The sequence below is a fragment of the Macadamia integrifolia genome, unplaced genomic scaffold, assembly GCF_013358625.1.
Source record: "Macadamia integrifolia cultivar HAES 741 unplaced genomic scaffold, SCU_Mint_v3 scaffold90, whole genome shotgun sequence".
Classification (NCBI taxonomy): domain Eukaryota; kingdom Viridiplantae; phylum Streptophyta; class Magnoliopsida; order Proteales; family Proteaceae; genus Macadamia; species Macadamia integrifolia.
In genome coordinates, this window is record NW_024870574.1 from 636,548 (window position 1) to 708,636 (window position 72,089).

At 42.4% G+C, this 72,089-nt stretch overlaps 1 protein-coding gene across 2 annotated transcripts; it reads right to left on the minus strand.

Moving 5' to 3' along the window:
* Window positions 1-5,972: 5,972 nt before the first annotated feature.
* LOC122070379 (probable acetyl-CoA acetyltransferase, cytosolic 2) lies at window positions 5,973-45,742 on the minus strand. Of its 2 annotated transcripts, none has more exons than XM_042634524.1 (15): window positions 45,551-45,742; window positions 45,397-45,457; window positions 29,640-29,705; window positions 29,172-29,270; window positions 28,773-28,946; window positions 28,574-28,679; window positions 27,687-27,825; window positions 27,022-27,099; window positions 26,874-26,939; window positions 25,245-25,330; window positions 7,257-7,356; window positions 6,995-7,105; window positions 6,860-6,901; window positions 6,649-6,735; window positions 5,973-6,290 (listed from the first exon to the last, which is right to left on the minus strand). In XM_042634524.1, exons 3-15 carry the CDS (start codon window positions 29,683-29,685, stop codon window positions 6,189-6,191), a joined length of 1,236 nt encoding a protein of 411 aa, XP_042490458.1. In that variant the 5' UTR covers window positions 29,686-29,705; window positions 45,397-45,457; window positions 45,551-45,742; the 3' UTR covers window positions 5,973-6,188. The 2 variants fall into 2 exon arrangements, with proteins under 2 accessions (XP_042490458.1, XP_042490459.1); XM_042634525.1 differs by having other exon boundaries at window positions 5,973-6,268; window positions 45,551-45,740.
* Window positions 45,743-72,089: the final 26,347 nt, after the last annotated feature.

The following is a 72,089-nucleotide window of genomic DNA, read 5'->3' on the forward strand; positions in this document are numbered from 1 at the left end:
CTTACCACTCCTAAACCAACCCTAAACCAGCTAGACCAACTAGCCCTCACCTAACCCAACTTACCCCATGCGTGGTATCCACATGTGCTAGCCTATCCCAAAAAAAAAAAATCTCCCTCAGTTGTGAGTGTTCTCCCACTGGGGGCCTTTGTCTTGGCATTGCTTATACAGTTATACTCAATCTATATGCTTGATTAGCCCTGGATTGATCGTTCTCCCTTGTAATTTCTTGTTGATTCTACACCCATGGCATCTAAGGATTTTGGAATATCAATTACTCAGGAAGTAGGGGGTCGTTCCTCTGGTCATGACTACCCTCTCTTCCCTACTAGTACCATCAAGTTGGATGGGAGCAACTATCTGATTTGGTCTCGGTCTTACTACCTGTCAATTGTTGGTCATGGTTATGCCGGGTTTCTCACAAGAACTTCAGAACGCCCTACTACTGCAAGTTCTGCTCAGGACAAATGGGACGCTGTCAATTAGATGGTAATGTCCTAGTTTATTAATTCTATGTCCTTTTCTATTGCTCAGACATATCTGTTACTTGATTCCGATGCTAAGATTTGGAAGGCCGCTAAGGCCACCTATTCCCACGTAGGCAAGCGTGCCCAATGTTTTCAACTGAGGAAGAAGGTTCATCGGGCTACTCAGAAAGAGCTATCTGTGGCTCAATATTACTTTGATCTGCAGGGCCATGGTATGTGGAATGAGATTGATTATTCTGAGACTAATCAACCTGTTTGTGAGACCGATGTTGTTGGGTTTAACAAGCATAAGGGGCTCAGCGTCAATGATTTTCTGGTAGGTCTCAATATGGAATATGATCAGATTAGGGCTAATGTGCTTAATTGTGATCCATCACCCACACTTGAGGAAGCCTATTCCATCATTCAAGCTGAGGAACAATGTCGATCTGAGATGCTCCAGCCTATTTCTCAGGATCAATCCGCTCTGGTTTCTGCTACTAGTACAGGTTTCCCGCCTGCTACTTCATCCTCTTCCGACAAACCAGTTGTCAAATGTGACTTTTGTGGCAAGGAGAGTCACACAAGGGAGACTTGTTGGAAGCTTCATGGACGTCCTACTAATTCTCGTGGGTGTAATCAGGGTTGTGGGAAGAACACTCGGGCAAATCAGTCTGAGACTACAGTTGATTCTGATAACTCCACTACTGCAGTTGCATCCTTCTCTACTGACAAAATGGTTATGCTTCGTCGAATGTTGACTCAGATGGGATCCTCTACTGCTGCTACTGCTGCCTCATCTCTACCAACAATCATTGCCTCCCACTCAGCCCACTCAAGTACTATAGTTTGTGGTCATAGTGCATTTATAGCCTGTCAATCCTAGATAATCGACTTTGGGGCTACTGACCACATGACCGGTTTACATACCTTCTTTTCTACCTATTGTCCCTCTTCAGGTAATACCAAAGTTCGTGTTGCTAATGGTTCCCTTTCACCTATTGCTTGGTCAGGTTTTATTCAGTGTTCTCCTTCATTATCATTGTCCTCTGTGTTACATGTTCCCAAGTTTTCTACTAATTTGTTGTCCATTGGTAGTATTACTAAGGATTTGAACTGTAAAGTCACTTTTTTTCCTACTCACTGTGTTTCAGAACTTGGCGACAGGGGCAACAATTGGCAATAGTAGAATGAGTGGTGGTCTCTATGACCTAGACACTAGTCCCTCTCGGGCTCTACACACTTCATCTGAATTGGCACTCTGAACTTTTGGGTTGGCATCGGGTCACCCCCATAGGGCACTTTATCTAGATTACTTCCAGCATTAGTTAAACATTGTACTATAGACCAGTTTATTTGTGATGCCTATGTTTTGGCAAAACAAACTCAGAATTTTTGTCCTTTCTGACAATAGAAGTATTGTTCCTTTGCTTTAATTCATTCTGTTGTTGGGGACCTACCCATCGTGTCTCTATTTCTGGCTATCGATGGTTTGTTACTTTTATTGATTGCAATACTCGTTCTACATGGATTTATTTTGCATCATAAGAGTGAGGTTTTTCAGTGCTTTCAGGAATTTCATTGCCTAGTTATGACCCAGTTTGATGCTAAAATCAAGATACTACAAACTGACAATGGGAAAGAATATATGGATGGTTCCTTTCAGTCTTACTTGGTTGCTCATGAGATACTACATCAGACTAGTTGTGTGGATACTCCGGAGCAAAATGGTGTCGCTAAACGCAAGAATTGCCATCTACTTGAGGTTGCTCACTCCTTGATGTTTGAGATGTAGGTCCCTGCTCCCTATTGGAGTGAGGCTGTTCTCACTACTGCCTATCTCATTAATAGGATGACTTCACGGGTACTTGGATTTAAGAGTCCCATTGAATTGTTATCTGGGTCTCGTACTTTTATTGTTTCTCCCAAGTTCTTTGGGTGTGTTTGCTTTGTTTGTAACCATCAGGTTCCGGGCAAGCTTGAACCTCGTGGTCTCCAGTGTATTTTTGTGGGCTATTCTCCTGCTCAGAAGGGATACCGATGCTATCATCCGCCTTCTAGACGGCTCTTGGTTTCCATAGATGTATTATTTCGTGAGACTGAGGCTTACTTTCCACCTCTTCAAGGGGTGTCCTTCGTTGGTGAAGAGGTGATTCAGATTCCTACTTTTGATTGTCCTTTACACCTTACCATAGATGATGGTGCTACTCAAACGGATACCGGAATAAAGACTACCACATCAGAGGTTCCCATTAGTCCAGAAATTATTGTCCATGGGGACCCATCAATTTAGGAGCAGGAGCCCCCCATTTAGGGAGAACCACAGATTCAGCAGAAAACACAGGATGGTCCAGTGACATAGGTGCTCTCTCGGAAAAAACAAAGAACTGAAACTACCACTCATACTACAACTGCTACTCCATTGCCTCCTGATCCTGAGTCCTCTCTTCTAGGTATAACCTTTCCCCTAACTTTTGATCAGTCTCTTGATATTCTTATTACTCATAGAAAAGGTAATAGGACTTGTACTCAGCATCCTATTTCTAACGTAGTGTCATATAATGCTCTCTCCCCATCATATCGTGCATTTGTGTCTTCCCTGTCCTCAGTTTCTATTCCTAAATCCTGGCAGGAGGCAAATATAGAACCTAAGTGGAAGGAGGCAATGAATGAGGAGATGAGAGCTCTTCACAAGAACAACACATGGGATCTGGTTGTTCTTCCCCTGCAAAAGCGACCAGTTGGTTGCAAGCCTGCAAATGGGAGTTCACGATCAGGCATAATGTTGATGGGACTATGGATCAATACAAGGCAAGATTGGTGGCAAAGTGTTTTACTTAGACTTATGGGATTGACTACCAGGAGACCTTTGCCCCTGTAGCAAAAACAAATACAGTTCCAGTTATCATCTCCTGTGCAATGAAACAAGGATGGGAGCTACAACAACTGGATGTCAAGAATGCCTTCCTTCATGGAGAGCTAACTGAAGAGGTGTCTATGGACATTCCACTTGGATACTCTAGTTCAGAAACACAAGGCAAGGTGTGTAAACTGAAGAGAGCTCTGTATGGATTGAAGCAATTTCCCAGGGCATGGTTTGGTCGGTTTCACAAGGCTATGATAGTTGTTGGCTCTATACAAAGTAATGCTGATCATACACTATTTATTCAAAATATGGGTGATAAGATTACTATCCTGATAGTATATGTGGATGATATTGTTGTTATTGGCAATGATATGGATGAAATCTCTAAGCTCAAGACCTATCTTGGTAAGGAGTTTGAGATCAAGGACCTAAGAAGACTGAAATACTTTCTTGGCATTGAGATGGCACATTCAACCAAGGGTATTGTTCTCTCCTAGAGAAAGTATCTCAGAGACCGGTATGTTAGGATGTAAACCCTTGGATACTCCTATTGAGGCTAACTCTCATCTCAGAAGCAAGGAAGGTGAACTTGTTGATAAAGGTCGGTATCAAAGACTGGTTGGAAGACTCATATACCTATCCCATACAAGACCAAACATAACTCATGCAATAAGTTTGGTGAGTTAGTACATGCATTATCCCTATTCATCACATATGGATGCTGTGAACCGGATTCTTAGGTACTTGAAGACAACACCAGGAAACGACATCATATTCTCTCCTACAGATCACATGAGGATTGAGGTATGCACTAATGCTGATTGGGCAGGGTTTTCCAGATGATTGTTGCTCTACTACTGGTTACTGTACATTTGTTGGTGGTAACTTGGTCACATGGCGCAATAAGAAGCAATCATTTGTGGCTAGACCAAGTGCAGAGGCTGAGTTTCAAGCTATGGCACATGGGATTTGTAAGCTACTTTGGTTGCAGAGTCTCCTTCATGACCTAGGTGTGTCCATCCAGGTGCCGATGTTACTATATTATGATAACAAATCAGCCATCAATATTGCACACAACCCTGTTCAGCATGATCGTACCAAACATGTCGAGATCGATAGGCACCTCATTAAGAAGAAGTTAGAGCAAGGATTGATCTGTATTCCTTTTGTGCGAAGTGAAGATCGATAGGCATTTCAGTAAATCCTTTCATTTTATTTTGTCCAAGTTGGGTATGTGTGATATCCATGCACCAACTTGAGGGGGAGTGTTGAAGAACGCACTATCATAATTAGGACTGGACTAGTATTTAGACTTATGCAAGGACTAGTCTTCAGATTCATGTAAGGATTAGGACTAGTATTTTGTTATAAATAAAGGAGGGATTGTGCCCATTAAGCCACAAGTCAAGATTCCACAAATCTTCACTTTAATTTTCCCATGATATGTACAATGAAACCTCTGCCAGCAATAGTAAAGTAGGTAGATATGGACAGATGAGGTAAATTAGTTCCCTCCAATTTCATAAAGCAAGCACCAAAAGGTATGTATTCATTACGACCTTGCCCATCAGATCCTAAGGTTGCAGTAGTGATTCAGACATTATGACACCAAGAAGAAATCGACAATGAATGGGAGAAACATCAAATCTTCCAAACCAGCCGTCAAAAAGAGCCTAAACTTGGATCTAATTGCTCTGTAAAGGAAATGAAAAACTCCTCCAAAATATATCTGATTTCTAATGAAGAACTGATAAGATAGCTGAATTAGGGTTTTAGGAGAAACCCCTAAATATGGAAGAAGATGAGGTCGCATACACAACTTTGGCAGACAAGGCCATAGGGATGGTCGATCTCCTCTATAAGGATGAGAAGTGTCTCCTCCAAATATCAATTGATTCTGAGGGAGGGAACCAAAAAATCGATGGGATCAGGGTGTTGGGAGAAAACCCTTACTTTTGGGGAATCGCAAGTGAAGATGGGCTTCAATCTTGCAATAGTGATGAGTCTTTCCAATTTTCTATACGTGATCTTCAATAGGTGGAGATTTGTTCTTAAAAGTAGGGAGAAAAAACTCCAAGAAGGGAAAAATCAAAAATCATAGAGAGGGGAAGAACCCTGATGATTTTTACAGAGTTTTTACGTTCACAACATTAAGGTAATATGTAGGACAACAACTAGATTCATACGAATCACCTCATTAGTGATGCCTTATGGGGAATTAGGGAGACCAAGGAAGGAGAGGATGGAGGCTTGCAATGAAGATGGAGGGTGAGAGAATGGAGGCTTGCGATTTTTGGAAGAAGAGAAGGCTGAAAAAACCTTAGATCAGAAAATTAGCTCTAATAATACCATGTTAACAGCATGAATGGGGTAGAATTCTTGAATGATCTGAGTGACCACACAAGCCCTTTATCTATAATAAGCAAAGAAGAGTCAAAATTACAAGTATGCCCGCCCTTCAGCCGACCCTCATTAAATAGGGTCGGTGGAAGGGGGGAAAGGCCAATGTACCCATGCAGCACTTAAATGCATATTCTAACATGAATATTTATAATGTTTCTTGAGAAGGGAAGCACCCAAATCATGATAAATTTTACACAAAATCTCCAGCAAATCAACCAAGAACAAAGAAAGTTGGATCAGTTTCAAAGTGGGCTGCTATGTCTAACTTGATCTCGAGTTATTGTCATATTGAAAATATTTTACTCAGTACTCTCCTTGCATTTATAAGTTTTTTAGTCAAATAAAGCACCACAATTCACCCAACTAGTGATATACTTAATAGATAACGCAGATCTATGAACTAATTTAATTGAGCATATGAATCTTACCAAATATAAATTGCTTACATTAACTCAAGAACAAGGGCAGATGCCCCTCCTCCCCCATTGCAAATACCAGCAACTCCATATTTCCCATTTTTCTGCCTCATCACCTGCATCACTATTACCCCTCAGCTGAGAAAAGACAAAATTATATTACTCTATGTACCTTAAATATAGCATGATTATAAGCAGGCCTGCATGAATGGGTTAAATGCATCAGAAGTTGCCCAAAGAAATTTAATACTCCCCCAATAGAATTTTAGCATATAGACAAACAGACAAAAGCATAAATGGACAAATCTTCATTATTTTCAGGAAATCTGTATATGCTAAAAGGAAACACAACCCCCCCCCCCCCCCGGGGGGGAGGAGAGAAACATAGAAGAAAAAAGGGGAAAAATGAAAAATAGAAGTGAATTGATAATAGATGGATAAAATCAGTCAACTTTACGATTGAAAAATGAACAAAGGTGAGCTGTTAAAAATATACCCCCAAAAGTGTGACCAAGATACGAGCTCCACTGCAACCTAGGGGATGCCCTAAAGATACAGCTCCACCATGCACATTAACTCTTTCCTGCATGCAAATAAAGTAGACAGGTAGACACCTTATGACAAATGAAAGCAGCTTTGCACAAACTACGAAAACAAGTCACATGGATCACAAGGTCAAATGTTACAAAGGGAAGTTAAAGACTCACTGGGTTAAGTCCTAGCAGCTTTTGGTTTGCAAGAGCTACAACCTGTAGAGTGTAGGTGAGCAAATATGATTCTCAAAATAAAGATGCTCATAATTAGATGCTGAAAAATATTCAAAATCAAATAAAAAGTCTCACAGAAAAGGCTTCATTTATTTCATAATAATCAATTTGTGAAGCTTCCAACCCAGCATTTGAAATAGCTTTCGGAATTGCAAGGGCAGGAGCTGTTGTAAATAACTCAGGTGCCTGCACAACCAACCTGATCTCATCACCAAATATTGTGGGACTTGGACAAAATACATGGAAATAGAAAATGGCAAGAGCCAAGTTTTCTTTCCCACTTTAATTCAGGATCAATACTTGACATAATTGCAATTTTACCATCTCTTTATAATACCTGAGCCGCATCAGCATAGCCTTTGATCTTAGCAATTACTTGCAGTCCAAGTTTAAGGGCCATCTCTCCACTTACTAACACTAGTGCAGCAGCACCGTCACTGTCAAGGACAAGATATTAAAAAAGAAATTATGTTTTGAGTGGTTTTGGTGGATGGCAACACATGGGCAAAAACAGTGTGTAGGCTGGGCTGAAAATTTTATCGACAGGTAGACCCCAAGGCTCCCTGTTCGCATGACAGGTTTCAGCCCAATCAGAGGTGGCCACATTGCAAAACAAAGAATGGAAAAGCCCAAGACTACCAAAAGTGATGAGGTCAAGAGTCAAGACTACCTGACTGGGCCCAATAATATTTCATTTTGGGCATTGGGACACTTGTTTATGGTTTATTTGTTGTTACTCTAATTATAAGCTCATAGGAGTGGGATGGGGTCTGAATACGAGATTAGTAGTCATAGATTGTTTTATTATAGGAGTTTGAGTTAGATTAGGATTCTTATTGGTTAGAATAGGGTCCCAATTTTTTATTTTTTATTTTTTTTAATCAAATTATTAGAGTGATTAGGAGTTCTTTTATGAGCCTAGTTAGGAATTTCAAGAGCTTATATATAGGTACACACCCTGATACAGATTTGTGGTTGAAGTTGAACCGGCTTGACCAGTTTGGCCATCCAGACCAAGATACACAGGGTCCCAACCTTGTTCTGGTTCAGTAGAATATTTAGAATTTACTTTATTTGGGAAAGATAACATGTAATCTTTACATGTAGGGAAATTTCTAGTTTGAGTTCTACTGAGTTCTTCTTTGTTTATGTTTTAGGAAGTAATTAGGAGTCTTTGTTCATTGGTTTTTATAGATAAGGCATGCAATCCAATACGTAGGACAGATTTGATAAATGGAATGCATCTGAGTTTGAGTTTTCTCACAGGTTGTGAGTGTGGTGCGAGGCGGTGGCCTTCTTCTTTCTTCTTCCCCCCTCTATTCCTTCCCTAGAGAGTCACTGGCTTAGTTTCCCCAAAATCAGATTCGATATATTCTGTTTCCCTTATCTCTGGGGAGTGATATAACCTACCCACAGGAAACAATTATCCCAGTGTTTCACTCTCAAAATTCTGTTCTGCTGAGAGATACGTACCAGCACTCATACCTGAACCTGCAACTCCTGCTGGCTTCGATTTCAGAGGAGTTGTTCCAGTTCTTTGGATGCTGGATCTACCAATATTGGGGAGAGGACGAGGGAACTCTTAGGCAATACCTGACTGAGAGCTACAGGAACATTTAAGGGCATTCTCAAGATCTCCCAGTCAAACTCTTCCTCCTCGTTGATGCTGGTTCGACTCCAAGGTTGAAGAAGACAAACCTCCCTCCTCACATGATCCCCTTTAGCTTTTTATTTTATTCTATGAATTTCCCTTTATGCCCCTCCCTTTTATTCTCAATTCAGCTCCTATCCTTCATTTCTTTTAATGCCTAGTCTATCCTTATGCTTCTAATTCTAATTCCCTATGTGTCCCAACTCCCAACTCCTAGTATCTAACAGATTTCTCTTTTAAGACTGTTAATTTTACCAAATTGCCACCCCTTTGAAATCTTCAGTTTATTTACAGAATTGCCACCATTCTTCAATACTTGGCAATGCACACTTGGTGGGCTCACAGCGAATCCAAATAAGGGGTCCGAACCTTGGGATCGCCATATAATTCACACCCCTTAAAATTGTTTTGATTTTCTTTCATTTGTTTTGCTTACAAGTATCTGAATCCTAGTAGATATGAATTATGTCAGAAATTAAATGCTAGATTTAGTAATTGCATTGGTCTGAATTTCTTTGGCTGACAAAGATGTGTCCAGTAGCGTATTTAGCATAAGGAGGAAAAAATGTAGAAAATACTAATTCGTAATCCCTTCATTAGAGATGTCCGTACCTTCATTGGTTATGTTTGTAACTTCATTATATATGTTCGTTAACTTCATAGGATATGGTCGTAACTTCAGTGGATATTTTCGTACTTTCATAGGATATGTTTGAACCATCATAGTACCTTCATTGGATATCTTCATAATTTCATTGGCTATAATTGTCCCTTCATTGGATATATCCGTACCTGCATAGGGTAAGTTTGTAACTTCATTGGATATGTTCGTACCTTTATAAGATATGTTTGTACCATCCTAGGATATGTTTGTATGTTCATTGCATATGTTCGGACCATCACAGATAAGTTTGTACCTAATAGGTTATAAACTTATCCTAAGAGTTTTGAAGTTGTTGAGCTGTTGATAGGTGGGTGAAGACTCCTGGCCAATCACTTCTCTCTCTCAATTCTTCTTCTAATTATGGTTCTTCTATAACCAGGTGTTCTCTCTCCACCATTTACTATCTTATTCTACTTCTCTTCATTTTCTCATATTCTCTCCTCTCCTGTTCTTCTATTCGCCTTGATTATTCCTGCTGGATATTACTTCTGAGAATCAAATCTGATATCCTGAGATTTGCTCATAGTTGTCAAGGCATCATCATCTTGGTCTCCTAGGTGGACGCCTTGTTGGTATCACCTAGCGTCTGGATCCCCTCCAATGCCTTGGGTCGCCTAGATGCCGTGACAATTATGGTTTTCTTGAATCTTATGTAACTAATTTCTGAGATCTGATCATTCATATCTACTGTAATTTCTTAGCTCTTGATCCTAGCTTGAAGTTTCAGCAACCTGGTAATCATCTATAAATTCTGCCCTGATATTCAAGATTATTATATCAATTGATAGATCAGTTAAGCACTTGCACTCGACCAGAATTTCAACCAAATCTGGTCGTTGGATCTTAAAATATTTTATTTCTCCTATTTTCTGTTTAATCTGGCCCTATACTAGTCCTATTGATTTCTACAAAGATCCTAATTATAAATGTAATTCTTGCTTCTTGATTGTTTCTGGAAACCTCAACTGCATTAAAGAGGCTGCAGGGGACCACAAAGGGTGCATGGACACGGCAATAGATGAGAGTAGTGACTGAATTTGAGGCTGAAATTTGACCATGGTTTAAGATATTGACAAGATCTTGCCAACAAACTCAGTTCGAGTTGGTTTCGGTTCAACCAGACCAACCCATGTGATATAAAATACCACATTTCGACCCAATTTTGCCAAATCTCGCCTCTGTCTTGCCTCTCTCTCTCCACTCTTTTGAAGAAAAAACACTAAGGAGCAAGGATTTTGGTGCTTTTGCTTAAGGATCTCTATTCCTACACTCACTGAAACTTAAAGAGTGGAAAATATCACTTCCTCATCCACATCTGGAGTTAATTTTTCTTCTCAAGAAGCATTTTGATGCAGGCACAGGCCGCACGGCTGCACTTGCCTGGTTGGACCACCATGACCAGCTTTGGAAGCCAAGAGCAAAGAAGAACTGGTCCAACCCAGGGTTTTGGCCCAGCAAGGGTTTTGGCTTAGAGTTTGTTTCCTTTCATATTTTGCTTCCTAATTTAGGCTAGTTTCCTATTTTAGTTCGTTTCCAAATTCATGTCTTTATTTCCCTATATATTGGCTGTAATCGATGGACATAGTAGAGTGTATTGAAGAATGAACAGAGAATTGGTTTGATTTGTGCTCCGTGAGCATGTGTGATTCCTCCTTCCCCCCTGCTACTCAGATCTTCCCCTTCTCTTCCAAGGGCATTCCATCAACTTGGAATTAGAGCTGAAGGATCCTTCCTTCGTTCTCTTCGTGTTCTACCTTCTTCCCATGTCCTCCCCATTCTCCTATTCAGTTCTCTGCCACGATTGAGGGTAAAGAAAAAAAAAAAACTGGAGCAAAACGAGTCGGCTGAACCCAGTGCTACTTCACCTTCCAAAATCGACTCACTGAAACCAATCCCCCACCCCTTCGCCTCTCAGCAAACAAAGTTTCATTGCCCCTCTTTTTCCCCTTGTGTCTCAATTGAAACCCCTCCCTTCGATTCCCGAGAGAACAAACCCCATTGTTTTCCAACCGTAACTCCAACCATTCCTGTAACTCTTCCATCGAATTCTCCCTTTCGTCTAGAGTTCCACAGCAGTACCCAAAAAAAAAAAAAAAAACAGCAACAGAGGAAAGAAGACGAGAAGGGAGAGTGCGAGATTTCAAACAGACGACAAGAAGGGAAGAAGACATACCTGGTTTTGAAGTTCCAGCCAGGAGTAGCCTCTTCCTTCGAAATCGACTTCCAAAGCTTCTTGGTCTGGAGCCCCTGCCACTCGCCTCTGTCTTCCTGGACTACCAACACTGTAATCCCATCGTGCTAGAGGAAGATGATGCCTCTCAATGTTGGTATATGCTCCCCACCCCTTCTTTTCACCGACTCCTTTTGTCTCTTTTGCTTTCCATAATTACCCCTCCTTATGTCCCCATATTCTGATTTCCTTTTTTAAAATTTACTTCCAAGTTTACCCTCCCTCACCCATGCGTGGTATGTTTCTACTTCAGTTATTTACAATTCTTCCATCCTTTGAAAAAAAAAAAAAAGTTATTTACTATTTTGCCATTACGTTCTAAGTACTCTTTGCTTATCCCACCATGGTGGCCAACAATGAAGTTCTCCAACAGCTCAATGCCTATAAAGGTGAGATTGACTCAAAAATTGGCACCCTCATTGAACGTGTCGATACCCTCACCACAGTTGTGACCTCCATTAAAACAATGATGACAACCATGAAATCTTCTCTTGACTGATTGGTGACTGCAGATAGAAGAAAGAGTCTCATTCAATCTGAGGATTCTTCCAACACCACCCCATGGGATTCATCACTACCACTGCCACCACATCATACACCACCTCCACCACCATATCGAACTAGTCAATATGATGATGGGGCGGAAAGAGCAGTAAGACTGCATGTCCTTGATTTTTATGGAGATAACAATCCAGAATTGTACTTTAATTGGATCAACAGCTTAGACACATTCTTCAGATGATACGGGTAGACTGAGGCCCGAAAGGTCCTATATTGCAGAGGGTAAACTAAAAGCATGGCTCAAGTCTGGTGAGTCAAGTAACAGCAATGGAACCAAACCCGAGGCATTGGATTAGTCACTACTTGGGCTTAAATGAATGAAGTCATGAACCAGAGATTCTTGCCTCCTAATTACAAGCAACGCATGCATCTCATGTTATTTGTTTCACTCTATTATAATTTATCATCAACTTGACATTATTATTTATTAATAAAATTATTTAAAATTAAGAAAAAATTATAAGAAGTATGGGATTAATATGTAATAGCTATATAATGTAGAATAGCTCATAATGCATGCATTCTTTAATGCAAGATGTTGAATAGCTACTAATGCATGCATTCTTTTATGTAATAATGTATAAAGTTGGGACATAATGTCTAGTTTTGGAGGTGGAAGTGGAGATATTGCACGATTATATGGAGATCCAATGTTACATGACAAAAAAATTCAAAATCTAGGTATTGTAAGAAAATGATTAACTCTGGAGGTGCCACTAGATTGAAGCAACATTTGGCTGGTGGGTACAAGGATGTTGCCAAATGCCCTCAAGTTCCTTATGAAGTCCAATGAAACGTTGATGAGACCCTACAAGGTGGAAGGTTAAAGAGGGTAGAGAAGCAAAAGTTAGATCAAGAATTTGATGAGGCAGTCTTAGAAAGACACCCTGTAGCAGAGATGTTGACTTTGATAGTGACCACAGGCCAGAGGAAGGTATGATAAAGGCAGAGTAAAGACAAGTGTCAAGTTAAGGCAAATAGCAGGGCCTCACATCAAATAGAAAAGATCAGGCAGGTAGAGATGAGAAGAGCAAGTGGCTCTGATTCTAGAGCAGCTACATCAGAAGCATATCCCACAAAGGAAAGGAGGAAGGAGCAAAGGCATGTGGATTTGCCTCTCAGGAGAACTCAGAGTGTGAGGGAGCCACACCCCCATCCCCACCCCCAAGACAACATGATGATCATGATGAGTTCTTGAGGCAGGATCCTCCGATATATAGACAATAAGTTCAAGACAAATAACCATCAAGCAAGTATGGGGTACATGGAAACAACTTGGTGATGGTGGTGCGGGAACTACTGATGGTGCTAGCAGTGGACCCCGTGGCGCTAGGGATGGTGATAGTGATGGTAATGATGGTGAAGGTGATGGTGGTGGGGACGGTGATGGTAATGATGGGAGGATGCGAAGAAGTAACCATTATACTGAACCGAAGCCAAAGACGATGCAGTTCACAAGAGAGACGATGTACACTCATGCCACCACAGGATATGGATCATAGTGCACGTGCCCCACACCCTACAGCTACAAGAGAGGCTCACATCATCGATTTATACCTGGTGGAGAGGAGCATGATAGCATGGACTCCATAAACATCTCAATTATGAGCTTGACTGACACTATAGGGGGCTTAAGTATGGAAAGTGGTATTTATGGGGAACAGTTGCATACACCATCAGCTATTTATGGCACAAGGACCACCTGTTCAGACTATAGTCATTCTATTCAGTTTGGACACCCACAGGCCACCTCTTTCCCTACTGCATCTGAGTATGAGGGTCAGTCACACTCCCACATTAGTCAGGTTTTGTGGATAACATCTTCGAGATTCCAACACCCCACCATATATGCCGGTGTAGGTTCCAGTGCAACAGGCACCATCCAGTAGCAGTGGATTTCGATTCAGTTCATTTAATTTCAGAGATATCTATCCAAGGATAGGGTATCTCCAGTATGTTGATGACAATGTTTATAGGGCTGATGTGGCAGACTTTGAATATTACTTCTGGCATACTATGACATAGCCTTTGTGATTCAATCAGAGTAGATATGATTCGACATCAGCATCAACAATATAGTGGTTATGATGATATGGCCCGACACTCATTTTAGTACTAAGAGTCTAGTTCTCTAGGATGAGTCTAATATATCTACATGTGTTATGTAATATGTATTGTATGACCTTATGTTGTTATGTGTCTTGTCTTATGTCAGTTCAAATTTTCAATGCATATGAATGTGACTCATCAGTCATCAATGTTAATTGTTAAGCAATTGTAATTATCTATGAGGTCTTTTAAAATCTTATGATTATATTGCTTCAGGTGTTTACTATGGAATGTGGATTGTGGAATAGCACATACAACATACTAGCCTAGGGTCCAAAGAGTTTGAGACTACTAACATAGAGTACAAAGTCAAAGTACCGTTTTAGGTTTGAATTTTAAAAAAGCTGATGTTTCCACTATGTTTAGAAGGCCCAAAATAGGGTAAATGGAAAGATTCAAGGGGCTACAAAGATCATATAGCCACCAAGTTGACAGGGAAAAAAATACATGATCTCTATGAGATCTCGCAGATCTCGTTTTTTTGGATCAGCGAGATGGGGCGTGAGAATCTCGAATTTGACCCATGGCCAATTTCACAGATATCCCAATGTTAAGAATTTCCAGAACTGCTGGCACCAACCCATCGACCACAAAAACTTTCACCCTAAAGTTTTACATGTGCAAGACTTCAAAATGATCATGAAATCTCAGTTTGCATCACTAACAAAGTGCTTTCTCAAATGAAGGTAAGTAGGGGTGAAACAGGGTTGGGTTGGGTTGGGTCGGGTTGGGTTGGGTTGGGCCGGGTTTCTTAAAACCCTAACCCAACCCTAGGTCCTCAAAATTCTACCCAAGCACAACCCAACACTGCCGGGTTCATACCAACCCTAACCCGCCCTAATTGACCCTGTCAGGGTCGGGTTGGGCCAGGTTTTACTCCTTAAAAATTTCTCTGCTCCTGAGTCCTGTAGGAACTTGCAAATCTAGTATTTATCTCTTCATTTCTCACCAGAAACCCTAGCAATCAATCATTCTCTCCCGTCATGCTTCCTTTCTCTTCGATGGTTTCGAACCAGATTCGGTTCTTGCTTCAGAGCTTGAACGACTCCAACTCCGATTCGATCGTTCGCGAGCTATGCCAGGTATGCTTAAGCTTCTGTATCTCTTTTCTCCAACTTTACCCCTTTGTCTACTCCCGATACTGCTTATTTCTTGGTTATTGTAGATTCTCTCTCACGTATCGTCTTGATTAGATACCTGAACTATATATGTCATTTGATGTTTTCTGTTATTAAGATTCCCACCACCACCACTTAGTGTTAATCATTTCTATTTGTCTACTAACTTCTGTAAAAATGAAGGTCGGATTATATGGAACAGTTTAGCATAGAAATTACTATTCTCTATACGTCTCAGTTTCGTTGTCATTCTTCCATAAAATTACTGTCTTAACGATTCTGCAAGATCTGTGATCGATACCTAATCTGGTCTTCATCCCCTAAAGTGCATTCATTTGTAATTTTAGATGAATTGAGACAGGGATTGGAACTGATCCGGCACATTACAACAGCAGACAGTCTTTTTTTTTTCTTAATAGAAACAGAAGCCCTAAACTGCAAGGTTAACTTCGGGCCGGGTCTAGAACTCAACCCGAGCCTGACCCAGGGTTGCGTTTTTTCAACCCTAACCCGCCCTCAGGGTCAAAAAACTTGGCCCAAGCCTTGTTCTGGCTCAAAGCGGGTTAGGGCGGGTTTGGGTTGTCAATCCGAAACTTTCACCTCTAAAGGTAAGTAAAGATCATTGAGATACATCATAAAACGGTTTTTTTTTTTGTGAATTAATAAATGCATTAAAAGAAGGGGGAGGGAGAATATATCCCCTAAGGAGATTACAAACCCTATAAGGGTAACCAAAGTTCAAAAAAGACAGCATCCAAGGCCTAGTAGGCTTGAGGAGTAGAAGACATGTCATGTGTGCTATGTCCATTACAACACAAAGTCCACATGGGCTTAAACTAAAAAGAGCCAAGAAGCCCAACAACTTAAAATTCTAAAGCCCAAATGGGCTGAACAAGAACCTAGAAGCCCAAAGAAGGAGGTGCAAATAAGGAAATTTCGGTAGGATTCCACCAGACCTTACCATCGTATTTCATCACTTCAACTTCCAAGCAGCCAAAACATGAATTGGAGTTCCAAAGAAAAAGGTAGGCAATGCGGCGGGGCGCGGGCATTGCAAAGGGCCACAGCCAAGCAAGAAGTTGGCCTCGTGGAAGAGACAGCCGCAAAGACAAGGCACCGGCCTTGTGGAGGCATCGGCGAGGCGGCTGTCGGTCAAGCATAGCTGGCAGCCTTGCTGATGCAGCAGCACTCCGATGGATCGACCCAAACCCGCTCCAAAACCCAGACCAAGACCTAGATCCAATTTGGGTTCCAAGTTACTAATTTGGGTTTAAGATTAATAGAATATTCTAGGATTTTATTTTATTTGAGAATATTTGTTATCTTTTATTTTAGGTTATTTTGGGGTAGCTATTAGGTAAGTAGAAATTTTCAAATTTAGTTTTATTGTGTTTCTATTTTATTAGACTTTAATTTAGGAAGCAATTAAGATTTTCTATTTCAGTCTTAAAAGAGTTTTATTTTAATTTAATATAAGTAAGGCATGTAACCCAAGGATTAATTAGTTGGTTAATGAAGAATTGAGCTGTGAAAACCCACGCTGCGTGGCTGTCTTCCCTCCCCCCCCCACACTTTCTTCTTCTTCTCTGTGCGATCACCCTCCTTGAACTTTCTTCTTCTTTCCTTTTCCCCTTCCTAATAGTCTCTCTGACCATGGTCTTCTCTTCTTCTCTCTCTCACTTTGTTTCTTCCATTCTCTTTCTTCAACCTTATTGTCTAGTGTTCTTTCCATACCCTGTTCTGAGCGATATTACCAGATCCAATATAAAGCTTTGTTGAAACATTATTTCCAACAGATTGACCCCGAGATTTGGACCGAAGGAAGCTTGGCTCTAGACAATTCAAACCCTTGCGCCCTCAGGCCGAAACCCTTCCCTGTGGTGAGGAACAAGGGCTGCAGCAGGGCTGAAATCCCAACTAACGCCAGATTTGCTTCAGCATCAACTTGGTCGAGTAATACTTGGAGTTTGGAGATGTGTTCAGTTGATCTCAAGAGACCTGGAGATTACGAAACTTTACCCCAGATATCAGATCAGAGGAACCCTTGCTTGCTGAGATTTTCCCCTTAGAACCAGCACCTCTGAGTTCTGTCCAGAGGTTGACGACAACCCCAAAACAGAATCATGGGTTGTTTACCCTATTTAATAATTTAACCCCTTTTTCCTCTATTGCCCTTCCCTTTACCTAGTTATTACCTAAGTTTCAGCTAACCCATCTTTCCAAGAATACCCCTCCCTCACCTCACGTTCTCCATTCACTTGTTTTCCATTTATTAGCTTGGTTTCCAACAAGTACAATTCTGCCACTCTTCGTGAGGAACACCAAATTAATTTCCAGAATCGAGTTCTCTTTGGAATTAATTTCAGATCTGTCCCCATTCAGCTATTTTTACTCTAATAGGGTTTTAAAGTGTGCCTAAAAGTACAATATTGCCACTGGTTTGCTTAAATCCTCAAGTGGGCCCACAGCCAACCAGGTTCGAATCTTTGGGGCCCACCGGCCCCGCATTACTTGCGGGTTGCAAGCCTTGCAAGGAGCTTTCCAAGAAGTCGCCAGTGAAGCAAACGATTCGATCAGGAAGGAAATAACAAAAGATGTTTGATCCGCCAAGGATCCAAAAGAGAGCATGGCTAGGCCAAGGGCACAAGGGCACACCCTAACTATGCAGCGACTCCAGGATGAGTGGCTACAGGCCCAGAGAGCATCGGCGGGGGGAGGAGCCAATGAATCAATCTGGGAGTAGGTCGGAGCAGCAATGGCATGCGACATAGCCATACCCGATCAGAGCAGCAGCTCAAGGATGAGCAGTTATAGGCCCAGAGAACAAAGGAGCCAACGAGTCAATCAGGGAGGATCCCCGCAAGACCATCACCAAATCTGAGTCAAGACGGGAGAGGAAGGACTGGGGAGACAGCAAGGGGTGGATCACGACCCCCTGGACTTGTGAGACCGAAAAAGAAAAATTGAGAGGAAGAGGATGAAGAACAGAAGAAAGAAGAGCAGTGGATGAGAGGGAGAGGGAGAGGGAGAGAAAGAGAGAAGAAGAAGGAAGGAGGAGGGGGGAGCAGCCCGGCCAAGCGGAGGCCACTTTATGGTTCTCTTGGAGTTCTAGCGACTTGAGTGTTTCTCTCTCTATCTTTTTCGCTCAGTGGTTAATGGCGAAAACTGAACTCCTTTCTTTACTTAGCCAGTAGGAAAAATATTTTCTCTTACCGAAAAAAAAGGGCCAAAAAAATTGTAAAAATAAGGTCCAAAGAGAATTATGCTTGAGCAGGCCAGAGTGAATCCAGTCCACCCAAATACTATTGTGATTAGACACAATTTTCCAGATAAGCTTAAGGACACCAACTGTATTGGCATCCTTAATCCACCTTATCCCCAAACCTCCTTCAGATTTGGGAAGGCAAACCTTTTCCCAGCTAAGAGGTCTGAGGAATCTGGAAGAATCTGTACCTTTCCAAAGGAAGGAGCAGAGAAGACCTTCAAAGGATTTGATCACTGAAGTTGAGAGGATGAAGGTCCCAGACCAATAAAGGTATAGAGACTGAAGGACCAATCTAATTAAGGTGAGACTGCCCGTGAAAGAGAGAAGCTTGCCTTTCCAAAGTTGCAGCTTCTTCCAGAGGAGGTCAAGCAAGGGGGTGCAGTGATGGGCAGAAAGACTGGTAGAAATGAGGGGGAGACCCAGGTATTTAACAGGAAGGGAGCCCAAAGAGATACCCGAAATGCCGAAAAGGGAGATCTTGGCCTCAAGGGAAATACCAGAGAGAAAGATGTTGGACTTAAGGAGGTTGATTTTGAGGCCCCGAAAGAGCTACAAAAGAATGGAGGGAAGACATGATGGTGGTGATGGAGATGGGGTCAGCCTTGGAGAAAATCATAATCTCGTCGGCGAAAGCCAAATGGGAGAGACGAAGGGATTTGCCCTTAGGGATAGGGGAGATGAGGTGAATGTCAGTGGCGGATTGGATAGAGCAGGAGAGGACTTCAAGGGAGAGGGGGAAGAGGAGAGGGGACAGGGGGCATCCCTGCCTAATACCACGGCCAGAGAGAAACCCACCGGGCTGCCATTCAGAAGGACCAAGAAGCTGGGGGAGGAAATACAAGTGCGGATCCAATGGACAAAGGAAGCAAGGAAAGACATGTGGAGCAGGACATTAGAGATGAAATCCCAGCTTAAAGTGTCAAAAGCTTTATGGATATCAATCTTGAAGAGGGCAGCCAGGGAATGATTCTTACGGTCGAAGCCGCGAACAATCTCATGGCAGAGCATAATATTGTCAGCAATGCTCCTACCTGCAATAAAGGCTGATTGATTGGGACTGACAAGAGAGTCAATGACCTTCTGGATCCTATTGGCTAGGATTTTGGCTATGAATTTGTATATGAGATTTCAGAGGGAAATGGGTCTAAAGTCATGCATGGAGACTGCTCCTTCTATCTTGGGGATAAGGCAAAGGAAGGTATTATTGAGCCCTTAGATTTGATTAGGGTTGAGGAAGAAGCTTCTCACCGCCCGGATGAGGCCATCCCAAATGATGTTCCAGCAGGAGGAGAAGAATCCCATGCTGAACCCATCAGGGCCCGGGGTTTTGTTGGCTTTATGTGAGAAGATGGCCGAAAGGATTTCATCATCATTAGGGATGGATTGAAGGAAGGGGAGGAGGTCCTTGGCGACGAATTTGTTTAGAAGGTTGGGAGGGATTGGGGGGAGGGGTGGGAAGGGAATTGAAGATTCTTTGGAAATGGGAGATAGCCTCGGATTTAATGAGGTCGGGGGAGAAGAGATCATTTCTGAAGGAAGAAATGAGCATGGGGATGGAGTTGGCATTGTTTCTGTCTTTGAGGGAGCGGTGGAAATAGGACGAATTGGAATCTCCAAGCTCAAGCCATTTGATACGGGCTTTCTAGCGGAGAAAGCTCTCCCCTTGCTCAAGAAGCCGAGAAAGATCAGAAGCGGCCGCTTTTTCTTCCTCAGCCAGGGCAGGGTTAAGAATATCGAGTTGAAGCCTTGATTGGACGGAGAGAAGTCTATCACGACCTATGGAAACATTAGAGGAGATGTTCCCAAAGGTGGAGGCATTCCAGATCTTGAGAGTGGCTGACATTCTTAAGCTTTTTGGCAAAAGCAAGAAGGGGTGAGAGGGATCGGGGAATGGGGATGTTCCAAGCACAGTGGACAAGATGATGGAAGTCCGAGTGAGATATCCACATATCGAAGAATTTAAAAGGTTTAGGCCAGAACGATCTAAAAGGGAGGAAATGGAGGGAAATGGGGCTATGGTCAGAAATCCCAGGGAGATTAAAGCAGGCATGGGAGGAAGGTAAGGAGACCATCCAGGATTCATTGACAAGGGCTCTGTCAAGTTTACAAGCCACACGCTAGGAACCGGATCTTCTGTTATGCCAGGTGTATTTAGCACCCGACCATCTGAGGTTCGTGAGATTGAGGTCATCAATGCAATCATTGAAGGAAGCAACAGCCAGAGGATCAATGGGGTTTCCCCCATGCTTTTCATGACTGAAGCGGATAACATTGAAGTCCACAATCCCCCAAGGCCGGGGTATAGGGGTTAAGGCGAGGAGATCAAACCAAAGGGGAAGCCTAAGAGCATCTCATATTGTGGGCATATACAACAGAAAGGAAGCAAATGAAGGGGCCAGAGTGATGAGAAATGGAGATATGCATGAGTTGGGAAGAAGAGGAGAGGTAGGAAATGTTTAGGGAGGAAGGGTCCCAAAGGATCCAAATCCTACCATTGGGGCTGTGGAGATGATTGGACTCGAAGGACCAGTGGGGGGCAATAGAGGAAGCAATACAAAAGGCGTTGGCTTCAAGAACACAAGTTTCTAAAAGACAACAAAGGTTGGACCGGGAAGAGCGAATACAAGAACGGATTTCAGCCTGTTTAGCTGAGGAGTTAAGGCCACGGACATTCCAGATTGTCCACGGAATCATTTGGAACAAGAGGTGGAGGGCAACGAACGCTTGGTGGAGTAGCGGGGGGTATTAAATGTGGGGCGACGGCTGTATCCTAGGACAGGGGAGACTTTGGAGGTGGTAGAAGCTTTTTTGGCAAGTTTCTTATGGGTGGCAAGGAGGATGGAGGCTAGGGTAGGGGAATTGGGAGTTAGAGTCGGCAGGGGATCAACGGTGAACTAAGCAAGGAGCTCATCAAAAGAATCAGCCAAGGGGGTTGAGCAAGTTACAAGCGACCGTAGGGAACCAGGGCTGGTACAGTTTCCTTCAGTGTGAAGATCATTGAAGTGGTGCAGCAGTCCATCAGAGGGAGTGTCGATGTCAACATGGCTTCCAGAGCATACATTCTGATCGTATCTATGATTCAAGGGGATGTCAGCAATGGCAAAGGGGCTCCAACCTAGTTACAAAACTGAAGCAGGGTCAACTGAGTTGGAGTCGTGATCAGGAGGACCCTCCAAAGGCATACGAAAATTGCTGGAGGAGAGGCGGCCTTCCAAGGCCGGAAGAGGTTCATCTGAGAGATCATGGTCAGGTGGACCAACCAATAACAGACGGAGGTTGGAGGAGAGGCGGCGGCCTTCCAAAGCCAGCGAAGTGATGAAATTAATGATGGAGGCTGGGGCGGCGGATGCAACGGCGGCAGGAACAGCTACGGCAGGGGCAGCGACGGCAAGGGCAATGATGGCAAACGAAGTGATGAAATTAGTGATGGAAGCTAGAGCGGCGGATGCAACAGCGGCAGGAACAACGATGGCAGGGGCAATGATGGCAGGAGAGATGGCAGGGGCAAGGGTAGCAACAGCAAGAATGACGGATGATGCGGCAGCATAGGGGGAGACACCAGAAGGAGCTCAAGGACGGCCAGCGATTGAGGGCGTAGGAATGACGACGGCAAAAGACTTTAACGGAGGTAGCGGGGGCTGCGAAGGGAGCAACCCACAAGCGATAGGGTGCGAAACAGAGGGGTGCGTCGGGCAAGGGAGAAAGGGCTGTCGGGTCATGAGAAGGAGATGGGTCGCAGGTGGATAAGTTGGGTGGGTTAGGCTGGGTATTGGTTAAGGATGGATGGTGGAATGGGTGGGTCGGATCAGAGGATGAGTAAAGGTTCCCAGGATAGAGCGGGTGGTCTATAAAATTTTGAAAAGGTGTTTAGCAATTGAACCGGTAGAAATTGGTTCAAAGGCCAAAACGGCGGTTCAGGGTTGGCCGAGCTAGGATCGGAAGGCTAAGAGGGTATCGAAAGGTAGGTCTAGGTTCAGTAGGGAAAATCCTCGAAGGAGACGCGACAGAAAGTAATGGGAGAAGAGGAGGAAGGGGGAATATGGGGAAGGAGGTCAAGGGATCAGGGGGAGCAGGTAACACAACCTGACAATCAAAGGGAGGAGACATCGAAATGGAAACATTGAGGCTCGGATCTTGGGAGATATCGGCAGGCAGATCCCTAAGAAAGGAAATCTCCACTGGCCCAGGCTTTGACAGAGCGAGGATCAAGAAACTATTAGATCCAATAGGCAAAGCCAGAGGCGAAGGACCATCGGTCGCAGGAGCCACGGGCATCACCAGTGGCGAAGAAACATGCGAAGGAGTAGCAACTTGAGCAAGGGTCTCCAGAGGAAGAGCGAGATGACCTTTTCTATTATTTTTTCTTTTCTTATTTCTTCTGGAGATATGGTCCTAGAAAGGAACAGCTCCGGAGGCATCATTGGAAGGAATGCCCAGTTCGGAGTGCTCCTGATCGCCGAGTGAAATAGGGACGGTTGGATTCTTTGCACAGATACTGGTCTAATGTCTAAAGCATTTGCAGATTGAACAGATTGGAGGCATCCAATAGTATAGGATTTCTCGGGCGAACGAGTGGCCTTCACCATCAGTGATTGTAACCGAATGAGGAAGAGGATGGTCGGCTTTGATTTCAATACAAATCCTACCGAAGGAGAGTCGATCCATCAACTTAGTTCGTTCGTCGGAGTGAAGAGGTTTGCCTATGAGGGATCCCACCAAACTTAGACCTTTCACACGCCAAAAGTGGAGGGGCAGTTTAGGAAGATTCACCCAAAGCGGAATGGACGATGGTTCTGGTTTGCAGAGGGAGGAATGCTCATTCCAATTCCTAAGGAAGATAGGTTTCTTTCCTACAAACCACGGCCCTCTATCAATGACGATGGCTTTGTCAACAATAGCATCAAACTTGAAAATGAAAGTGCCATTATCCAGCATGTAAGTTTCAAGGTGGCATTTGGGCTTCCATTGGTTCTGCAGAGAAGCTTTCACCACTGAGAATAGAGGTCTGCTGCCCAGAAAGGATCCTAACACACAATTTTTCCATTTTGATATCTCAACATCCAGAAAACCAGGTAGGCAGAGGCCAACCGGTGAGGAATTGAGGATGGTAGGGGGGAGAAAGTAGAGGTTATGTCCAACAGAAGGAGTGACGGCGAAGGTGGTGGAGGAGGCGGCAGCGTAGGTGGTGGAGGGGGTGGGTTGTGCAGAGGATGAAGCTACAGAACACCAGGTACGAGGAGGGAGGTTTGTGTTTGCAGAGGGATCAGAGGAGGTGAAGTGGTTTTGGATGAGGCCAGGTTGGGGGCTGTCAGGTTGGAGGGGCGATTCCGGCGGTAGGGGAGGCTCAACGAGGGCAGGAGCTGCCGGAGAGGATAGGAACATGGGAGAGTCAGGCCGGAGGGGACATTCAACTTCACTATCAATTTGACTTTAGTATGGTTGTCTGTTCTATTCTCAGGCTTTCACAACTTAATTCATTATTCATTGTACATCTATTTTTTATTCTCAATCCCCATAAATAGGCAAACCAGAAAAATATTCCAATTCAGATAATCAAAGAGTTGCTTCTAAATAGTGTGCTCTCACTTCAAGCACAACTTTTGTAGTGCAGAAATTCCTCGGTGGTTTAACCTAAGGGTGTTAATCAGTTCGGTTTCGGTTTAAACGGTGCGGATCAGTTCGGTTCACATTTATTTGACTACAACCATAACCGCACCATTTACTAAACGGTTTCAATTTCCACGGTTTCTAAACGGTGTCAGTTTCACGGTTTTAAACGGTTTCGGTTTTGGTTTATTCCATACGGTTTGTAAAACGGTTCACAATCGGTTTGTTATAACTTGCAACCATCTCTAAATTGAAGATCATAAGCTTATCAAAAAATAATTGGCAACCACAAATAAGAGATTCTATATTAACGATGGTATGTCTTAATTTTATAATCTAGTGTTATTTCTTTGCATGGCCATTCTCAAACATTTAGAACTAATATCAAACAACATCCAAATCCAGCCTTCTACAGCATAAAATATTAAAATGACAGGTGGTTCAGCCAAAACACCCCATCTATGATAACATGATAACATAATAACATAGTAACATATATGGATTACAAGTTCATGATCTAAAGCCTAAACTTGAACTGAATTGCAATAGATCATACCAAAGCAGAATGGGCACTTAATTTAATTGTTAATTGTTATACGGATTACTGCCACTTCTTTATTTAATTGTTATACGGACTAATCGGATCGGTTTAAACGGTTTTAAATGGTTCGGTTTAAACGGTTTCAATTCGGTTTGAAACCAACGGGTTTCACAGTTAAAACCGACCCGACCCGTTTAGCTAATCGGCCTAAAACTTGAAACCATAACCGCACCATTTACTAAACGATTTTGCGGTTTTGGTGTAAACGGATCGGTTCGGTTTCGATAAACAGTTTCGGTTACAAATTCACATCCTTAGTTTAACCATTGCGGCCAGATGCATGCTATTTTCAATCATTGACCTATGCATAGTTTAGGTTTGGTCCCTAGTATGACCTCAGATAGACCTTTTTGGAGTGCAAAAATACATGTACCTGACCCCATTTAGGTTTTTCCGATCCCATTTAGTTAGGATAAGGCTGAGTTGTTGTTGTTGTTGTTGGAAGTCAAGTATGCTCAAAGATTGACAAAATAATTCAGCAGAAAGAACAGGAAAAAGTAAAAGAAGAATTCAATAGACCTTATACTAGAAGCATTGCCAGCAGTAACGGTGCCTCCATCCTCCTTGAAACTTGGTCTGAGCTTCCCCAGTTTAACAGGATCAAACTGGAAGGATACAAGGGCACTAGATCAGATCTATTAATAGAGAAGCCGGCACAAATAAAGCAAAACCACTAAATTCCATACATATATGTGCTTGCTTATATTTCAAATGTTACATAAGCATACAGGAACAATATAGAAAATAAGGAAACAAACTGAGACAACTATGCTCTCTTAATTATTGGAATCTTTTAATTTGGTTATATACATCCAGAATGATCTATGTAGTTTCCTGGCTGACAAAGTGCTATTTTACTTGGGAAGGTGGAAGTACAAGATCAAATATATTTCGATCTGGTATGTAACAATGGCAAGAGGAAGCAACTATGAGTAGTATAAATGTTAGTGTAACAAATCTGAACCTATCAAACCAGAACCTATAGAGGTAGAAGAAGAGAACAGAGAGAAAGAGAGAGGGATGATGGAGAAGTTGCTGAACTCACGGTAGATTCAAACTGTATGTCTATCATGGGTTGTTCCTCTTATTTATAACAATCTGTATAACCTACAATCACAATCAAAATAGGAAACCTAGTCTACTTAGTCTAACCTAGTGACACAACCAACTCCTACTAACAATAAAACGTAAAACATAACAGGAAACCACAATGGGGACACTCCCCCTATCGGTTGGTACATATCTTAACAGTTAGGATGAAAGATAATGAAAAACAGAGAAGCATTAGAAGTAAAAGGAAAGAATCAAAATCAAATTAATTCACCCAAAAAAAAAAAAAAAAAACGTAAAAGTGAACCCAATTGCTCCTTGTCCCCAGACAAAATAAATCAACATTGATTGAAAATAAAATCGTCTTCTCTTTTTGCAACGTTGATTAAAACTTACATTCATATCTCAATCACCTTATCTTTTTGAAACATTGATTGGAGGAAAATTTGGTACAGAAAAGACAACAGGTTAAACTATCCAGGAAATGTGATAATACCTTCCTAGAGTAAACTACTTCTGCATGATCTGATGCAAGAACTTAAAGCTACGACTGTATACACTCTAATGCTGTGTTTGGTTTCTTTCCCTCACAATGCAGGAAAAGAATTTCAGGACAAAAAATGGGACATATGATCATTTTGATTGCATAAGTGGAAGAAAACATGGAGAAAAAATAACTGCTTTTAGCAAAGATAATCCCTAGTTTTGAGTCTCACCCATTTCACGCAAAGACAAAGAAAAGAATACTGAGAGAAAACTAGTTATACCTGACTTCTCTCTCACTCTCACAAGGTGGGGAATAACTAACTAGAATTCTTGGACAACCAAACAACAATGATGGATTTTGTCATATAATTTCTTGATTTTCTCAGTGCAACCAAACAGGTAGTTAAAGGAATTTTTTTTATTTCCATTTCCCCATCCATTATTTTTCTTTTCCTTTTCTTCATCCAAGAAAGCAACTGAACACAGCCTAAAAGGTAAGGATACAAAACAACATAATTAGCATAATCTATGTTCAGAGAAGGAGAGAAAAATCCCCATACATTTACTCTAAAAATATAATTTCATGAGAATAAATTCTCTTTATGGTTCTACCTTTCCTAGACCTTCATCCATATTAACAATAATGAAAGGTTTTCCCCTCCCTGCAGAAACTTCAACCTGCATTGTCATCATCATGGTAAATATTTACAATTAACTACAAACACAAAAAAATTACTTCAATTTTGCATAGGAAACCAACCGGGACTATTTCCCATGATAATGCCCCACTATTTTGAGCAGCAATACCACGCTCAAAGCTCTGAATAGCATATAGATCCTGCATCATCAGATACTAGGTACTGAATCAAAAGGCATCAAGGCAAGACAACAACATAATTAATATACAAAGGTTCCTACAGCCCCGCAAAAAAAAAAGAAGAAGAAAAAAAGGAAGCAAATTGATGAAGTCAAAAGGATAAATCAATTAGTAGTTAAAAATAAGGGGTGAAACAAAATAACAAAAAACAGCACCGTATTTTTATGGGGTTGGGGTGTTGAGAGAAAAAAAAAAAAGGCCGTACCTAGTGCACAAGGCTCCCACCACTACGGGGTCTGGGCAGGGTCATAATGTACGCAACCTTACCCCAGCTTCGCAGAGAGGCTGTTTCCTGACACCACAGTGGCGGGAGCCTTGATATTTGACATATTATGCATGGTCGGACAACAGATTCCGTGACCACTGAAAGCAATAAGCAATGGACAAAAAAAGTGACAAAAGAAAAAAAAGAAAAGAAGCAAAGAGAAAAAGCTCCATGAACATAGCGACAGAAACCAGAAAATTTCTCTTAAAAACTTGAGATTTGACCCAATTGGCTGAGGTCTCAAAGAAAATTTTCATCTGCATACATAGCATTAGATAAGTACCTGCTCATTTCTAGTTATAGTATGCTGATCTGCACATATTTCTGCACAGACACCCATTCCAAAATCATTATATACATCCCATAGACCATCTTTAAGCATCCCATCAACAATAGTATCATGACCCAGTCGGGACCCCTTCCTGTTGATATACAAAGGCTTAGAGAATGTTACAATAATCATTGATTTCTATTTATCAACTTCATTAACACTATTTTGTAATTTTTTTTTTTTTTTTTTTTTTGGGGGGGGGGGGGTTGGGGTGGTGGAATTGTGTTGTAAGTTAAGACTACATATATAATTAGCAAGTCAGCAGTCCCACACAAATTGATTCAGTCTACTTCGGTACGAAGTTTCAAAAATGACCACGGCATAAACACAACTAAAAGTGCTCAACCCAGTGGACCTAAACATCATGCTGAAAAGGAAGCAAAGAACTTTCAATTCAGTTCAGCTTCAACAAAGAAAGTCTCATTGCTACTATTCTCCTTTCAACCACTTGAAGAAATTAAATGAAGGGAGACGAAGGAAATCATCTGGTTCCAAGTAATAAGTCATAACTTTCATTTTCACTTTCATCTTGAGCATGATATCTGGCTTAAGTTTAGATTGCATCAAGAAAAACTGCTTATTAAAATCCTATTAGATACATCATTATTTAGATAATCCACGTCTATACTTCTTCACAATCACTGAATCACAAGCTGCTGGAATGTGATACTTCAGTTACTATACCATCTTGTTTATCACATCTTATCCATTTCCCCCAACCTCCCTTCAAAACCCACATTTTAATTCACCAACACAAACCTTGAAAAAAATTCAGAGGAAAAGGAGAACGCAAGATGAAAATACAATGGATCAGTTATAAACTACAAAATGGCACAAACCTTGACTCTGCTAAATATTTAGGAGCATTAGACATGCTTTCCATGCCACCAGCCACAACAACATCATTGATACCCAACTGGATGCTCTGTGCTGCAAGCATTGTAGCTGAGATGCCAACAAAAAAAAAATCCATGTTTTTCATCGTTGCATTGTCTTCTTAAGAGGAAACACTGCTTTCTAGGGATATGGAGATCTCACCCTTCATCCCTGAGGAGCAGACCTTGTTAATAGTGGTGCAGATGACTGACTTAAGCAAACCTGCCCCTAATGCAGCTTGTCTGGCAGGAGCCTGTCCTAAATTTGCACTAAGAACATTTCCAAAGAAAACCTCTTGGACTAGTGATGGGTCAACATTTGCCCTCTTAAGAGCACCTACAAATTGAAAAGACCATGTCATTTCAAAAACCACAAACTATTCCCCTAAAAGAACACAAATCACTACGCATTAGACCAATCCGACAGAATATGAGATAAAAATAAAAAATAAAAAATATTACGAACACAAATACCTTGCCTATCTAACATAATTATGAACTTAAATATATCAGCAGAGGCAACTGACCGATGTACCGTCAACAGGATAGATTGTAAACTTACATTCAATGGCTATAGATCCAAGTTTGGTGGCTGATAGAGATGAAAGGGAACCAAGAAATCCACCCATTGGCGTACGTGCAACACCAACAACACAAACATCTGTCCCAAATAATCCAAGAACACAAGGCACAAGAAAAATCTTATAGGATAGTACATGAGCGAATAAAACTAAATTATGAAATCAAATGGCTTGTCCCCCTATCACCATATATACAATAACAACAAAGCCTTATCCCAACTAAATGGGGTCGGCCTCCCTATCACTGCCTATAATTCAAGTCAAACAGCCCAAAACCAATTATTAAACCACCAAGCCTGAAATTATCTAAAAGAGATGTTGTCAAAAGCAAAAACAATGCACTAAACCAAGAAATGGAAGAATTCATTGTTGCCTCCTTTGCACATCATATTCAGAAGAGCATTCAGTGCCCCCACCCCCAAAAAAAAAAAATTAGTAATAAAAGACACCTTGAGGCTTTATTGTTTTGGAATCAACTGCTGCTTCTGGAGCCATGGAATGATCGGAGCTGAAATCTGCACAGTATGAATCCAGCCTATTAGATCCCGAATCCCGATTAGAACCAACAGAAGAAAAACATAAATGACTGACTTAAGAAATAGGACAGGTATCCAAAATCAACGTTGCCAGAAGCAATTACAGCACTTTGGCTACTATCCTTCACACGACACTCTAGTTAGCTCTCAGACTAGGAGAAAATGTAATCCATGTCATCATCCAGTAATGGGTTAATTTCAATCTAAATTCACTTGGTCATTCGTCAATGTAATGCTTTGCTAATTAATTGAAAAGTCTATTTAATGTCAAGCTGATACAGATAACAGATGTAACCAACCCCAATAACACAATAACAAAAACTCCAAACAAACGACCTAAACTTAGGATCAGACCTAATAATGAACAGAAACTGAAACAATACTTGAAAACTAGGTCAACAAGAGAAAACGTGTAACTAACTTAACCTTGTCCCAGAAAGGGCTGAAATTAGGAAGGTAGGCAGTACGATGTCCAATAAAACCCCATAATAGCTGACTGAACTAATGGCAGAATACTGAGATACGTTTCTTCTTAAAACTAGGGCAGAATTAGGGCTTAAACTGGAGCTTTTTAATAACACCAATCACAGGTCTCTGCTGGCCTTGATCTCCTGGTCGAGTGTCCTATCTGGGGTGCCAAATAAAACCTCCAAAGATGACCTGAAGCTAGTCAAGGATAATAACCCTTCCCACCCTACATGGTAGTAAACTTGTTGTAGAGGACATCTTAAATTTCGTTGTCCATAGGGGTTACAAATTGAAGGAGTTGTAGTGCATGCTCAGTATTCATCTCATCGATATGGTGTCCCACGCAAAGAGTGAAGTCAACCAGAAAACGTTGCTAATCTTCATGTCCGGTGGCAACTCTAACATGTATGCATTTGGACCAATGCACTTCAGCACTTCGTATAGTCCCATCTTCCGAGGGTGTAACTTGTGGTTGGTACCTGGAGGGAAATGTTCAGGAGTGATTCAAACCATTACCATATCAACTGGTTGAAAATCCACGTAACAACGATACTGATTTGCAGTAGCGTGATAGCCATCATTACGAAATGTAATCCATGTCATTATCCATTAATGGGTTAATTTCAATCTAAATTCACTTGGTCATTCGTCAATGTAATGCTTCGCTAATTAATTGAAAAGTCTATTTAATGTCAAGCTGATACAGATGTAACCAACCCCAATAACACAATAACAAAAAGTCCAAACAAACCACCTACACTTAGGATCAGACCTAATAATGAACGGAAGCTGAAACAATACTTGAAAATTAGGTCAACAAGAGAAACGTGTAACTAACTAAACCTGACCCAGAAAGGGCTGAAATTAGGAAGGAAGGTAGGATGATGTCAATAAAACCGCATAATAGCTGCCTGAACTGATGGCAGAATACTGAGATATGTTTCTTCTTAAAACTAGGGCAGAATTAGGGCTTAAACTGGAGATTTTTAATAACACCAATCACAGACCTCTGCTGGCCTTGATCTCCTGGTCGAGTGTCCTATCTGGGGCATAGTTGTCAAGGCGACGACTAGGCGTCTAGGCTGTTTGCCTGGGGCCTAGACGACAATCGCCTTATTGCACTGCATGCCGCCTTGTGTTTTGACACTTATTTATGCCAAATATCATTTAAGTAAATGCTTCATTTACTTAAGATATTATTCATAAATAAGAAAATACCCCCCTATTTGAATCCAATAAAAATAGTTTAAAAATCAAATTCCAGAAAGATAAAAAGTCAACCCCCCCCCAGTCCAAGAAGAAAAACTGAATTTTGGTTATAGGGGTGATTTTCAACTTTCAAATGCTGGAGTTTTTCTCAATTATGAAAATTTTATAAATTCTATCATATTAAAACATTGCTAAAAACCAAAAGTCCGGTAAAATAATTTTTTGTTTTGAAATCCATAAAATTATTTTCATTCAGGCGATTTTAACAGCATTCGAGCACTTAAAAATAAGTTTGACCGGAGCATAACTTTGTCATTACAACTCAGATTTAAGTAATCTTAGACTTGCTGGAAAGTTGGTTTTATATTATAACTGATACAAAAAGTCTAATGTAAAAATAATATCATTTGACCAGTCAAACTTATTATAGAACCAGAGCAATTCTCAAAATTTTGATTTTTTATAACTTAATATGACTTAATGTTAATTTTTTATGATTTAATATGGCTAAATGTTGATTTTTAATGACTTGATGTTGTTTAATCTTGATTTTTTATGATAAAAGGTATATATAGCTTCCTAAATAATGTTAGAAAATAGGGAAAATAAAAAATAACAATTGGTCGCCTTGTTCTCCTCAAGGCGTGCGCCTTCTCGCCTAAGCACTTAGACAACCCTCCACCGCCTTGGTTCTCCTTGGTGCCGTGACAACTATGATCTGGGGTGCCAAACAAAACCTCCAAAGATGACTTGGAGCAAGTCAAGGATAATAATCCCTCCCACCCTACATGGTAGTAAACTTGTTGTCCAGGACATCTTAAATTTCATTGTCCATAAGAGTTACAAATTGAAGTTGTAGTGTATGCTCGGTATTCATCTCATCGATACGATGTCCCACGTAAAGAGTGAAGTCAACCACATCGAAAACGTTGCTAATCTTCATGTTCGGTGGCAACTCTAACATGTATGCATTTGGACCAATGCACTTCAGCACTTTGTATAATCCCATCTTCTGAGGATGTAACTTGTGGTTGGTACCTGGAAGAAAATGTTCGGGAGTGATTCGAACCATTACCATATCACCTGGTTGAAAATCCACGTAACAACGATACTGATTTGCAGTAGCTTGATAGCCTTCATTGCTAATGGCAATACACTTTCGAACATCTGTATGAACCACCGTAATGTGCCGTGAGACTCATCCGCTTGGAACTTGTGCATAAGGGGGTAATGGAACCAAGTCCACAGGTCTTCGTGGTTGAAGACCAAACACTCTCAAAAGGAGTACATCCGGTGGTGTGGTTGACGTAACTATTATATGAAAACTTAGCAATATCAAGAATTGAAGGCCATGTCCTCTCGTGATCACGAACAAGATATTGAAGAAAGTTACCCACGGTTCGATTCACCACTTCCGTCTGACCCTATTTGGGGATAAAATGTCATGGAGAACTTCAACTTAAAATTTGTCTTCATCCATAGAGTCTTCCAGAAGTAGATAACAAGCTTCACATCACGATTGCAAACTATGGATTCTGGAAATCAGTGGATACGTACAACCTCCTTGAAGAAGATCTTGGCAATATGACTCGCATCAAATGTCTTCCAAAGAGGTACAAAATGAGCCATTTTAGAGAACTTGTCCACCACCACAAATATGGAGTCGGTGCCACTCACATGTCGATGGTAAACCAAGGACGAAGTCCATACTAATATGCTACCAAGGTGCATGAGTAAAATGCATATTACTAATAAAGGTAATAGTTGCTATGGTCCTTGGTTTTAATTCCATTTCTGCACCCACCTTTTGCATTATGGACAATTTGCTATTCTAGGATGTATGCACCTTAGGTTGATTAACGAAGCTTAAGAGGAGAGGCCCAGGATCTTAGTGGTGCCTGCATTTTTTCGATTTCCCTCACTTTACCCCTCCCTCCCAATGACCAGACCGCCATGCCCTCCTCTTCTTTGGCATCCTCTACCGCCGGCCGCGCTAGCCTCCCCGCTTCCCCACTCCTCCCTCCCTCCTTTGCTCCTCCTGATGACACTGAATCTATCCCCTCCTCTTCCCAGCCTTCAGTCCTTCCCCTCAACCCCTCTCTGCCTCCCTCCTCCCCACCCTTCCCCAGGCCCCCCTCTTCCTTCCCTAAACCTTAGGTCTCCATTGCTCGTTCCTCTCCCTCCCCATCCAGAGTTGGCCTTCCTCTAGTGGTCGTACCTCCATCCATCATTGACAACAAGAAAGTAGGTATCTATTCCTCAGGTCTCCTCGAACCAGACACTGAAAAATGGAAGCTATGTATTATGGGTCATTTTATGGGTAGCAGGCCCCCCCTTCAACATTGTTCAAGCTTCCCTTTCGAAGTATGGCGGCTCCTTGGTCATATGCAAACCTTTATGCTAAACAATGGCATATTCCTATTCAACTTCTCTTATGATACTGATATGTTGCGTGCCCTTAAAGATGGTCCTTGGTGGGTAGGAAATAAATTAGTCTTCCTCAGGAAATGGGATCCTTTCACAAATCTAAGCAAAGTCGACTTCAAATATGCCCCCATTGGTATCACCCTACCTAACTTAACCCATGCACTATTGGGGTGAAAAGGGTCTGAGTATCGTCTATTCAGTTATTGGGAAAACCTCTTTTCTCCGACCACCAACCAAAGCTGATGGACAGGTTGGGCTTTGCCAGGATCTGTGTCAACTTATCTGCTGAAGAACACCCATCCTCAATCACAATAATCTAAGAAAACGGATTCTCGTTCATCGAACCAGTGCACTATGATTGGCTGCTGCCCTATTGGACTTCCTACAAGTCTTTTGGCCACCACTCTAGGGCCAACGCTCCTGCTTCTGCTCCTGCTAGTTCAACGGACCCCCCAGAGGAAACCACCTTTGAAGATCCCATACCTGCGAAATCTGGTCAACCAGAAAAAAAAAGGCACCACCTTCGCCGAAGCCGCAGCCCGTGCCTCTCCCAGGCTCCTCTGATCATGCACCTGCTTTTGCATCTACCAACGAACCACTGCTTGGTCCTGTGGTCCTTCTTCCCCAAACTAAATGTCTGGACGAGTTCTCCATCCCCAGCTCTCTGGGTGCCTCTGCCTCTGACACTGAAGCTTCCACGTCATCGGGTTCATCTGACTCCAATGTTGACCCATCATCCCCTTGAGACTCCGATTCCTAGTCAGACTGCTGCTCTAGAGAGGATTCCCCATCCTATAAAGTTACCTCCTTGACTGCTGAACCTGAACCCTTACCCCCTTTAACGAATAAAACCTCCACCGACACCCCTTTTTCCTCTTCTAACCCTCCCTCCTCTGAAACCAACGTGTTAGTTCTGTCCACCGACTCTGATCCTCTCTCCTCCGTCTCCTTTCAAAGCTACCTTGTCCTCCCTCATCTCTTACTTTATTAGCACATTCGACCTCTCAGACCCATCTCTCTTCTTCTATCCCCCCCTCCCTCTAGCCCAGCCTCCCTCCTCGGCCCAGTCCAGTTCTCTCAACTCTTTTAATTCCGGCCCACCCCTCCCCCTTGGCCCACCCCTCCTTGGCCCACTCTTGCAACCCAACACTTACCCTAAACTTCAACCCTTTAACCCAATTGCCTTCCTCCTAGACCTCCTCCTCCGACCTGACTACCTCTTCTCCTTCACCCAACAGATTATTTCATGACTCCGACCACCTCATCGCATCGCGAGCTCCCCTCGCCTCCATTAACGCTGCCCCGGCTATCCTGCAAGCCTCTCTCATGGCTGTCGGAGCTCCCTCGAATGCCTCTCTAACCACACCTGCTCCGCAAGCTCCCCTCGTCCCTACTGTCGTCGTCCTATTTCGGTTGCGAGCTCTTCTCGCCCCTAAAGATGAAGACCATGTTGTTGCTACTGCCACATGTGTTCCGTGAGTCCCTCTCGCCTCTGCTAGAGTCACCCCGACCCTTCTCCTTGCCATGTCTGCAATCCTCCAAGCTTCCCTCGCCTCTGCGGCAGCTCCCCCCCCCCCCATTTGGCCCCATCTCCGACACCATTGGCCCTCTGCCAGGCGCTCTACAAGTTTTAAGTGAATCGATGGGAATCTCCTCTCCCCCGTGAAGGTCTCCAACTGTCCCAGCTACCTCCGGTCACTATTAGCACGCCTGCTACCACTTCTACGGCTCATACAAACCACTTTCCTCTTGGTTATGGGAACGGCCATCCTCCCTCTACTTCGGCAACCCCCTCCACCACCACCAACCGCCACCGCTTAGCCCCTCCTGCTCCCCCCAAACCGAAGTTGCCTCCCAAATCCTTAAGGCCTCCTGCAGCCTTTAAGCTCAGGCTGCAGTTAACTGCCACCAAGCCCTCGTTGTCTAGCCCTGCGCAGCCTTCCCCTATATAATAATACCACCGCCACAAGATCTCTTCTGCTACTGGCCAACGGCGATCCTCCTCTAGCTCTCTTGAGCTTCTGACCCTATCCCCCATTAATTCCAAATGACCCCTAGTCTATTTGGAATGTCCAAGGCCTCAACTCCTTGGCAAAGCATGCCACCATCCGATCTCTTATTATATCTTCTCATGCCCCCCACTGTTGTTTTCTGGAAACTAGTGTCCTTGAGCCCAATGCTTCTCGCACTATCTCTTCTATAGCCCCGACTTGGTCCTTCCTAATCCTCCTTGCAAACTATGTAAATTGCCCCAATGGCCAGATCTAGATCTTGTGGAACTCCCTCCTTCTCCACATCACTTCCCCTGCATCCTCCCAATCTATCCATCTCTCTATCTCTAACATTCATGGTGCTAAATGTTGCTTCCTCACCATTGTCTATGCCCTCAACTGTGCCTCTGAGAGACTTCCCCTGTGGAATGACCTCTGTTCCTTCTCCTCTTCTATTGATCCCCTGCCCTAGGGGATTGTTGGCAACTTCAATGTGGTCAGATTCGATCATGAAAAAATTAGGGGTGACCCCATTAACCTCCATTCTGTTGAGGACTTCAATAATTTCCTTGAGGATATTAGCATGAATAACCTTCATTCGTCCAGCGCCAAGCTCACTTGGCATAACCGCAGGGGTAATGCCGATCGGTTGCTTGCAAGCTTAACAGAGCCCTCATCAACTAAGCCTAGTAGGCTTCTCTCCCTTCTTCTCGTGCCACTTTTGACCCTCCTAACATCTCTGACCATTGTCCCATCTCTCTCCTACTTTAACCTTCCACCTCCTTCAGACCCAAACCATTTGACATCTGGACCCTCCACACTGATTTTTTCCCTCTCATCCATAAAGCCTAGAACACCCCTATTCATGCCTTCTCCTCCCCTCTCATCTCCTCCAAAAAGCTTAAAAATGTCAAGGCTGCCCTCAGGTTTGGAGCTCCATATGCTTTAGCAACATCTCTGACAGAACTTCCTCTTGTGAGGTCAGACTTGAAGCTATCCAAGCAAGGCTCCAATTTGAACTTCACAATCTAGCCCTCGCCAATGAGGAAAAGTCTCTTTCCCTTGAGCTCTCCCTCATCTTGTCCCAAAAAGAGAGTTTCCTCATGCAGAAATCCCGCATCAAGTGGTTGGAGCTAAGAGACTCCAATTCCGCTTTTTTCCACCGATCCATCAAAGGTCGGATCAATGCCAACTCCATCTCCTTGTCACCTCCAAAGATGGATCCTCCCTCCAAAATCCGGAAGACATCAAATCTGAGGCCTCCTCTTACTTCTCTAATATGTTTAACCCTCTTTCCTCTTCTTCCCAATCCCCCCCTTCCTCCCTCTCTGATCAACAAATTCATCCCTAACCACCCCCTCCCCCCCCCCTCTAATCCATTCCTTTTGATGATGAAATCACATTCGCTATCCTCTCTCACAAGACTAATAAAGCTTTTGGGCCAAATGGATTAAGTATGGGGTTCTTCACCTCTTGTTGGGATATCATCAAGGTTGACCTCGTCCGGGCTATCAAGAGCTTCTTCGATCCCAGCCAAATCAATGGTGTAAACCATACCTTCCTTTGTCTCATCCCCAAATCTAAAAGGGCCTCCTCCATGCAGGACTTCACACTAATTTCCCTTTGTAACTTGGTTTACAAATTCATTACCAAAAACCTTTCTCTCTACATCCAGAGGGTCATTGACTCCTTAGTCAATCAAAACCAGTTCGCCTTCATTTCCGAAAGGAGCATAGCCGACAACATCATCCTATGTCATAAAATTGTCAGAGGCTTTGACCGCAAATCTTATGGTTCTGCGGCTCTCAAAATTGACATTCGTAGGGCTTTTGACTCCATCCAATAGGATTTCATATCCAAAGTCCTGCTCCAAATTTCCTTCCCCCGAACTTTGTCTGTTGGATTCTCACTTGCATCTCCAAACCTCGGTTCTCTGTTTTGTCAATGGAAGCCAGGCTGGTTATTTCTCTTCCTCTGTGGGCATTTGCCAAGGTTGCCTCCTCTCCCCATTCCTCTTCTCCCTTGGCCTCGAAGTCCAATCCAGATCCATCCAATCCTCTATTAATCTCCACCTCATCTCCCCCATTCCTAAATTCAAACCTTTTTCCCTGACCCACCTCGCTTTTGCAGATGATCTTATGATCTTTTCAAAACCTGACCCCCTCTCCATCTCCTCCATCATGTCTTCCTAAAGGTGCCTAAGTTTCTCCAACCCTCCAGTTGGAATTCTGTCTGTCTCCCTAAAGCCGAAGGCGGCCTTGGCTTAGGCGCATCAAAGACATGAACTCAGCCGGCATTCTTAAGCTGATCTGGTGGATTGCTTCCAAGCAAACAACATATGTGTCTCCTAGGTCTACTCCCATCTCCTCAAGCTGAACTCCATTTGGACCACCACTCAGGGTCCGGACTCCTCCTGGGTCTAGCGTGGCATCCTCAACTTAAGGGCCTTGGCTATAGAAGCTATCACATACTCTATTAGGAATGATGCCTCCACCTCCCTCTGGCTTAACCCTTGGCAGCCATCCGGAGTTCTCCTCCACTCTATCAGCCCCAGGACCGTCTACTCCTTGGGGATGGATTGGTTGGCTACAGTCTCGTCCGTCCTCCCCAATAATGGATGGGCCCCCTCCCTCTCCCCCTTCCTTGGCATCTGGGCCTCTCTCCCCCCTCTTTCCCCTGGCCATAGTGGGAGGGAGGACTCCATCCTCCAAAACCCTTCTCCCTCTAGGATGTTCAGCTTCTCCTCTGCCTGAAACTATGTCAAACCAAAAGCCCCTCTTGCTCTTTAGCGCAAAGTCCTCTGGTTCAAAGGTCATATTCCCCATCATAGCTTCACGGCATGGTGGGCTATCCCCAACTGCCTCCCTACGCATTCTTTCTCATTTACTGTCATATCCAGGTTTCACCTGTTTGTTGTCCTTGCATGAATAGGAACTAAGGATTCTGATCATCTTTTCTTATCCTGCTCCTTCTCCTCCACCTTATGGAAGAAAGTCCTTTCTCGATGTCGGCCCTCTAGTAGAATAGTCCTACTTCTCAGTAGGGAATATATCTGAGTTAAAATGACCTTTCACGGTTCCACCATTTGTGATACTACCGATAAGTTTGTTTTTTATGCCACTATCAACCACCTTTGGATGGAGCGGAATCTGTACAGATGGACGTCCAACTCTCGCTCCTTCGACAATATTTGGAATGCCATATACTTCGACGTCAACTCCAAGCTTGTTGCTCTTCCCCACAGTTCGGCTACTGGCTTCCCAAGGAACATGCTTATTGTTGCTTCCTGGGGCCTTTGCCCTTCTATCCTTTCCCCCCTCCCCCCTTGATGTTTTGTATCCCCTAATTGTTGCCCCCCATTTTTTTTGGGCTACTTCCCTTGTTTGGCTTTATCAGCCTCTCCCCCCCCCCTTTTTCCCTTATATATTCTTCTTTCTCGCTTTAACATATTTTTATTCATCCAAAAAAAAAAAAAAAGCTTAAGTTAATATTGGCTACAGGGGAAAAAAAGTAAGAATAAAACACCACCAACATAACAAATGAGTAAAAGACATTGTTTTTTATTCTACGCAAAGGAAATTTTTACAAGTGGCTTAGCCCTCTCATCATGGTACAAGGGTTTCGACGAAATTGCGGGAAACCTACCGAAATATTTCAGTTTCCCAAAGGGTCGAAATGAAACCCAATGCAATACTGAGAAATGCACAAATTTCAATCGAAATTTTGAGGTTTCAGAGAAAATTGGTCGAAAGTTCTGTTTCGACAAAATTTGGTTGAAACAATACTTTGGCTTAAGTTTAAATAGCACATTTCAAACGAATTTCGACCCATTTCTTACATTTCTCCTAGTTTCGACTCATAAGCTACGAAAACCCAATCTTGGTGCTTTTTGGCCGAATCACTGCTATAAAAGTTTGGAACAAGTACATTGGCATTAAAAAATACAATAAAAGGTTGGAACAAGTACTGTCGAAGCTACAATTGCCGCGTTATTGGAAGATTTTGTGTAAGATTCAAAGTTGGTGGTATATGAGTATATTACTTTTCATAATAAATTATTTTTGCAAACAGAAATAATATTAATACTTGGTGATTGGCAAACAATTTTTTATATGTACACTATTACCAACTTAGCTCTTCATCATCATTACCCTCTGAGTATGAGGGTCAATCACACAACTTCCTGTTCCTGGCCCCAACCATACATGCCAGTGTCGGTTCCACAACCACCAAACATGCTGGTGTCAATTCCACATCTAGTAGCAATGTCTCTTAATTGAGTTCCTCACGATTCAGAGATCCATACCCTAGGTCCCTAGGTTATGGTACCTAACGTATGTTGAATTCCATTTATATAACTGTTGTGGAGGGCTTCGCGCATTTCTTCCACTATACTACGACATGGCCAGCTTTTGTGACAGTTGAGGGATAACTTGGTTTGGCAATAGCAACAACATTTTGGTTGTTTTGATCCTTCCCAGAACTCGGTGTGGTACTAGGAATCTAAAACTGTAGGATGGGCAGAGGGGTGACTTGTTGTTTGTATTATTGACTCCGATATCTTTGACTCTTTGTACCAAAAAATGATTGATGTATGATTTATGAAATAATTCATAATTTGATGTCAATTCATTCCTGCTGCATATTTAAATTGTTTTACGTGAATTATATTTGTTTTAATACTAAACCTTGTGCGGAATAGGCCATATTAGATAATGTATACAGCATACACTACCAACCTAGGATTCAAAGTCAAAACTACTATTTTGGGTGTGAGTTTTTAAATCTAAGGGTTCCACTATGTTTAGAGGACCAAAATATGGTTTCTCACAAGTTTCAGATCCTAATTTTGGTCATTTAGCCCTAAAAACCCACAATCAAAACTTGCTGGAAAAATTAAGTTTCAACCGAAAGGTTTCGGTCAAAATCAAGTCAGGCTCAAAATTGAAACCTAGAAATATGCCTCTAGTAGCCCATCAAGTCAAGTTGTGCACCTTTGAAACTCAATTCATGCCCAAAACAAGGCTAAAAAGAAAGTATCTTGGAAGTATTTAAATTTTATTTTCAAAGGAGAAGTTCATTTATGTTTCTCCTTTTATATAATTGGCATCAAAAGAATCAAAAAATATATTTATAAAACAAAGGAACTATCTTTGAGATTCTTTCTCATATTCCTATCATAGTTGTCATGGTGCCAGGGCGAACCAAGGCATTGGAGGTCTGTCTAAGCGCTTAGGCGAGAAGGCACCCACCTTATGGCAAACAAGGAAACCAAGTGTTATTTTTTATTTCCCTCTTTTCTAAAATTATTTAGTAAGCTACATATACCTTGTATCATAAAAAATCAACATTAAGTCACATTGAGTCATTAAAAATAAACATTTAGCCACATCAAATCATAAAAAATCAACATTAAGTCACATTAAGTAATAAAAAACCAACATTTAGAGAAATGCTTTTATTCTATAATAAGTTTAACCGGTCAAATGATTTTATTTTTACATGAGACTTTTTTTTTTATAAATAAAATAATTCATAACCAAGAGAGAAGAATATACAAGGGAAAAGGGCAGGAGGGGAGGCCTAAGCCAACAAATAAAAAGAAACCCGCCCAAAGGCCAACAGGAACTGAGACAAGCCACAACTAACTAAAGAACATGATACAAAAAGGGGGAGGGAAGAGAATCCAAGAGCATCCAAAAGAAGGCAAGAAGCCATCAAGGGGGGTGGATGAGGTCGACCTGAAGGTTCCAAGAGGCTATAATGTGGGAGTTCCAGGGGGAGATGGTGACAGGGCGGGGATGAAGGGATTGGGCTTTAGAGGAAACATCAAAGTAAATACCTTTCCAAATCTTATCCGGAGATCTAGATTTGGGGGTCCATCTACGGATGCTTCTCTCCATCCAAAGATGACTAATAGTTGCACAAAAAGCCAGTTTCCCAATGATGTCACAAATGGAAGGACCAAAGAAGGTCATGTCAATCCAGATCCATTCTCTATCAAGAGGGAGAATGGATCTTGAAGCCAACCAACATTTGGAAAGAACAGATTTCCAAATGAGGGAGGAGAAGGGGCAGGAGAACAAGAGATGGGGGATATCCTCAACTCCATTGAGGCATAGACAACAGGAGGGATTAGCTGGGATGTTGCGGTGAATGAGAAAGGATTGGGTAGGAAGGCAGTTTGATAAACAACGCCAAAGAGTGAAGCTATGACGGGGGATGTGGCCTTTGAACCAGACCACCTTGTGCCAAGGAACGACCAGAGACGAGATACAGATGAAGGACCAAGCGGAATAGGAGAAGTAGCCATTGGAGGATGGGAGCCAAATACACTTATCTTCTCTTCCTCTATGGCCGGGGGGAGAGGAGGGAGGGAGGTCCATAGGTCTTGACGAGGGGGGAGGAGACTGAGGGGACCAGCCGGCAGGGGAGAGAATAGAGGAAACAAGAGCATTAGAAGGGAGGCTAGAATAGTAGATGACTCTGGGGGGAGACGAGGCGAGATAAGATGCCCGAAGGATGCCAGGGGTCGTTTCAGAGGGAAATTGATTGCCCATTTCCAATGGCATAGGAGATGGTCGGGAGGGCAATGGGCCTATGGACAAGAATCTTCCTTCAGATTCAAGAGGCATCTGAGGTGAGAGAGGCAGTCCAGATGGAATTATACTTGAGAAGACCAACATAAAACCAACTTTCCAACAAGTCTAAGATTACTTAAATCTAAGTTGTAATGACAAAGTTATGTTTATGTCAAACTTATTTTAAAGTGCGCGAATGTTGTTAAAATCATCTAAATGAAAATGATTTTATGGATATCATAACAAAAAGATTATTTTACCGACTTTTGGTCTTTAGCTATGTTTTAACATGACACGATTTATAAAATTTTCATAATTAAAAAAAGCCCCAATATCTAAAACTTGAAAATCGTCCTTACAACCAAAATCTAGTTTTTGTTCTTGGACTGGGAGGTTGACTTTTTATCCTTTTGGAATTTGATTTTGAAACTATTTTTACTGAATTCAAATAAAAGATATTTGTTTATTTATGAATAATAAATTACATAAATGAAATAAAAAATATAAAAACATTCACTTAAATGTAATTTGGCATAAATAAGCCAGACCAAAGCTTACAATAAGTCGACATGTAGTTCACTAAGGCGACAGTTGCCTAGACCCCAGACAAACAGCCTGGACGCCAGGCGACGCCTTGCCAACTATGGGAGGAAGGTGCAAAACTAAGATGAATAGCACATTATGGGTTTTAACAACATTCAAAGGTTTAACTCCCTATTTATTTCACCAGGGACCCGTGTGCCACAACTCTTATTATCACATATACACTTCCCATGGTCGCAGAGATCAGCTTAGCCTCTCTCCCCTAAAACATAGAACATTTTAGACAATTTACCAGGATGTTGTTAGGGATAATTATTTCTTGTTTCATATCCCTTCAATGACAAAACTGCCTGCTCTTAATCAAAGGAATGATGTGAAAGGACTAGACACCACCCACTCAGCTGCCATTGCACTTCCTTATCAACGCAGCCATCCAATGAATCCCAGAACTGTACTGAAATTAAGAAAACATCACTCTACCAAGCTGCGCAGACAGAATAAACACATTTCAAATTTTTAAATGATGCATTGTCTTGAAGGCAAAAGCAGCAGCGTGAGGGGGGGAGGGAGAGAGTGGTTTCTCTAGCATAAATAAGCATCCACATAAAAGTACAAAAATTCTATAGCATATTTTACACAAAGCAGGAAATTGATGGATCCTTTACCTCCCCTCCTGTAGAAAAGTAACCCTAAAACTATGCAGAAGACAATGGAAAAAACAAAAACAAACAATGCACACAGGTTTACGAGGTTCGGCAAAATTGCCTACTTCCTCGGTGAGATGAGATCCTGCTTCACTATCAACCGAGAATAGGGTTACAGCCAGGGTTTAAAGTATCTTCGATACCGATACGATACCCTCCGATACGTATCTTAAATTTAGCCGACCGATACGATACATGGAATTTTTAAAATTCTCTCGTATCGATATTTATCCTACGATACATACCGATATGCACTGATACGATACAATACATACCAATACTCTACGAAAAATATAAAATCGAGGTGAAATGTACGTTTCGGTATGTATCAGTGAGTATCAGTACGTATCGATATGTATTGATATAGTGCGCTACGGTCATATAATGGCCAAGATGGGTAATTTTTTAGGAAAAAACACGATTTTTTGAGGGATTTTTGCTCCAAAGTTGATCCCAGCCATATTTCTCTCTAACTAAAGTGGAAATCAAGTTTGGGAACAAGGATTTTACATTTATGGGACAACTACAAACCTCGAATTCTTAGTGCGATACCAACAATTTAATGTTTATGCATAATACATATTATCAATAGCTTTTTTTAACAAATTTTTTATGCAAAAGTGTTTCCTATCCATTTATGTGCATATCTTTAACGTATCTTAGTGTATCTCCGATACGATACGATACCCTCCAATATGTATCTTAATTTTGGCCGATCGATACGGTGACCGATACCGATACTTTAATCCTTGGTTACAGCGCTAATCCTCACACCTCTCAGTATTTCTTGCATTACAGAGAAAGAAAACCTTCACTATGAATATATAGCGAAAAACCCTAATCCGAAAAGTACAAAACTGCCCTAAATAAAAAAATTCAAGCGGGGGGTTGTGCCCCCCTACACCCCCCGCTATGCAGGGGGCATCCTACCCCTTTGCAACCCCCACGGCCCGCTAACCGACTGACGGAACTGCCGTCTTGCCTATCGAGGTGTCTACACCAATACTTCCTGGATTAAACTGTGACGGAATCCAAGACATCGTACACCAACATCCCCCCCCAAATGATGGGAGGAAAGCATAACAATGCGGATTCTCATTCTTGACTTTCTCGGGGTAAGGCTGTGTAGTTCTCACCCCCCGAACCTGCACATGCAGGAGCCTCATGCGCCGGGTACACTCTTTTTGATACAAATTCTCAGCCTTTTAGTTCAAAAAAGCCACTGGTCATTGTCTCTACTCCAGTCTCAAATAAAAGAATAATTCAGCACCACCTCTTGACCAAACCAAGGCATCATCTCCTTCCGATTTCTTCCAAATAAGAATATCCGATTTCATTATTTCATTATTCTTCCGGACTTATTAATCATCAATTCATGATTTTTAACCGGCAACGAAGTTGCAGAACACAAAAATATAACACAGCAGAACAACTAAAGACTGGGAATGTCGCAAATCCAAAAGACTATCATTAGCATGATTCTTGCTCCAATCTTTATTTGCATATACTTTTAGTATAGCATGGGAAGGCACAAACCCAAGTGATTTCTTCCTCTCCTTCCTAATTTTGTTATTTTCTTTTGAAAATTACTCAAGCCAGACCTGTGTTCGGGTTACAGTAACAAGCTAGCTCATATAAAACCCAGAGATACCAGACAACATCTCGAAATCCATCTTCAATAGAGAAAAGAAAAAACAGAATAATAATTTAAAAAAAAAAAAGGGGGGGGGGGGGGAAGTGCACATACAGTGAAAATCTTCTGAATCTAACCGGCTTCGTAAATAGCCACAGCAGAAATCAGAACAATCCTGCCCAATGATTAAAGCAAATAAATTTGAATCCAATTCCAAAACAATCCAGACCAGATGATTAAACAAAAATCGAGAGAGTGAGAGAATAACAAGTGATAGGTCGGTTGGAGCAACTAGATGTCAAGGTTTCGGCGGTTGCACGCTGCGCGCGGGACGGAGGAGATGATCGAAAACCGTCCGGAATAGGAGTTGAGACAGAGATGGACCAAATCAGACAAGAGGGCTGTTAATGAGGAATGCTGGCATAAGCAATTTGCCACCGTATATGGCCTACGGACGTCACGATTTTCATAATCATCAGGAACGGGAGCACCCGGGCACACACTTGAACACAGATGTGTGCCCCCAAAAAGACTCCCAACCGTCGGATATGCCTTTGGAGCTCAGCGCGGCTCATTTCAATGCGATTGGTATCAGCCGATTGGCCTATCAGCTTGGATTCGATGGATTTACCCTTAATTTTTTATTTTTTAAAAGTCAATTTCTTTATAACATTTTTACCCTTGATATGTATAGAGATATGGAATCGGTCTAGAATCAGGATTGGTACTAGTCGATACCAATATAATTCAGGCGATTCTCCTAATACCGATTTGATTCCTTCAACCATGATCGACATACAAGTTCACAACCAATTCCTGCAGACCAGCACATCACGTGATGTCCTACTTGTCATGTTGCGTGCAACCCAATTTGTTAACATAGATTCGCACGTTAATTTTTGCACAGATCTAGTGTTGGAAATGTGTTCATCAAATCAATATTTATATCAAATATACAAGAGGAAAATGGTGGGAATGCTAACGGATCATGCGAAAATTATGCTAGCATTTGTTGACTATTAGATTATATAGTTTAAATCTATGCCATTGATGAATGTACATAACTATATCCAACTTAAATGATATATAGGATTTACACATAGTACCTACCGGACAGGCCAATACCTGATTGGATACCGTGAACTAAATCCTTCCTTTGTTTAGGAACTTCTCCGCCCTTATTGGCGTCTCTTCTCCACCAAAGCATGCTTCCCCTCCCTATTTCCCTGTTACTTTTTGTGTGAACCAACAACACCTACCCGTGCCATCACCTCTCACTCCCCCACCACTAGATCTTCCATTACGCAATAATGTTGGCTATGAAGAGGGCATTACTGATGAAGAAGATGTTTTTGTTGTTGATGAGGACTTTGAAGATCGTTTGGAACATTGTGTAAACCTCACATTGGCAGAATATGGGTTTCCACGATGCCCATATCGCAGACAATTTGTCACTAAAGCCTTGACTTCAGCAGTTTATCCTGTAATGATTTCCCCATTAAGGCCAACTACTTATCTCTTTCACTTTCAGCACCCTATGGATCTCCACATTGTCCTTAATTGTACTCCTTGGTCGGTTCTTGTAAATCTCATTGTTCTCGAACGGTGGAAACCATCCAAAAATTGGTCTTTTCAACCTTAGATATATGAGTACAGATACATGATCTATAAGAAGAACTTTAGGATAACCAACTAGTCTCCATGTTAATTCAGAAGGTGGGTCTAGTTTCGAGGTTGATGGTGATTTCAGGAGTTCAATCCAAACAATGTATTCATTTCTATAGAGAAAGGGTGCAACTAGATATCAGCAAACTTCTCAAGGATGTTATTCTGACAAGGCGACGCATTAGTGAAGATCAATCTGTTGATAAGGTACGAGCGGCTTCCCCTCTCCCCTCTTCCCTCTTCAATTAATACTATGGTCACCTTGGCTATGAAGAGAAACAATGTGCATTGTTATTTAAAGATGAACAAAAACATTACTCATCTCATGGATGCCTTACCAATTTACCACGTCCCAATTTCTCTTATTGCCACTTTCAGCCATATCTTCTCTACCTAACACTAGACCCCCGACTTCTAAAACAAGCTATTGGTATTCTACCCTATCACACCCTCGTTCTTGCTAGTATACCAATGGTGTGAATAGGATGCTTACCCATCATATATGTCTACTAGGATCTCTGATAGCATTACCTTAACAGTCACAACCATGATACGACGGAACTAACTAAAATCAATGGAGCGGAAATCAGAGTATATATATAAATAGAATCAACTTGAATCAGTTAGGGGAGAACTAATGTTAGGTATATTACATATAATGTTAGGTATATTACATAACATGGTTTATCATTCACACAATTCACCAAAACATAAACATAATATTCCACAAGACATCATCTAAAACTACAGCATCAGAGAAGTTGGTAGCTTCACCCTCAGCTCAAAGTGTACCATATGCACAAGTATCACAAGCACAATCAAGATCGTGATCCTCGGGCTCTGGTGTCCACCAGTCACCGTCATACTTAGCCATAGAGGTAGAAGTGTCGCTGCTCATTGGCACAACGGTACCTGCATCATCATCTAAAAAAGCAACACACACGTGATGTGAGGTCTAACTAGCTCAGTGAGAGATGGGGTTCATGCAAGCATACACAAATAAGCCATGATGCAAGAATGATGTGATTCATTATAATTTTACCACTTAGCATACAACTAAGTTGAGTTCATCCTATTACGACGTATTAGGCAGTATCCATGGTCCCGAAAATCGTACATTGATCACCCAACGATACAAAACCTTGTGACTAGGAGCCCTTCCGATCCCGAAATGCAAAACCCCTGACAACCCCTCCTAGAAATCACGGCACCCGAATTACAACGTACTATGGAAGTGGCATTCCTAAAGGTTTCAACAAAGATACCACGGTGGGTTATCTAACACCTCACCCCTTGTTGGCAAAGGATCGTAGCATAGGGTATGTAGACCTAACCATAATAACCTACATGCCTTTCATAGTTACAGGTAGAATGAAATGTAATACCGGTATTACCATCGGCCACATCGCATCCATGTCCAACCTATCTAACATGCATACAATTTAGTATGGGATACATAATACCGGAATTACCATCGACCACATTATGCACCTATTTCCAAGTACGACTATGGCCATGGTACTGGAATTACCATTGGCCACACCACATATCCGTAGCCATATCTAACTCTAATGCACACTCAATGTACATGATGTACTAATCCACACGGTGAATAGTAACGGAGTCCCCCTCGGCCACATCGGATCCCATTCACACAATTGAAACATATAAACATTTCATTAATAATAAAACATGTCATACAGTTCAAATATAGAATACATGTGATTGTATTAATAAAACATGATTGCTATGGAATTATGCATACAATTCTAATAGTATAAAACACTCCAAAAGAAAGTCAGACCAACACTCACCTTGTCTGTCGACTGCGTGAGTAAATTTTCCCAAGTAAAGACGCCCTAATAAAATCACACTAGGACTCAATGCACGTGATTGTCTCTGTCCTAGGTGCAAGGGAAACATTCATTAACAAGCATCAAAAAGTACCTAAGAAGGTCCCTTAAACTTAGCAAAACTGTCAACTTTGATAGTACAATAGACCCACTGATAGCAAGCCACAGATAGGTGACTATTCCTACCAGTGGGTTCTATTAGCGAGGGAAACAATGGCTAATTTGGGTTTCCAAAGTCATCGGAAGCTGGCCACCGATGGGAGGTGGTCCTGCCAGTGGGTTCTTGCAGGTGACCAACCTAGAAGTTCAGAAACTTCATGAGACCTTACTGTCTCAAGTCCAATTATTGGGAATTGTTCTATGGGGATTATAGAGGGTCTTCCCACTTTTTATTCTTACCTAGTTGATCGCATTTCCACCGAGCCGTTTGGAAGTTACGCCAAATAAACAGTCAAAACCCTAACTTCCTTATTTGGGTCAAAATAACCCCGAAGTTCGAGCAACTCATTTTGAGCTAAAAAACATGTGGGGGAGTGCAATGCACACTACCTCGGCTTACCGGGGTCGAGGCATACCCCTCCAACTTGGAAAAATCTCAGTTTAGTACCTACCAAAAACCCAAATTGGAGAAGAACTACGGTTGGGGAAGGTGTATACTTACCTTCGAAGGTAACCAACAACAATTGGGGCAACCAGGATCTTCCTCTCCCTTCCTTTCTTTTCTTCTCCTTCCTTTCTCTCCCTCTCTCACGTTTGCTCAGGTGAGAAATGAGTTTTGGAGCTCATTTTTGCCTTATATAGGTAGAGGCCTTAAGGCATGTTTGCCTGTGCACTGAGCCGGGTCCAAAATGGCTTAAGCCTATAGTCGGGTCATGTGGACCCACCAGCTTGGACCCACAAGGTGTGTAAATCAAGAGGGAAGGTTCTATGTATTGGAAAAGAGCTCTTGAAGAATCATATGATACAAATTCAAGAAAAAGAAAAATCATAAGATTGCTTTTCCATAAAGATGAAAGACTAATAAAGGATAATAAAATTGACATACCTTTTCGAGATATCGAACCAACCTCTGTAAAAGATTCTGCAGGAGATTATAGTAGATGATCACAATAGGATGAAGCCACAAAACATCCGAGAAAATCACAAGCAATCAGGGTGCTCACCCTAGCTGGACAGGTATACCACAACCAGGTATTTTGAGCTTTCAAAAGTCCCCTTGCATGTGTGACCTTGAGATATTTATATCTCTAGGGTGGAGATGACCAGCCATGAAGTCCCACCCCAAGTGAGATGCTAGCCATCTAATGATCATATCCAGAATGCCTCTTGGGCTTACCTTGACAATTACTAAAATATCACCAAAAGAAAAATGGAACAAAAATACAACCGGCCTATTTGATAAATCAAAATCGGTCTTTACAAAAATAAAAATAGATAATATTTTTTTAATAATAAAAACATTTTTTCGACAAAACCATTTTAATAACAAATCTTTTCAAATTGGCAGTTGTAGTACACATACACTTTTATAATTGTCAAGTCACCAACGATGGAACATTAGTCACTAAGATCAACACTCAACGTACATGAGGTCTTTCCATGGATAGATTCCACAAACCTTATGTGTACTGACCATCAAGATACTAGTCCTCATGTCTCCCATAATCTGAGCAATTTTGACTTGCACCTCTTAAACCCATCACAGTCCAGCAATGTATATGTATACATAATGCATCACTACAACGTGGCTCATCCGGATGATCATCCATAAACCAGTCTACTAATCCAGTAGACCACACAATAATGGTAACATTTAATCAATTCCATAAGCCACAAAATATATATGTCACATGCCACAAAATAAAATAAAAATGTCCAATAATTATGTGAAAAAGTGACACATATAAAAATGTGTTGGGCCAAAAAATTCCAACAATCTCCCACTTGGCCTAATACAGTCCCAAATTAATTATATGTTTCTCAAAAACACCAAAAAGGCAAGCCTTTTATAAAGGGATCAGCCAAGTTTGACTTAGATGGCACTCTTTGAACAACTACCTCCTTCTTTCTTATCACATCACGAATGTAGTGATACCGACTCTCTATATGTTTGGCACGAGAGTGGCATTTTGGGTCTTTAGTGATGACTATTGTAGAGTTGTTGTCACACAATAGTGTAATAGGTTTTTTTCAGACAATCCACTATCGATAATTCTGATAAAAACTTTCGAAATATACAACTTCCTTAGAGATTGCATTTAATGCAATATGTTCAGCTTCCATAGTTGATTGAGCAACACATTCCTGTTTCTTACTTTTTCAAGTAATAGCACCATCACATGAAGTGAACACAAACCCAGAGGTAGTTTTTCTGCTATCAACACATCCTTGATAATCTGAATCAGAATATCCAATGATGTTATGCTCATCAGAATGATAAGTCAATCTAAAGCCTTCTATTTGCTTTAAATACCTCAAGATCCACTGCATGGTGATCCAATGCCTTCTACCAGGGCTACTTTGAAAATAACTGATCATGTTGACTGCACAGGTTATATCTTGACGAGTACAAATCATGGCATACATCAAGCTTCCCACAACAAAGGCATAAGGATATAATGTCTCATTCAGCTTTTCTCTCTTAGACTTGGGATTATCTTTTTTTTTTCTTTGAAGAGTGGTTTAAGATGATTATAGGGAATTTTTCCACTCAAACAATCAGCCATATGAAATTTATTTAATATGGTATCTATATATTTCTCCTGAGACAAACTTAATCTTCTTTGCTTGCAATCTCACTCGATTTTGACACCTAAAATATAAGAAGCTTCTCCCAAATCCTTCATCTCAAATGTGTCAAATAGCCACTATTTTATTTCCATCAAAATACTTACACCATTTCCAGCAAGTAGAATATCATCAACATATAATGTAAGAATTGCAATCTTGTGACCTTCTTTCTTAACATAAATATAAGTTTCAAAAGTATTCTGTGTAAACCTCATGCCAATAACAGAATCATAAAATCACAGATTCCATTGTCGTGAAACTTGTTTTAATCCATATATGGAGTTTTCTAACTTGCATATTTTTCCTTTATCACCCTCAGAAATAAACGATGTCTTTACACCCATATGATAAAGTTCAAAATCAAAGTACGTAACCAAGGCCAAAAATAGTTCTAATAGATATTATCCTCACAACTGGCAAAAAAATTTCATCACAGTCAACACCATATTCTTGAGTGTAGCCTTTAATAACAAGTTTTTCCTTAAACTTCCAACATTTCCATGCATATCCTTCTTTATTTTGAAGATCCATTTGTAACCAACAACTTTAGTGTTCACAGATTTATCAATCAATATTCATACACCATTCTTATGTATAGAGTTGATTTCATCTTGCATTGCATCAACCCCATTCAATATAAATATAAGCACGAAGTGGCAAATCTTTCACTTGACAATTTTACCCTTTCTTTTTCATCATCTCTTCTTTCCATTATTTTTTTATTTTCTTAAATTATTGGTATCCTTTATATTATTATGTTTTAATATAATACTTAAATATTAGTTATCTCTCTCTCTCTCTCTCTCTCCTACTTCCACACAATTTTTCTCATCATCCACTTTCCTTTTTTTACTAAAAGTCATTCTCTCTTTCCCATTCTCACAAGATTTTATCCACTTTCCTTTTTTAATTAAGGTCGTCTTTGGTATCATTTTTCTTTTTGATTTTTGTTCATAAAAACAATTTTTTTTTGCGTTTGGCATCATTTATGAAACTTGTTTCTATTTAAAAAAATTGATAAAACACAAAAATCAAAAAGAGATCAAGAGTCATTTATGTGTTTTGGCCAAAATTAATTTTTAATTATTTTTGCATTGGACTTTAGTGAGCACGTGTTTAAAGCCCCAATATGGAGGGGTAAAATAGTCATTTTCTTTGTAATTAGAAATCCAAGCCCCTTGCCCCTTCTTTAGTCCAAAGTGGAAGAAGATGGGAGAAGGGAACATCTCTTCATCCATTTCTTCAAAAAATCATTTTGCATATAGGAATACCAAACTATTTTTCACAAAAAAACAATTTTTGTTAAGTAGTTACCAAACCATTTTTGTGTTTTGATAAAAAATGGTTTTCATTAATGATTTTTGTTAAATAGATAAAAATAAAAAGGAAAAATGATACCAAAGAGGGCCTAAAACTCTTTCTTTCCTTTTCTAACTAAAACTCTTTTTGTCTTTCCTTTTTTTCCCCTAAAACTCTTTCTCTCCCTCCCACTCTCACATGTTCGTTCCACTCTCTCTCTCTCTCTCTCTCTCTCTCTCTCTCTCTCTCTCTCTCTCTCTCTCTCTCTCTAAGCTCCTAAGAAGCTCAAAGCTATCAAAAGCACTAAGAAGCTCTGCCAGGTAATCTCCCTCTTGGCCTCGGATTTAAATTTTTTGCAAGAAGCATTCCACCGTGGGTAAGGAATTTTCATCTCTATTCAGTCTCTCTTTTACGAGTTAGTTTCCAAGGAAGGTTACCTGATGACCTTGGATAGGTATGTTGCTTAGGAAAATTTCAAGTTTATCGTAATGATCTCTTTGGTGAAGTACCTAGAACTTGGAACTGGCTCCTTTCATTTTCGAGATATATTGTGTTGTAGAATAGTAGAATGTCGATGGATTTTTAGTTATGAACCTATGACTCTGTAGCCACTAACCAGATCCGATTTTAAGCAAAACAAAAATAATAAAGGATTCCATCCCTCCCTAATTACTCTTCAATTGGGTATTACTTTGTTTCTATTCAACCTCTGTGTCATCCTTTTCTCACTAGAGTAAGTGATTTTATTACCCAGGTGAATGGGATTTCCCCCTCATCCGATCTTTGTTCCCTATTAGGATTGACAGGTGGTTATTGTTTTTCTTCTTCTAAATGGAACATCTCATATTGGTTTTGGGATTCGCCCTTTAGAAAAGAATGGGAGGCTAACGACTTAGATTGCAGCTAAACTTTTACAGCATAATATTCTGTCTCCAGAAGTCATCTCTAATCGGAAGGTTTGGGTTTCAGTCTGGAATCTCAAGAAGTCAAAATACAACTCAAGTTATGAACTTTTTTTTTTTGTTTTCTTGACAAAATTACATGTTCATTGTTTTCACACTTATTTCATACATGTGTATTATAGTGTGATTCTTGCAAAGGCAATTGTTGACTAATAAAATTGATGATCATTGATAGTTCTAAAAAATATTGTTACAAGCAAAGGCAACTGATGACTATTATTGTCACACCCCGTTCACACTGAACCGGAGCGGTGACCGAGTTAACACCGGTTAACCCAAACCTGCCAGCATCATCAGATACTGTATTCCACCACAGCATACGCACACTAACATAAGTTCATCAGATCAGCGGAAGACTAAGTTTTACCTGTGAATAAATCCCATATACTTGATACCCGAATTGTGATACAATAATTATATACATTTGGGCCCGAAGGCATGATATATACACAAAAAGAATAAAATTCAAATATCAAGTATATACAGGAAATCATCAAAAACCATCAGAGTTCACAGCTCGGCTCGGTTTCAAGGCTGGAGCTCAGCTCGGCATCAGGGGTTGTGCCCAGCTCGGCATCATATAGTAGAGCTCAGCTCGGCCTCAGAAATGGAGCTCAGCACGGCCTCAGAAGTGCTGTCCCGCAGCACAGCTCTCGCACAAGCAGTCAGCGCCGTGCTCTAACTCGTCAGGGGTCCACCAGTCCTCTTCAGGAAACTCGACTGTGGGACCCACCCCATGCTCCTCAGATGTATGACCTGCAAAATCATCTAAAAAAGGGGTGTACACGTGGGATGAGCTCACTAGCTCAGTAAGTAGAAAGATGGACCACACAGCAGTCCACACATCACAACACATCATATGCACTACATGCCATGCTATACATTTTAAATCACATCCACCTAAGCAACATTACTAAGTCTTTGGTTTTAGTGCTACTACAACCACAGTGCGCGTATACTCCGGGTACGAGCCGTGAACTCCCTCCCGCGATACGCCCATAGGGCTGTCGGAGAAGGCCCACCGTGAGTACTCGGAAAAGTAAAGACAATGCCGTCCACCGGCTCTCAACAGAAATGTAAATGACTGAAAATAAAGGTGTTGACTCCAGCAATTTAAAAGCAGTACGATTGGCCCTCTTGAATGTACCACCGGGGTTGCCGACTGTCCTACATGACTCGTCGGGCGTAATGCCTAACCGCCACAGTGTCCGACAACCGCGACTCCTGCTTCCCCCCAAATGGCAACCCAACACCTTAACCCTTGTTGGGAAGGGTTGTAGCACGGGATGGTGAGAATCCTAATACCGCATGCTCCTATATGACATTAGTACGACTGTATAGTGCCTCCGTGTCCCATTCCATGGGCCACCAATGCATTCGTTTCCAAGCCGACTACGGCATCTAGTCTATCAATGCATTATGCACCATGATGTCCACATTCAACATATAAACATCTCATTCAATTGGCATTTGAAAAGTAAACATAGCATATATGCACATCAATGTGTGGAATGACTAATCTATATAGCATATTCATGATGACATGACTAAATTAGATATAGTTAAATGAAATGCCAAACAAATGCCTTGAAACAAGGCCAAACGTCCTCTCTCCACTTACCTGTAGCGTACAAGGATTCCCGTTCGGTACGGGTGAGATCCGGAGCGAATCGGGTAGGATTTGGTGAACCTAACATAATTGAGCGGGGTTAGTACTTCACCATTTTAGAATCGAAATTAATGAAATCCGATGTCAAAATCGTGTTTAGAACGTCAAAAGAAGGTCACACGTCCGATTTGGGTTCGATCGGACATAAGGATCACCTTCGGGGCCACACGGGTGGGTCAGACAGGTGGGCTGTCTACCCACCGGTTTTACCCACCGGTTATGACCGGCGGGTAGGGGCCCGCCGGTTGTACCCGCCGGTTGGGCCAGGGACCCTCTTGCTAAGACCGGCGGGTAGGTACCCGCCGGTTGTACCCGCCGGTGTACCCGCCGGTTAGGCCTGAAGGCCCCCTGCCTTCTCAGGTGGGTACCCACAGGCGGGTAGGTACCCGCCGGTTGTACCCACCGGTTTTGGCGGGAAAGACACTGTTTCTTCCCCATTTTCTCCATTCTTTGGGGAATCAAATGGGGCTTTTCCCCACCCATTCTTCACACCCTCAAGGTCCTATAGGATGGTTCTAACCTAGGTCTAGGTTAGATTCAAGTGAGGGAAACCATCTTACCTTCTTTGCCCAAAAATGACTTCAAACCCTTCAAATCACTTCCAACTCACAATGCTTCTTCTACCTTGTCAATATCTCTTCAAATCCTTCAAGATCAACACATAAATCATCTATTAAACCTTAGATTCATCATTTCAAAGGGTATTTACAAGATCTCAAGAAACCATACTCGAATCAAGGGTTTAAAGCTTGGGTATGGTGAATGTTCATAAAACCCAACTTTTCTTACCTCCAACTGTAGATCTAGAGTTGAAGATTACTCTCCCGGCACCGGAATGGCAAGATCGAGCTTCGGCGCCACTGAAATCCCCTTTCTTCCTCTTCTCTCTTCCTTTCTTCTTCCCTTTCTTTTCTCTCTCCTCTTTACTTTTCTCACCAAACGTACGAGGGTAATAAATGGAAAGAAAAGAAATCATAAAGCCTTATATACTATTCCTAATTAAGTGAATAGTGCTCTTGGATGGGTCACTCAGGTGGGTGCACCCACCTGTCCTACCCACCTGAGAGCCAAGACTTGGGATTTTGACCGGGTTCGGACCTCGGCGCGAACCCCACCCCAGGCATACGATGTAGCATACGTATATACCTTAAAATACGGATATAATACCTGTTTTATCCGTACATAGCCTTATGGTAGGTGCACGTACACGGTTTGGGCACTCCCGTCTCTTCTGGCACTGGCTCGGACTTGTCGGGCCAGCCGGTGTTTAAGGTCACCCGTGCCATCATAGCCCATAAGGAACCCGCTCTAATTTCCTCTGGCTCGGTTCCTGCATGGTTAAACCGGTTCAACTGCAAAATCAGACCGGGTTTAAGAAGCGGGGTATTACATTACCCCCCCTTCTGAAAAATTTCGTCCTCGAAATTGCGTACCTGGTTGATCAAAAAGATGAGGGTACTTGGCTCGCATTTCTTCTTCTACCTCCCAAGATGCTTCTTCAAGTGAATGATCAGCCCATCGCACCTTTACATAGGAAATGGAGCGGTTGCGAAGGGTTTTCACCTTCCGGTCCAAAATTTCAGCTGGCTGTTCTGTGTAGGTCATATCAGCTTCTAGGTACTCTGGTTCCACGGGTAGTACATGAGATGGATCATGCACGTACTTCTTCAGCATGGATACATGGAATACATTGTGAACATCCCCAAGCGAAGGTGGCAGAGCAAGCATGTAGGCTACTGAGCCAACCCGGGATAAGATCTCAAATGGTCCCATGTATCTTGGGCTCAACTTCCCCTTTCTGTGAAACCTTTGCAAACATTTAGTAGGAGAGATCTTGAGAAATACCTTTTCTCCTGGCTGAAATTCAATCTCCTTCCTGCGGGTGTCCGCATAGCTCTTTTGACGGGACTGAGCTGCTTTAATCCGTTCTCTAATAACGTTGACCTTGTCACAAGTCATTTGTATCATCTCAGGTCCTAACATTCGACGTTCACCTACCTCATCCCAATACAAAGGAGTTCTGCACTTTCTGCCATATAACGCCTCATATGGAGCCATCCCAATTGTGGCTTGGTAACTGTTGTTATATGCAAACTCCATAAGAGGTATATATTCTTCCCAACTGCCACTCGTCTCCATTGCACATGCCCTGAGCATGTCTTCTAATATCTGTATGGTTCGCTCTGACTGACCATCCGTCTGTGGGTGAAAATCTGTACTCAAATTCAGTTGCGATCCCAAGGCACGCTGTAAGCTTTTCCAAAATCTGGAAGTGAACCTTGGGTCCCTATCTGAAACAATGCTCACTGGCACTCCATGTAAGCGCACTATGTTGTCCATGTAAAGTTGTGCTAGTTTGGTCATGGAGAACTTGGTCTTGATAGGAATGAAATGAGCAGTCTTGGTAAGCCGATCCACAATCACCCATATCGCATCCATTCCCTTAGGTGTACTTGGTAGTCCGGTGACGAAGTCCATTGTAATCCTTTCCAACTTCTATTCTGGTACTGGGAGTGGTTGAAGGGTACCATAAGGTCGATGCCTCTCAGCTTTCACTTTCTGGCAGGTAAGACAAGTCGCCACATACAAAGCTATGGTGACTTTCATGTTTGGCCACCAGTAACTTTGTTTGAGGTCTTTGTACATTTTGGTACTTCCTGGGTGGAGTCAGTACTCGGAGCTATGTGCTTCTCTCACTATCTTATCTTGTATATCCAAATCATCGGGTACACACAATCTGTCTCGAAACATCAATGCCCCATCACTGGCTAAAGTAAAATCTGGGTCGTTCATTGTTTGGTCTTGAACCTTAACTCTAATCCGCTGCAATTCAGGATCCAAAGGTTGCTTCATTATCACCTCTTGCCTAATTGCCGGATGCACCTGTAGAGCCGACAAGGATACCGTCAACCATTTAAGGTTTTCTGGTTGAGGTTCAAGCTCTAAGGTTGCCCCTTCATACAAGAGGGTTTCATCCATTAGCATCGCCTCTTGCACAAGTGGTGAGCTGACTGCTAAGTATGAGAGCGACACAGTCTGTGTCTTCCGACTCAATGCATCTGCCACTACATTAGCCTTGCCGGGATGATACTGAATATCGCAGTCATAATCCTTCATGAGTTCAAGCCATCTTCTCTGTCTCATATTCAAATCCTTCTGGGTGAAGAAGTATTTCAGGCTCTTGTGGTCACTGTATATCTCACACTTCTCCCCATACAAATAATGTCGCCAGATCTTAAGGGCAAAAATGACTGCGGCTAGTTCCAAGTCATGAGTGGGGTAATTCTTCTCATATTCCTTTAGTTGTCGGGATGCATACGCTATTACCTTCCCCCGTTGCATGAGAACACAACCCAAACCAACTTTGGAAGCATCGGTATAGACTGTCATTCCACCTGTGCCCTCAGGAATAGTCAGCACAGGGGCAGTCACCAACCTTTCTTTCAATTCCTGGAAGCTCTTCTCACATTCCTCTGCCCAGTGGAATTTCACACCCTTTTTAGTCAACTTGGTCATTGGTGCTGAGATCCGAGCAAAATTCTCGATGAAACGCCGGTAGTATCCAGCCAAACCCAAGAAGCTTCTAATTTCAGTAACATTCTTGGGGCTTTCCCATTCCACTACTGCTTTCACCTTAGCAGGATCTACTTCGATTCCGGCTTTAGACACTACGTGCCCCAGGAATCCAACTTGTTCAAGCCAGAATTCACACTTGCTGTACTTGGCAAACAACTGTTGATCTCTCAACCTCTGTAACACCATTCTCAAGTGTTGAGTGTGCTCCTCCTCGGTCTTGGAGTAGATCAAGATATCGTCAATAAAAACAATTACCCATTTGTCGAGCACATCCTAAAATACTCGATTCATTAGATCCATGAATGCTGCCGGCGCATTGGTTAACCCGAAGGACAACACTAGGAACTCATAATGGCCGTATCGAGTCCTAAATGTTGTTTTGGGTATATCACTGCTCTTTATCTTGAGCTGATAATAGCCGGACCGAAGGTCTATCTTCGAAAATACCCTGGCTCCCTGCAACTGATCAAATAAATCATCAATGCGTGGCAATGGATACCGGTTCTTAATGGTTAGCTTATTCAACTCCCGGTAATCTATGCACATACGCAAGCTACCATCCTTTTTCTTGACAAATAACACCGGGGCACCCCAAGGTGAAACACTCGGGTGAATAAACCCCTTTTGCAATAGTTCTTGCAACTGCATCTGCAACTCCTTCAATTCAGCTGGTGCCATCCTATATGGAGCCTTAGATACTGGAGCTGCTCCAGGAGTCAAGTCTATGGCAAACTCCAACTCCCTATCAGGTGGTAAATGCATCAGATCATCTGGGAAAACATCGGGAAACTCTTTAACCACCTTTACTTCTTCTAGAGGTGTAACTCTTGCATCAACATCGAGTACCGAGGCTATGAAACCCTGACATCCACTTTCTAGCAACTTTACCGCTTGTAGAGCGGAGACAAGGTCCTTCCTCACCCTTTTCATTGTATCTGCTCGGTATACCCACTCTTTCCCTTCGTCATCTGTTACCTTAATCAGCCTTTCCGCACAGATCACATTAGCTCGATGAGCCGACAACCAATCCATACCCAATATAACATCAAAATTCTACATATTGAATTTAATGAGTTGTGCATCAAAGTTCTTCCCACTAATCTCCACTGGGCACGGCCCATACACTTCCTTCAAATCTCTTAGATGCGAATGAATGAGTAGCTCCTGAATCAAATAAAACATAGGCTGGTATGCCCGATATGGGTAGGATACCTAGTATAACAATGCATATAATTTCAGCAGGTCATCAATATGAATCATAATGAATTTCTTAATTTAAAATGTACCTGCTACTACTTCTGTACTAGCCTCAGCTTCCTCGGCCGATAGACCATACATCCTTCCCTGCGGTTGACTGCCTCGAGGTAAGGGAGGTCGGTACGCAGAGGGCTGACTGGAGGGCAAGGCTGGTCTTGCCCGACAGTCTTTCGCATAATGCCCATATGAATGGCAATTGAAGCAACGAATCTGAGATGTCGGAACCGGAACGGGGCCCCTCTGCACTTGACCCGTTGCAGATGGTGGTCGAGGTGGCCTTGGAGCTGTAGGTGCCACACTAGTGTTCGGGCAAAAAGAGGTAGAACCCGAACCACCAACTGGCCTAGGAGGGTAGCCAGATGGCCTATAGGGCTGCCTATACATAGGCCCAGAACTGTATGATCCGCGGTATGCTTTGGAGGAATTTCCCACATCTGGGAATAGATTTATTCTCTTCCACAGTCCAGGAGTGAGGGACTGTTCACCCTTTTGCTTATCTTCCATGGTCTTGGCCTTCTGTACAATCTGGCCATATTCGGTCAAATCCAAGACTTCAAGTACAGACCCAATAGATGCTTTTAGGTCTTTTAGGAACCTTGCTGCCTTCTCTTCAGCTGTTCGCATATGCCTTGGGGCAAAATGGAACAAACTCTCGAATTGTTGTTAGTACTCAAGGACAGTCTTACCTCCTTGAGTTAAGGCCATGAATTCAGTCTCCTTTCGGTCTCTGAAACTGCGCGGATAATGGTTATACAAGAACAACTCCTTGAACTACTCCCAAGTAGGTTCTGGATGAGCAGCCATCAATATAGGTTTGGAGGCTTGCCACCAAGAATTTGCCTTTTTCTTGAGTTGCAACCCAGCACAAATAAGTTTCTGGGCATCCGTGCACTCAAGCACCTCAAATATCTTCTCTAATTCTTGGATCCATTGATCCGATTCCAGAGGATCACTCCCCACCTTAGAGAATACCGGTGGTAAGTTCCTGTTGAATGACTCCACTACCCTTGACGTATTACTCGTCGCCGGGAAGTTAGGAGCATAGACAGGATAGTAGGAGTATGGAGGAGGCATCCCATGCTGAGGAATACCGAATGGTGGGATTGGGGGTGTACCCACCACTTGTGGTCCCGTTCCCGACCCTACAGGTGGGTCCTGCGGAGTGAGTACTCGGGGCGGTTGACCCAGTTGAGAAAAGTCCAACTGTTGCTAGATGGCAGTCATAAATGCTTGCTGTTGTTGAAGTATTTGTTGCTAGAAAGCTTGTTGGGACTGCTGGATTATAGTAGCAACATCTCCCGGTGTGATAACCGGTGGAGGGTCCGGGAGTGAAGTCATAGGTGGGTCCCCATATGCCCCACCCTGACCAAGGGTCTCTGGAGGTAGTGGAGGTGAGGTATGCCCCATAGAACGGGACCCCCTGGGATTTTGTGGTCGACCGACCCGACGAGGACCCCGCGAGGTACCTCGGGCATTACTACCGGATCTAGTACGTACCATCGTATCCCTGTCCCTGGAACACATCACACACCATATTGGTTAAACACCATAGAATTGATTTCGGCACACAATCATATGCCATTACATGAGGTGTTGTAGTGTATGATAGCCTGTAAATAATTGTAGCTCAATTCCAAGATACAGGCAAAGTCCCCAACAGACATGTCAACGGTCCCACTTGACCATAGCATATTTATCATAGGAAGAATGTCCATAATGAAAATCAATGAAATCATTGCTAGGAGGAGAGAAGGGAAAAAGAAAAGAAGAAAAATTTTTAAAATTTCCCAACTGTCATAACCGGTGGGCTGCACCGGCGGGTAGGGGCCCGCCGGTCTTACTGCCTTACACCGGCGGGTGGCACCGGCGGGTAGGGGCCCGCCGGTTATACCCGCCGGTCTTGCCCGTGTAAAAACACGAACAGGGCCCTACAGACCCTGTTCTGCCTGTCACTCTCACAATCTCCCTTCTCTTTCTTCCTTTCTCCCTTGGGCGATCTTGGAAGTCTCCTCGGCGCTTCTACTCGCGGGTCCACTCATCCACTCGACGCTTTAGAGAAGAGTCAACTCGTTCTCCTTCAAGTAAGTTTCTTCTTCTTCTCTTTTCCAGAATTTCCATTTGGGATAAAATGCATGTGTAGGCTTCACTTTAGGTTGTGTTTCCATATTTTTCACCATAGAATAGTATTTCCATGTGATTGTGATGCTTCTACTATGGCCATTTGTAGTTTATAGGAATTTTATCTCTTCATTTGGAGAAAACCCCAATTCGTGCCCTAGGTTTCCAAATTTGGGGATTTCTTCAATTCTCACTCTTTTTCTCCAATTGATGATTCCCTTGTGATGCATTTCACTTGTTTTGTGCTTGATATGCTTTAGATTTCATGAATCATCCATTATGCTTGGAATCCCCATGTATTTCCATGAAAATCCCTATTTTTGGCATTGGTTTCCTTGATTTTCATCCATACTTGTATTCATGGAACTCCATAGTCTATTTGGGTATGTACTTGCACATTCATGATCCTGCTACTACGGCATTTTGCTCTAGACCTAGGGTTTCAAGCTATTCTCCATTATGTTCGAATTTGCATATTGGACTTGAATTCCCTCGTCTTACTTATGCTCTTTGCTTTTGCTGTCATTCTACTGTTTTGGCATGTTTCTATGCGTCGTAAACTACCGTGCTTCATGTCATAGGTTTCCTATCGTTCTTAGATTATTGCCGTTCCCGTTTTGCATGAATTGGGTTTTGGATTTCCCCTTTTTTATGCTGTTGTCTTTTCCTTTCTGTACTAACCCTACTTTCTTTCCTTACTGCCAGGATGTCGTCACGCACCGACAAGGGACCATCTTCCTCTGGCGTTAGGCGCAAGACCACCGCTTCTAAGCGGAAGAGTGCGGAGACCAGCTCTTCAGCTCCTCGCACAGGGAGACCCGCACCTGCCCAGTCTGACCCTTCAGACTATGATGAGGAGCACTTCCTCAGTGCAGAGGCCGCAGCCAACTGGCCCAACTTCCTGAAGGGGGCAGTGATGATGGAGAAGACCGTGGTAGTCGAGGACTTCCACAAGGCTAGGCTTCAGGAGAGGTTCTCAGCATTGGGCTGGGACTCCATTCTTCATGTGGACCGACCATGCTACGAGCAGCTCGTCCGTCGGTTCTATTGTAACCTAGAGGTGTCGTATCCGTACGGGGAGTTCACCATCAGCAGCTTGGTAAAGGGAGTGGATATCCAGCTGACGGTAGGCACCTTGGCCAGTATCTTGGGTATATCGACGGCGGGACACCGATACTACAGTCCCCCCAGGGGTAGGCCTTAGGGACCGTTCATGAGCCTGGCGACAACGGACTTCATCTACGAGACCATCTGCGGCAGCAGCAGTCGCCCGGAGTTCGAGAGATCCTTCTACCCTGAGGTTCGTCTATTCGCCCGGTTGATCCAGTTCAACCTGCTTCCCAGAGGAGGTCATCGGAACCAGGTGGGTTTCATAGCGGCTTTCATTGCATTTTGCATCTTCACGGCCGCAGAGGGAGGCGGCGAGCACTTGTGCCTCCCCTACATTATTCTCAGAACGATGGAGCACCACACTTCCCACCCAGAGGATGGAGGATTCCCTTACGGCAGGATCCTCACTAGGATCTTCGAGTTCTTCGGGGTAGATCTGAGCAGTGAGGAGGGGAAGACTTCGGCTGATAGGTTCGACTGGAGAAACCTCCTGAGGATGGGTCTTCAGACCCTCATGGATTCACCTCCTAGATCAGGAGCTCAGAGAGGTAGGGGTAGGAGGGCTGCCCCGATGGAGGATGTCCTCATGGAGGAGGAGTCCAGTGAGGAGGATGAGGACTACGTTCCTCAGGACGAGGAGGAGGATCTGATGGGTGGCAGCATCCCTGAGGAGGCGCCTCAGGAGTCGAGAGGTCCTGGTCCTAGTTCTTCTAGAACTACAGCCCCACCACCTGGGAGTGGTGCCTATGACTTTGAGGGCATGACGTCCTCCATGCGGGCCTTGCAGGATGGCCAGGTTCAGATACTGAGGCGGCTGGACGAGATTGTCTCCAGGGAGGAACGCCTTATGGAGAGGCAGACCACCTTGGAGGATTCCTTCCTTAGGCTGGGTCAGGACTTGGACACCAGGGCCAACGCTATCTCAGCAGATTTTGGCCGGCTACGGAGGGAGGTACGGCTGGTGAACGCGAGGTTCGATTATTACGATCACCGCTTCGACGTCAACTCCAGGCCTCCGGCGAACGTGGTGATCATCGACGACGATGACGACGATCAGTGAGGGCTTGGCTCGCCCACACTAGCTGTTTACCCGTTTTCTCCTTTTTTGTAGACATTGTATATTTATTTATTCTCATTCCTTGTATATGTATTGTAACTGGTTTCATTTATGGAATAAAATATCTTTGGATAGTGGATTTTTGTGGTGATTTCATATGTGGAGTGCTTGTGTGATTTTGTTGTGGTGTATTGTGCCATCTGTGATCTTTGTTATATTTATTATCTGTTGTTTATCAGGTATTTGTGTAAAATTTTTGGAAATCCCATTTTACGCCGTTATGCTGCCGAAATTTCGTCGAAATAGTACTCTATAGGTTACATCACCAACCTAATCCCCTTTTTATCTATACTCACGCATGCCATGAATGCAATATATAATGCAATCCCTTTTTATACTCTCTTTCTTTAGCTTTTAATCTTTAAAGCTTTTATATTAGCCCAACCCCATTTTCCTATTATAGAGTCTATGGGATTCTAATGGTATGCTGTGAGTGGAGCAGAACATCACGCTCTGATACCACAGTTTGTCACACCCCGTTCACACTGAACCGGAGCGGTGACCGAGTTAACACGGCTTAACCCAAACCTGCCTAGATCATCAGATACTGTATTCCACCACAGCATACGCACACTAACATAAGTTCATCAGATCAGCGGAAGACTAAGTTTTACCTGTGAATAAATCCCATATACTTGATACCCGAATTGTGATACAATAATTATATACATTTGGGCCCGAAGGCATGATATATACACAAAAAGAATAAAATTCAAATATCAACTATATACAGGAAATCATCAAAAACCATTAGAGTTCACAGCTCGGCTCGGTTTCAAGGCTGGAGCTCAGCTCGGCATCAGGGGTTGTGCCCAGCTCGGCATCATATAGTAGAGCTCAGCTCGGCCTCAGAAATGGAGCTCAGCACGGCCTCAGAAGTGCTGTCCCGCAGCACAGCTCTCGCACAAGCAGTCAGCGCCGTGCTCTAACTCCTCAGGGGTCCACCAGTCCTCTTCAGGAAACTCGACTGTGGGACCCACCCCATGCTCCTCAGATGTATGACCTGCAAAATCATCGAAAAAGGGGGTGTACACGTGGGATGAGCTCACTAGCTCAGTAAGTAGAAAGATGGACCACACAGCAGTCCACACATCACAACACATCATATGCACTACATGCCATGCTATACATTTTAATTCACATCCACCTAAGCAACATTACTAAGTCTTTGGTTTAAGTGCTACTACAACCACAGTGCGCGTATACTCCGGGTACGAGCCGCGAACACCCTCCCGCGATACGCCCATAGGGCTGTTGGAGAAGGCCCACCGTGAGTACTCGGAAAAGTAAAGACAATGCCGTCCACCGGCTCTCAACAGAAATGTAAATGACTGAAAATAAAGGTGCTGACTCCAGCAATTTAAAAGCAGTACGATTGGCCCTCTTGAATGTACCACCAGGGTTGCCGGCTGTCCTACATGACCCGCCAGGCGTTATGTCTAACCGCCACAGTGACCCGACGACCGCGACCACTGCTTCCCCCCAAATGATAACCCAACACCTTAACCCCTGTTGGGAAGGGTCGTAGCACAGGATGGTGAGAATCCTAATACCGCATGCTCCTATATGACAATAGTACGATTGCATAGTGCCTCCGTGTCCCATTCCACGGGCCACCTATGCACTCGTCTCCAAGCCGAATATGGCATCTAGTCTATCAATGCAACATGCACAATGATGTCCACATTCAACATATAAGCATCTCATTCAATTGGCAATTGGAAAGTAAACATATCACATATGCACATCAATGTGTGGAATGAATAGTCTACATAGCATATTCATGATGGCATGACTAGACTAGATATAATTAAATGAATGCCAAAAAATGCCTTGAAACAAGGCCAAACGTCCTCTCCCCACTTACTTGTAGCGTAAGAGGATTCCCGTTCGGTACGGGTGAGATCCGGTGCAAATCGGGTAGGATTTGGTGAACCTAACATAATTGAGCGAGGTTAGTACTTCACCATTTTAGGATCAAAATTAATGCGATCCGATGATAAAATCATGTTTAGAATGTTAAAATAAGGTCACACGTCCGATTTGGGTTCGATCGGACATAAGGATCACCTTTGGGGCCACACGGGTGGGTCAGACAGGTGGGTAGTCTGGCCCACCGGTCCTACCCACCGGTTGGGACCGACGGGTAGGGGCCCGCCGGTATGGCCCGCCGGTTGTACCCACCGGTTGGGCCAGGGGCCCCTACTAGGACCGGCGGGTAGGGGCCCACCGGTTGGGCCCGAAGGCCCCCCTGCCTTCTCATGTGGGTACCCACAAGCGGGTAGGGGCCCACCGGTTGTACCCACCGGTCTTGGCGGGAAACACCCTGTTTCTTCCCAACTTTCTGCATTCTTTGGGGATTCAAATGGGGCTTTTCCCCACCCATTCTTCACACCTTCAAGGTCCTATAGGATGGTTCTAACCTAGATCTAGGTTAGATTCAAGTGATGGGAAACCATTTTACCTTCTTTGCTCAAGAACAACCTCAAACCCTCCAAATCACTTCAAACTCACAATGCTCCTTCCACCTTGTCAATATCTCTTCAAATCCTTCAAGATCAACACATAAATTATCTATTAAACCTTAGATCCATCATTTCAAAGGGGATCTACAAGATCTCAAGAAACCATACTCGAATCAAGGGTTTAAAGCTTGGATATGGTGAATGTTCACAAAACCCAACTTTTCTTACCTCTAACTGTAGATCTAGATTTGAAGATCACTCTCCTGGCGCCGGAATGGGAAGATCAAGCTTCGGCACCGCTGAAATCCTTCCCTTCTTCCTCTTCCTTCTCTTCCTTTCTTCTTCCCTTTCTTTTCTCTCTCCTCTTTACTATTCTCACCAACGTACGGGGGTCATAAATGGAAAGAAAATGAAGTCATAAAGCTATATATATAATTTCTAAATAAGTGAATAGTGCACATGAATGGGTCACTCAGGTGGGTGGGTGCACCCACCTGTCCTACCCACCTGAGGGCTAAAACTTGGGATTTTGACCGGGTTTGGCCTCGGCGCGAACCCCACCCCCGGCATACGATGTAGTATACGTATATACCTTAAAATACGGCTACAATACCTGCTTTATCCGTACGTAGCCTTATGGTAGGTGCATGTACACGGTTTGGGCACTCCCATCTCTTCTGGCACTGGCTCGGACTTGTCGGGCCAACCGGTGTTTAAGGTCACCCGTGCCATCATAGCCCATAAGGAACCCGCTCTAATTTCCTCTGGCTCGGTTCCTGCATGGTCATACCGGTTCAACCGTAAAATCAGACCGGGTTTAAGAAGCGGGGTATTACACGTCCGCTTTGAGCCTCCAGAGACGGAGAAAGAAAGAAAGCTCAGAGAGCAGTTAGAGAAGTTAGAGAACATGATTTGAGTAGGAAAAGGCTCAGAAGGCCAAGCAATGGATTCGGAGGAAATAAGTTTCTTCTCTGGAGCAAGAATTCTAGAAGAATTTAAGTGGTAGATTGATAGATTTGATGGGTCAAGAGACCCCAAGGCTCATCTCAAGGTCTTCCTCAGCATCGCCAAATCGTGGTAACTTGCAGATAACCAGATGGGGCAAGCCTTTATGTTAACCCTATCAGGATCAACATTTAGGTGGCTCACACAGTTGGAGTCATCAGAAACTCAGAATTGGGTGACGGTAGTGAAGGCCTTCACCAAACAGTACTCCTATAATACTGAGGTGGATGTGAAACGTTGGGAGCTTGAGACGTTGAGGTAGCAGCCTAAAGAAGGATTCACCGCCTTCTTGATGAGATTTAGAGACAAGGCTGCCAAGATGGCAGATAGGCCTACAGAAGCAGAGCAGGTAGAGATGTTAATAGAGAACTTGTCAAAGCCTTATTATGATGTTCTTTACTATTAGCATTTGCAAACTTTTGATGCCTTGATAGCCACTGGCACACGGTTGAAGAATATAATTCTGAGAGAGGTCTAGTATCAAGGATCCTCCCAAGATGCAAGCAAGAACACCAGAGTTGGACGGGGAAAGGGTCCAAAAACTAATATGGTAAGTGTAGTTCAGTAGTCAGTTTCACCAGCCACTTCTTTATAACCCTTCATAGTACAAGCAGATGTACCTACCCAGAAGGCTCGTTGCCCAAGAAGATAGTTTTCTGATCTGGGAATGCCCATAACGGTCGTATATGAGAAGTTAAAGAAGCAAGGATTGCTAGGGACAGTGACTCTAAGAGTGATCAGCAACCCTCCTCTAGCTTGGTATAGGGATCATGAGTATTGTGCCTACCACACTCAGAAGGGGCACAATACTGAAAGATGTTTGGGTTTACAGCATGCAATTCAGGACTTGGTAGACAATGGAACCATTGAGGTCAAAATCAAGCAGCCTCCCAATGTCAATACCAATCCACTCCCCGATCATCTGAATAATCTAGATGAAGAAACTACAAGGAGTGACCCTACTGAACTCATTATGCCTAGAGCTCAGAAGAATCATATGAATGCCCGCGCTTATAGGAAAATCATAAGTCAAAGGGCTGGAATCATAAGAACCCCCAGAAGAAGAGAATCATCAGAGGAAGAGTTAGAAGATCAGGTGCCCCCCGTCCATCCCTCCTCATCAGAAGAATCCACCGCACCACATTACCAGCCTCCACCACATTATCTGCCTCCACTATATTATCAGCCCCTGCCATATCATCAACCTTTCCCCCACCATCAAAGTGGAGGAACCTCTTCATCCTATCACCCCAATCTTCATATCCTACCCCTCACATTACATCATCTTCATACCATCCCACTTCAAATCCCTCATCACTCTCATACCAATCCCATTCTCAAGGTTCGGTTTATAGCCCAAAAGAAGGATGGACGGATGGGTATGATTGGAAGGTTATGCTTGCACTACCAGATTCCCCAAAGATGACTTCATCAATAGGGTTAATAAATGCATTAGGGGAAGACTAGGAGAGTGATCCCACTTCTCTAATTCAGTCTGTTGTAACTTCAGAAGACAATCCAAAGGTAATTGAAGAGATTACAGTTGATCTTCTCAAAGCAATAACCACATTGGCCATAGGGGAGCAGATCAAAGAATAGACTTCCTTAATCCACTTAGGGAGTGACACAGATGATGACGAGTCAGGACTGGTCCAACTTCGAGCCAGTAATGATAGGACCAACCCTATAGAAATCTTTCAGTCCATATGCTCTGAATATGTTTGAGATTTTAAATATAACCGCAAGCGTACAGATCAGTGTAGCTACAGGTCAAACATAGGGAGAGCAGCCACTTTATTTTTTTACTTCTTTTAATAATACGAAAGTGAACCACTTAATGGTTGTGATCTAATTCTAATTACCGTCCTAAACATATGTATCTAAAATAACGTCCTAACCATTCGTCATCTAAGAATTTAAAGACACAAACCACACAATTAAAATTAAATAAATAAATAACTAAAAATAAACAACCCACGTAATTTAAAAAAAAAAACACTAAAGAAAAAAATATTGAAATAAAAATAAAGTAAAAGAAAGGGGAGAAAGCTAGAGAGAGACTCACAAGTAGGTTTCTCTACTTAGCCTGAGGGATGCATCATAATATGAGCTTCTCTATTTGACCAGAGAGTCACTCTTACAAGGGTTACTCTACTTGGCTTTAGGGAAAGGGATACAATTAAAATAAAAGCAATAAATTGATGGTTCTATGGCTAGAAGGGGCAAAGCCAACACATACACTAGCCATGAACCTTGGGGGAAAGGGATAGCAATAATGTAACGACTAAAATTAAAATCCTAAATTAAGAAAGAAAGAGTAGTCAGAAGAGGGAATGAGAGGGGGGAGAGATGACTATTGAGGGAGCCTACTTACTTGAACTTCAACCCTTGAACTGAAAACTTGATCGATTTCAGATACTACCAATACCAAAAACTAGATCTGGAATAAACCAAATCTGAAAGTTCTAGTACTAGAGAAAACAAATCTAAAGAAAAAAAAATGGAACTTGAAAGACATGCTTCATAGCTTGTTCTTGTCACCTAGAACTAAGCCTAGAACTAGAACTTGAAAATTACAGCTTCAATTGCTTAAACAATAAAATTAAAAAACTGAATCAAAAACAGAAGTGCTTGCCTTAATTGAATAAAAAGAACTTACAAAAGTGTTTAAAGCATAAACCTAGAACTAGAGCTAGAGAAAGAGATAGAGCAATTAAAAAAAAAACCTAGAAGAAGAATGAAGTGTCTCTCCTCTTCTTACATGAGTTGTATTTATAGGGAATAGGGAGGTAGAGTAACAAATTTCTCTTTCCTAAAAGGGAGAAACTCACAATTGGTAGTGAGATCTTTTGAGACCAAAAGTGCTAAGGTGGAGGAGAGAGAAGAGAGAAATAAACTTGGAGAAATTTCCTATAATTTTTTTTTGCTTATTTTCTTTCCTTTTTTTTTTTATTTATTTCTCTTCTTTCTCTCCCTCTAAGGGACGATTTTCCTTCTTGCTTTGTGTCATTTGGACAATCTTTTGGTGATGATGTGGAGGAGAGAGAAGATTTGGACAAGATTTATTTCTCCCATTTTTTTTTCTTTCTTTTTTTTTTCTTCTCTTCTTGCACAGGAACCCCTTCCACGATTTTCCTTGCTTCTAATTTGATGTGGAAATCCCCTCCATGCCCTTAGTGCTTTGAGTGAGTGAAAAATAAGAAATCTTCAACAAAATTCTCCAAAAAAAGACAATCATGAGATTCGAACTTGAGACCTCCTAGTGAACAAGGGAATTTTGCACACCATAGCTCACCAACTACACTAGGTAGTTGTTGTTGGAGAGATATGACGTCCGATAATGCTTAAAGCCTTTAAAATACAAAACCTGCAAAAAGAGAGTAAAACCCAAGGTAGCTCCATTCTAAATATATAAAATGCATGTTTTATTACCCTAGATTTCACACATAAATGTGCTCATCAGAATTTCCCCACACTTAGACTTTGCTAGTCCTCGAGCAAAACAAAAAGAAAAAGAATAAAAATAAAAATCCTAACTCACTTTCGTAGGAATCACGGTTGCACTTAGCATGTGCAACAAGCCTTTAAACCCCTAGGTCACCGCTAGTGGATGAGTTGTGTCTCATGGGTGTTTGTAGTAAATATACACCCAAAATTCAGAATCAACAAATCCCAATCTTGGCTAAAGGTACGGGCCATACCGATCCAGAGCAAAGATAATTTCTCTTACAAGGGACCTCCACACTTGAACTTTTATTACCCTTTATCAATTCCAGGCACTAGCATATCTCTTAATTTGAAACTCACCTCGTCTCTTCCAAAACATGCTTATCTTAAGGCAAAACCACTTGTGAAGAAATAGGGAACCAAAGACTAAGGCGTTGGAGTGTTTTTTACCAAAACATATTACTAAGCATTAAT

Bases quoted from the DNA above. Each gene is read 5' to 3' on its own strand.
- LOC122070379 (XM_042634524.1), bottom strand. From the start codon at position 29,685: ATGGCTCCAGAAGCAGCAGTTGATTCCAAAACAATAAAGCCTCAAG. The intron at 28,680-28,772 runs GTGAGATCTCCA...TTGGCATCTCAG, and splicing joins CTGCTCCTCAGGGATGAAGG to CTACAATGCTTGCAGCACAG. The intron at 6,291-6,648 runs GTATATTTTTAA...GTCTTTTCTCAG, and splicing joins TCTTGGTCACACTTTTGGGG to CTGAGGGGTAATAGTGATGC.